A 72,089-nucleotide genomic window follows, 5' to 3' on the forward strand; every position below is an offset into this window, starting at 1 on the left:
TAAAATTATATTATTTATTATAAAATAGTTAAAAAAAATCATATATAATATTATATTTTAACAAATTCATTTATAGCGTTTTTTTTTTTTTTCACCAATCTCATAATTAGGATCTGAATTATAAAAATTATTTACAATGTTTCCATGAAATACACAGTTTGCATATTTAATACTTGAATTCTGCAAACTCGAATAAGTTGATAAGCGTTCTGAAAATTGTTTATTAGCGTGGGTTTTAGTTTCTTCTTTCCTCATTTTTTTCAGCGGTGGTTTATTTTCTTTTTCTATAGAAAATACTAAAACTGGTGGTTTTTTGGTAGAGTGAGTAGGTGGAATCGATCTATTATCATTAGTTGTTAAGATTTTTTTATTTCTCATAGTCGTAATCGAGGGTATCAGTGATTCCGGCATTTTCAACTGGTCCAATTTATCAATTTCAGCTAGATTGTCTTCATGTATTACAAAGTCATCGGATAAATTATCACAGTGAAGATCTCTATGAGTAGATGCTGTTTTTTCATTCGTAATTACGACGTCATTTAAACAATTGTTACTAGTAGATGGTTGGGGATTTTGATGATCAACGGATATAGCAGCATGAGTAATATTTTTATATATCTTTTCCCTGTTTTTCATAGAATTTTCCACGTATCCTGTAAAAAGTAAACCATTTGTAAGTAAGACGTTAAAAAAGTATTATTTTAATATGTAACATAGTATTAAATTATTATGTAACTAAAGAATTCGTAAATAATAGAAAATATCTAAACGCAATAGCATGAATAAAATAATTACCTTGTGCTATATTAGTTGATTTCCAAATACCTCATTGTTTCAGGATAGTTGTACTCGCTCCCGGGTTAGACAAGAGTGTTGCACTCGTTCGATGGAAACAATGCCCAGTGTAACACTTCGGATTTTCTAAGTTTAAATATGATACTATCAATTGGGATGTCTCTCCAATTTCATTTTTGCCGATAACTTGGCGCTGACATTTTCCTTTGTGGAACTGAATACAAAATCTGTCAGTGAACTGATCATCGGGCCTTGTAGAAATATACTGGTTGACTATCCCATAAAAATGTTCTCCAATTATAAATTGGCAGGGCATATAATTTTTTGTATCGTTGACCGAAATAATATACTTATTACCAAGATGCTCCAAATCTTGTAATTTAAGTTTAGTTAGCTCATCACACCTTAAAGCTCCACAGACACCAAAGATGAGAATAACCTTAAATATTAAAACAGATAAAAAATAAAAAATATTTAAACAGATGAAGGGTATTCTCATGAGTCATGAAGCGTGGGAGTATGTCGTTGGCGAAAAGACCATACCAGTGTCAGGACCAGAAGAAATCGCGGCATGGGTCAAAAAGGACAGACGGGCAGCAGCGTATGATGACTTGGAGACGTCGAAGGAAATCTGGGATAAGATCAAGGTGAGGTATGAATCTGGGGGACCGGCGCGAAAAGCGTACTTGCTGAAGAAACTGACTTTGTCGAGAATGACAGAGGGGGATGATGTGAGGAAACACGTCACCGAATTTATAGAGACAGTGAAGAGACTGCGAGAGGTCAAGCTGGAGAGAGCCAATGAGATGTTGGTGATCATGTTGTTGAACAGCTTACCAGAGAGTTACATAGTAATTAAGACATTGATAGAAACACAAAAGGAGTTACCATCACTGGACAAACTCATAGTTAAAATTCTGGAATACCAGGAGGGACATGCAGAGCAACATGTCGAGCCAGCACAAGGAGCAATGTATTCGCGGCAAAATCAAAAGAAACAACGTGGACAATATGGCGGAAAGTCAAAGGCGTCGAATTCCAGAGACGAGAATTTTCGGCGGGAAGTCGAGTGTTTCAAGTGCCATAAGAGAGGGCATATTGCGAAGAACTGCCCAGAAAGGAATAGAAGAGAATACAACACTGCACGTAATACAAATGAGTCATTGTTAAGAACCAGTGAACAGGCTATGTACAGTAGTAGTGGTAACGCGTGTTGGTGTATAGACAGTGGTGCGACAAGTCATTTGTGTAACAGCAGAGACAAGTTTAGTAAATTTAAGCCTAAGTGTGCGGAGTTGAGCCCGACAACTGATAAAAACACTAAAATATTGGGAACGGGAAACGTTTCAGTGAAAGTGTCTTCTGGTAAAAGACAGTGGGACATTGGGTTTAAGAACGTATCATACGTACCAGATTTGAGAACGAACCTATTTTCGGTGGCACGAGCCACAGACTTTGGACTGTCACGGCTGCTACATTAAAAAATTTTTTTTTTTTTTTTTTTAGACCTTTTATACATTAACCTTTCTTATATAATACGCCGACTTATTGACGCCAGCAGTCGTACCGGACAAACATACCTACCTGAGCGTTGTCAACGCTTAGCAATTAAGTTGAATTGTACTAATGGACCACGTGTATTATAGATTTCTCTTTTTTTAAAATTTCATCATTTTTACTTAACGTATTTTTAAAATTTATGTATCCGTTCTCATTTAAGAATCTAAGCATAAGCGCTGTAATCTTTTCTTTGATTTTTCATTTTAAACTATAGACCACCCAACTCATGTGCACCTGCATGTGATTCTTGGAAATTAGAGAAAGCTAATAGAAACCTCTAAATTTATGGTTTCCTGCACGAGCGTTGCTCGGCGGCAGAATGACACCAGAGTCGTCGGCCTACTTCATAGTCAAATCTATGTCCCCGGGATCACACGTGTGCATGGGCCTAAAACTTTCGGGCGAGTTCGAATCTTTTCGCATGGGAAACAAGTTACCACCACTTTTTATATGTGAAGACCATATGAAAAGACCATGGACTTTAGCTCATTAGTTCTTTTTGGAATCAAACTCGAAACCGTACTGAACTCTGAACACTTGACGGTGTTCGTGGCTAGAGGATTGATATCCCGATTAAGCATTCGGTCACGTGAGCCCAGATCGTACGATTGGTCCTTGATCGTTGTAAGTCGTGAACTAATATCAACCACTTAGCAACGGTACAGCATTGATTATCTTCTGCTTATTTTAATCCATTTAATTTCATTATTATTTTAATATTGAATTGTACCACGAAAGCGGGAAGAATCAAAGAATATTTTACCGCGAGAAAAGCGAAGATTTTAAAAAATATTTTACCGCGAACAGCGAAGAATTTGAATATTTTGAAACTGTTTTTACCGTCGAAATACGCGAAGACTTTATACAAATTTATATTTTATATTACCGCGAAGACGCGAAGAAGACATTGATAGTATATTAGATACCTAGGCTAGTAAAATAAGAAAAGTCTCAGAGCACATGTAATTGTTGGCCGAGGCTGACAAACATGTGGTCTGAGGCTTTCTTTTTTACTGGCCAAGGTGCGTATACTATTTTTCTACTCGACAAAGCCGGAAAGTTGCAACTTTGATCAGGCCAGCGGCCCGAAAGTTGCCACTTTCCAGCCGAAAGGCAGAAAAATTATTTTACCGCGAGAAGCGCGAAGACTTTCATTTTACTTTAATCTACAAACGCATAAACATTGAAATTGATACAACAAAGCATACTAAATAAATAAATAATTCGATAAATTAGAATCACATTAATGAACCGCGAGAACGCGTTGTGAATAAGTGTCCTGTGTTACTACTGACACCTCACCAAAACCTGTTTAGGGTAAGTTTTTAAACATTGTAACCATTGTTAGGTGTTTTTATTTGAATATACTCTGAAATATTTGTAAACCATAAGCATGAAACATTTACTTTTATATTTACTATTCTAAATATTGCCATATGTAACCCTTTTGTATTTTGAAAATATTGAGTCCTTAATAAATAAACACTCGTTAACATAAAAAATTTAAAAAGCATTATTTATCAGACAATTTTACTTTAACAATGAGATACTAGCTTCACGAGGCTTTTCGGCAACCCACATTCCTTTATCCCTTATTTTTCTACTTGTCTAGCCACTCAGACCGATAGTTCACAGTTGGGAGTACCCAATCTTACGTTTACCGCTCGGCGTTTGATTGTGAAATTAGATCAGTCACATAATAAATTGGAAATCGTTTTGGGTATTATCAATATTGTCTTCAGCAATATTGTATAGGCGCAATTTAAATATAAAATAGAATAAACTGAGCATTTGGTCACGTGAGCCCAGGTCATAGGATCGGTCCTTGATCAATGTAAGTACCTTTTTATTCATTACATTTTATACGAATATCGTACCTACGCCTATCACGATCTCCAATCGTGATAGGACATACAGTGACCTTCAGGAAAAGCGGTAGTGATAAACAAAAACAATGATGTGATTATACTGGTAAGCTGACAAAGTTAATTTTCATAAAAACTTTTATTTCATCCGATTGATAAATTAATAATTTTATTATATTATTTAACCCTTCGTCACACGCGATATGAGCGTGGCGCCACACTTTTTACGTTTTCATAGTTTTTTATGGTTTGTACCAAAAAAAAAAACATTCCAAAAAACTTTGATGCTCTACTTGGACTTTCTAGAAGGGATGAATATTAATAATAATTATACAGAGGTCTTAGAAATTTAATAATTATATATTTTTGAGGAGTATCTCGTGAATGCGGCGCCGCACCGCCCGGCACGTGTAAACGCCAGATCGCAATTCTAATCGCGCTGTTGCCAAGTCGTGTTTCCGCTCTTAATATACAGCCGTAAACAAAGTAACCTATCCCATAATTTTTAGTCACTGGTTATTATTAATAAAGGTTGGTATTAAAAAATATTTATTTAAATTTTTGAATTCTAATATTTTTTTTATTATATAATTATAGAAGTTGAATGAATAATGTTTTTCAATTTGTAACATTAATAAAATATGTAATTATCAGTATGATTCAAAAATTAGCCGGTACTTGTAACAATTTTTTGATTTGTTTTTCGGCATAAAGAATTTGCACCTGCAGAAACTAACAAAACTATATGTAAATTTTGAATAAACTTTTCTTTTTATAATTAATTATGTGAAGAAAATTAAAAAATTGTCACGTATCGGCTAATTTTGAGATTATTTTCCGTCATTACTATTCTTATAAAAATTATTAATATTGATAGATAATTTTTTGTCAAGATTACTTTAGACATATAATTAAATTATTACTAAATATAACAAAAAAAAAAAATAATAATTTCTTAAAAAATTACTAATTAGCTAAATGCTTAATTCAGTGTAAAATTAATTAAAAAATATAACTATTATCCAATAATAATATGCATGGAATATTTATTGGGTACTTGGCAACACCGCATGAAATTTGACACGGCAGCGCGATGCTCATCGTTCGTGTTACGAAGTCGGGTAAAAACACGCGTGTGACGAAGGGTTAACGAATTCTTATAATCACAATACCAATGGATTATAATAGCTATTGTTTTAAGCTCTATTAATATCACTGTTACATTTCCGTAACATTTTATTGATTAAATTCAATTAATTATTTTTAATAAATTAATTTTATGCAATGTAACAGAAATCGGTTACAGGATCCAGGCCACGACGATTTTCTCACAGGAAACCTGAGATGCAGCATCAACATTTTGTCAACTCTGTTGGCATTATTACATTTTTATAATGACTCAATAGTCAATCTTGAGAGAGAGCTCATGAAGCTCGAACCTGTGCTCTTCATAAGTAATTAATAAATTATAATTAATCCTAAATTAATTCAACCTTATTGTGGAGTGCCAATTGGCACCCTTATATTTTCAGCTACACTATGACCTATCCATAAGCCTATTAATACCCAGGGGCGAGCACTTACTAGCAGTTCCACCCTGTCCTATAACTCTCAGCGCTCAACAGCAATTCGGGTTCCTTTCAAGTTTCCTGCCGATTTGCCTACCATTCACCTGCTACTATATATATAAAAATATGGAGTTGGAACCGGCACAAGAATAAAATTAAATAATTGAAAATTATTTTTATTTTTAATTGATTTGGAGTAATTCCCAAAACGTAACAGTGGTAATGTGACCAGGATCAGCGACTATAGTTCATAAGAATAAACAATAAAAATATTTTAATTAATATTGGAAATTATGAAGTACGTAACAATCACATTACTTATTTTAACTATATAAAATAAAATCATACATATTAAAGTATGCTTGTTTAATTATCATATTGAAATAGTTAGCAAATTTTTCTTCATACTCAGATGAAAGTACGTACTTTTTTTTTCGATTTCACTAGCAGAAAGTCTAACATTTGTGCCATGCTGAGATTACTCGCGCGCCATCTATAACAATGGGCCAGAAGAAAGCAATAGCGGGACGAAAGTTTTTTATGCGCACTGTTACCGGTTCTACATATACTACCGTCACTTCGACAAGATTCGCTGACAGTCTCGCTCGTATTTATAACCGCAAATCTTGTTTAAAATTGATTTGAAATTTTATGTCTGTGTTTAAAAAAGTAATATTTACTAAAGACTAATAAAAACAATTCATGCCGAAACGTATAGTTATATAATCTATTTATGAGGGTGGGCCAAAAAATAGAACTAATTCATTTTATTTTAATTACCGTGAAAATATCGTTAAAGATGACGAAAAAAAAAATTCTGGTGAAGTTTGAGCTCTTAATATTAATATTAAAAAGTGGAGCTTCGAGATTTTTGATTTCCCATTTAAATACCATGGAAAAAAGAAATTTTTTAAGTTTGGAATTTTATATCCCGGCAATGGCTCAACGTATAGATAAAGTCGAGGGTTTTTTTGCAGACAATTTTATTCCCTCCAACTTATTATCGGTAAAGTTTTTTGAAATTTCACATTGTTTTTTAGTTTTTTATTTTTGATGATTTTTTTAAGAGCTTGACATTGAAATGAAAATAACTAGAAAAAATTGCGAAATTTCAAAAAAATTTACTGAAATTATTCTGTAGGAAATAAAATTGTCTACAAAAAAGATCACATGATATTTTGTGATAACTCTGATAGTTTCGCCGGAAAAGTAAAAAGATCTTGAAATTTACTATAAATTTTAGTTTAAGCTCCAATAACTTTTGAATAGATAGATTTAGAAAAAATGATAAGAGACTTTTTTGAAGGACATTTAATTTCCTACAAACATATATTTCGACCTTATCTGTATAATAAGCCATTGCTGAAATATAAAATTCCAAACTTAAAATTTCTTAACTTCCCGCTAAGAAAATTGACGATTTTTAAAAATTTCGGGAAGTTATTGTTTTTACCCCGATTTTCGAAAACCGAGTTTTCATCAGATGTCGACGTTTTGAGGTCCTAGAAAGCTATTTTGACTATTTTCAGAATGATGTCCGGGTGTGTGTGTGTGTGTGTGTGTAATGAATCGATTTGGATGGTTGAGGTGGCAATCGAAAGAGCTTGTTGGCCGTCAACTTTCCTGAAAATTTCAGATCATTTCATCGAGTAGACTCGAAAATATTTGTGAATTACGAAAAAAAAAAATTTTTTTTCTTTAGTTTTTTAGTGACTTCTCAGAAGTGACTGGAACGATCGACTTCAAAATTCAGTCAGCTCTAGAATTTGATGAAATGCGTTTATTGCCGCCTTAGCTATCTTAATCGGTTAATTTGTTCGACAGACATCGCGGGAGAAAGAAATGGTAAAAAACAGTTATTTGCGAATATCTTTGAAATTGCTTAACCAAACAATTCCAAAATCTAATCAGCTCTAGAACTCAATAGAATACGTCGATTGCCGCCTCAACCATCAAAATCGGTTCATTCGTTCATGAGATATCGTAGGAGAAAGACATGGTAACAAACGGGTTTTTTCAAATATATTCGAAATAGCTCAACCGATCGATTTAAAATTTTAATCAGCTTCAGAATTCAATGAAACGCGCCAGTTACTAGATCAAACGTCAAAATCGGTTAATTAGTTCAAAAGATATCGGCATTGAAAAATTCAAAAAATAACATATTATGTTATTTTTTCCGGGTAAATCATAACATAATATACTAAAATGTGTCTATGTGTAAAATCATACCAACTCCTTCTCTGTATGATTTTTTTTGATCATCATATAATGTCATCTAACTTGTTTTTTAGTTTAAATCATATAATCAACAAAAAAATTGAAAAAAAACGAAATTTTTCTCGGATATTTCATATTTTATTGTTTCTGACATAAGTCAAAACTTATTTAAATCTTGATTTTGATCCCTGACATTGATTTCTGCCTCAATACACTGATTTTATTAAACATAATCGGGAATTAAATTTTAAAAACCGCTTCTTTATTAATGATTTTCGATTCTTAAATTTTCAAACTTCAGCATAAAAAGTAACTTACGTTACGTAAAACGTTAGAGCTTGAAAAGATCATAAAAAACGACCGCATGTAATAAATAAAACTAAATTATCAATTTAATTATTCAACACTTTTAAATTATTATTACTAATCTTTGAAATGGTTAAAGATTTACAATCTTTGAAATTCAAAGAACAAACAATGTTTAATAAATATAATGATGAAATTAACAATAAAATTTTTGATCTTATAAATGAAATCTAATTCTTCTACAATCTTATTTTTTTTTTTTTTTTTTTGGCACTCAGTACCCTGATTAAACAAAATCATTTGATACGATTAAAACGGATTAATTGTTTAATAATTTTTAATCATTTGAAATTAGGTAAATCATTTTTCAAATTTCATGATAAATCATATCAAATCATTCTTCATACTGTAAAAGCGTCAGAATATAAAATTTTTACCCATTCCGAATAATTTTTATCATTGAAAATATACTATGAATTTCGGTCACCGGTTATGATATGAAATGATTTGAATAGCATTGAAAATTTTTAATCATTCTAAATTCTTTTTAATCCTAAAATAATATTTGAGTTTTTGTCAGCGGTTACAACATGAAATGATTTGGCCAGTATTAGAAATTTTTAATAATATATCAAATACTTTTTAATCCTGAATAGTCCAGTCGATGCGCACAAAAACAAGGTGCAAGATCATAATTTCGGTGTATATGAACCGATTTTGAAATTTTGTTTTCTAAATTCTCTAAAATATGCGAAACAAAAAGTTGAGCTAAATTCAAAGTCCGCTTTTATTTTATAAAATTAAGAAATGAGTAAAAATACACGCGGTCATTCACTGGGCTCGACAAATTTCGGACATACAAATAAGTGACTTGTCGGTCATTCACTGGCTTAGTATAGTAATAAAGTACACCAGTAAATGGCCAAAATTAAATTAATAGAAACAAAATATTTACGATGATTCCACGTATCTAAATTAGATTTAAGTCAATTGTATTAATTAATTTACTTATATAAATGATCATAAATTTACTGTTTTATAAAAGAATAAATTACTATTATTCACAGAAAAAAAAGAAATGTTGCTGAAACAGGACTTGACCCTGTAACAGCTACAAGACTTAGTTCTGTTGCAGCCACAGGAATATTCCTATTGCAGCCACAAGAATAGTCTTGAATTAGTAATGAATATAATGTATAAATTTAATTATATATATCTATAAATATATTTATGTACATTAAGAAATACACTGTAAAACATGATCGGCGTAAGTCTAAGCGGTGTAGGTGTTAAAATTCGCGGGGTTAAAGTTCAACACCGAAAGCGGTGTTAAAATAACGTCATCGCCGGTGTAAATATTTTTTACCGTTGTTAAAATATTATACTTAGGGTGCGCGCGTGTGTTTATGTGTTTTTGAGTGAGTCTGTGAGCGTATTAGAGTGTGTATGTGTGTTCGAGTGTATGTGCATGTGTTTGAGTGTGTATGCGTGTGTGCGCTCATGTTTTTGAGGATGTGCGTGTATGTGCTAGCGTGTGTGTGTGCTTGCGTATTTAAGTACGTGTGTGTCTGTGTGTCAAGATATTTTTTGCGTTTTCAGAAAAGTTAATTTTTTGGTAATTTTTAAAAATTTGTATCTCAGCTTCTATATAACTTTAAGGGCTTTTCTGACGTCATTTATCTCTGTTTACACTCTTTTTTCAAGATAAGGATAGATATTTGCTCTAAATTAATATCTGGCTTCGGTGGTAGCTTCCAATTGAACCACTGAATTAGTAAAATTTTTCCTTTTTTTAAAATCCTCTCAAATCTACAGTTTTCAGAGTAGAATGATAAATACCCTTGTAGGAAAAAAAATATTGACAGCGGGGCCAGTCTTGGTACAATACTAGGTTACCGAGGCTCGGCCTCCCAAGGTTGGTCCGAAATCCGACCAACGTTCAAGTGACAAACTTTGATTTGCCAGTCTTGGGCCAAGATTCAATAGACATTTAATTGGCAAGCCTCGTTTTGTCAGACTTGGACCAAGATTCAGCCATTACTCAAACGACAAGCCTTGGTTTGCCAGTTGAAATAACAAATGCTACCTAAAAACATCTGACTTCTGTGAATAGCATAGCAGCCTAGTGGATAAGACGCTTGCCTAACAGCCTTGAAAGACCAGCTTCGAGACGCAGCAAATGCAAAAAAAAAAATTAGTTTCATCGATCCACCTGATTTCTCTGTGTACAAATTTATTTCTATATGTTACCATCACGCACATGTCTACTAATATATATTCTTTTTAAATTTATTTTTAATAAGCATAGGTGCTTATTTAGCAACAGTCGTGGCACAATACTAGCTCTCAATATTGGGTCAATACTTAGATGCAGTCTTGGCACAATACTGGCACTGGTTATTGGGCCAATACTAAGATGCAGTCTTGACATAGCGCTGTCCCTCAAGCTTGACTCGGTGTTATCATTTCGATACTTAGACAGACTTGAGTCAAGCTTAGATTTCAAGCTTTCTCCAGAGTTAATAAGTCTTGCGCCAAGCCTTGGCCAAGCTTGGGCCTAATGATTCTTCCTATAAGGGTAACAGATGACATTTTTTGTGTAGGTGTATTCGGTTGATATCTACCTTAATTTTCCTTCATTGCTTCGATTTCGTTTACATACGGCCACCCAAGGCCGATCAATTTTTCAAAAATCGCTATTCTCAGATAGCCATTACTTTTTTCTTGAAACTTCGATTTGCTTCAAATTCTCAGGAAAGTTGCTTTGTTATATCCCAAAAAAGCCCTGGAAATTTCAACTTTGGTATCAAGCTTGGATCCGAGCTATAAATTTTCAAACATCCCAAAAATAGGTTTGTTTAAAATAATTTTTTCGACTAAGCTTTCATATATCTAATGAGTTATTTAATTGTTTTTAAGTTTGTTATTGTAAAATGATTGAATAAACTAAAATCGATCTGGCTTAGGCGTGAGGAATTAAACAATTGAAATTACACAGTTTTTATCAAGAAATAAATTAGATATTTATTTACACGTAAGAAACTTAACTGTTAAAGCGAATGCGACTCAATAAATAACGTGATAGAGAATGAAAACTAAAGAAAAGAATCACGTATAATTAAATTAACATGTGGTCAATAGCGGTTAGCAAAACGATAATTATTTATGAAATAATTATACGCGAAGATCAATTAATTTACTCTCAGTAAATAGCAGCCTTAATATACTGACTAAATACAGAGAGAATTTAGCGTAGCGGTTTAGATTTATATCACAAAAGAATTAATTACTGAAAGCTGTTATAAGACACGAGGTTGCAAGTAACAAAGCACGTTGTAGAATTATTAATACTGGAAGCGACGTTGAGTTGTCGTGGACGCTTGGTGTCGACGTGGCAGCCTTGCTGCATTAAACACATTTTCCCATTGGCTTAAAAGCGCGCTAACAGGAAGCAGTTGATAGCGAAGTCTCTCATTGGCTGGCCAATATAAAACGAATTATGTGATTGGCCAGCTTGTAGCGGGTTCTCAAGGCGTCTTGACACGATCCTGAGTTAGAAATTGTATGTAGCGGGCACCGATAGCGAGTGACCCGACACTATTCTGACTTGCAGTCAGTAGCGAATTCGGCAACTCCCGGACTTAGCGGAAATGCACGAAGCTGATTCAAATTAATCAAGCTCGTGACTGAACAGTTATCAATATCTGATTAGAATTGTTTATGGTACTGCTATTGATTCGTATTTAAGTAGTGTATTAAGCAAATATTTCGTGTTTAAGATCACTGCGATCGTCCCTATTACTTAATACACTACTTAAATAAGAATTGACAGCAGTGGCATAAGAAATTCAATCAGATATTAATAAGAAACTTGAAAACAATTAAATAACTCATTAGATATATGAAAGCTTATTTGCAAGAATTATTTTAAACAAAGCGATTTTCGGGATGTTTAAAAATTTATAACTCGGATCCAAGCTCGATACCAAAATTGAAATTTTTAGAGCTTTTTAGGGATATAACAAAGCAACTTTTCTGAAAATTTGAAGCAAATCGAAGTTTCGATAAAATCATAATAGCTATCTGAAAATAGCAATTTTTGAACAATTGATCGGCTTTGGATGGCCGTATATAAACAAAATCGAAGCAGTTAAGGAAAATCACAGTAGATATCAACAGAATATATCTACACAAAAAATGTCATCTATTATTTATCCTTCTACTCTGAAAACTGTAGATTTGAGAGAATTTTAAAAAAGAGGAAAATTTTGCTAATTCAGGTGTTTAATTGGAAGCTCCGAACTAAGCCAGATATTGATTTATAGCAGCTCATATAAAAGCTGAAATACAAATATTTAGAAATAACCAAAAAATTAACTTTTCTCAAATTACTGAAAATTTTCTAGTAGCCGGATTTAGGAGTATGGAGCTCTTATTTTTTAGGATCACCTTCTTTTCTAACCTACTTTCAAGAAAAAAATCGGCGTTTTAATCGGTGATCTACTTGCGCAGACTTTCGTTGAAAAGTAATGGATCTGCCCATACATACACATAAATTTAAATTTAAATGTGAATGTTAGACTATAAATTAAGTAGTAGTGGAAGTTTTTTGGATGGAAACCTATCGTAATAAATATAAATCAAATTAATGTACATATATATTTATATAACTATAAATATTGTCAACACCGTGTACATCTGTATTGCTAATGTACTCCATATGAAACAATTTATAACGTATCGTAATAATTTACAATGCTTCATTGTCAAAAGCATTTTCATACTAATCACTAATGATTTTTTTTTTTTTTTTTTTTTTAATAATAAACTTCCTTTTTCTCTCTTTCTACTATTTTCATTTCGTTTTTTTTCCCATTCCATAAGCGATGAAAATAACGTGGAAAGGTAAAAATATTTCTCTATAATCCCGTCAACTCTAATTACCCGCTTAAATATTTTTTTTATTGCCAGCTTTATTTATTCCAATGTTTTTTCTTTTTTATTATTGTCGCGTTTCTTTTTCATTTTTAAAGTTTTACGATGAAAAAAGTTTATAAAGAGTTTTAAAAGTAAATATCTTGAAAAGTAAATGCGACATGAAGAAAATAAATAGCAAGTGAGTGGATTCATATTTTATAAATTTTTAAAATGTCTATTAAAAAAAAAAAAAAAAAGAAAAAGAAAAAAAAATACTGTGATTATTGCAGTTATTGACTTTTATAATCGATGAACAAAATTTTTATCAACAAAACATCAGAAATTTTTACATCTAACTTTTTTTAGGTTTTTCTAAAAAGTAGCAATTACATTTGTCCGCATGATCGACTTTTCGAGGAATTTTGTCACAACCTATCATAATCGGTAGAGAAGGGTTCCAAAATACCATTCATTAGAAAATTTATATATGGGACATTCCACGCCAAATCGGACGGTTCGAAAAATTTTAATTTTAGATTTCCTCAAATTTTTTTATTTTTCTGTACCCATCAAAAAACTCTGTTTTCGAAATGTTGAAATTTTTTTGATCACCGGTTCAAAAGATATCGAATTTTAAAGAAAACCGCTCTTTTTATGGTTTTTTACTGATAACTTTCTAATGGTTTGAATCAAAATACTCACTGAATAAGAAACTATCATTTTTCCATGTTCTTTTGGAAAAAAAAATTACAAAAAAATTATTTCAAGTGTTTTAATAAGTGTTTTTTCATTTTTAAAATGTAAATTGCATTTTTAAAAGTGAGTGCATATTTTGATTTTCTTCAAAATTTTTTATAGTAAACTACTACTCAAACCACAACTTTTTTGGCCAGTTTGGTCGTGGGTTCTCAGTGGTTACTATTTTTTTTTTCGATTTTTGAAAATTGAAAAAAAATTTTTTTCTCTATTTTATCAAATTTTATCACTGGTTTCTCGCTTTCAACGTATTTTGAAAAACTTCGTGTATATTTTTTATCATAACAAACATAGGAAATTGTTAATAATTAAAAAAGAATACGCGAAAGATTTATGAAAATATTTTTAAATTATTGAAATGAAGGGAATACGGCTTTCCTGATCTTGTTAATTGACTTTCTCTATTCAATATTTGGGTAACGTTTCGTTAAACTTTGTTAACATCTTCAGACCCATATTTTTTTCTAAATAATAAATACATAAAAGTTTTTTTAAAAAATTTTTTACAAAGTCAATATAATACTTAAAAACAGATTTTAAATTAATTTAAATAACATTTATAGAATAATAATGAACAATTATAAATATGATTAGTTAACTTACAAATAGCGTGAAAGTCAATTGTTTAGTCTGTATATAAAGTTTATGTAGCACGTGTTAAATTTGTAGGTCAGCGTTTTAATTGTATATTTATTGTTGTCTTTTAATTTTACTGTCCTTATCAGAATTTTAATAAAACGACAAGTTATTTTATTCATTTTAATCTGACAATAATTATTTTACTGAATTTTAAAGTAGTTGCTTAAAAATTAAATAAATAATGTAGACCTGTCATGACAACGACGTTAATTCAACCACAATACCATTGCAAATGATTGCACGCATATAGGAAATAAAATGGTCTACAAAAAATGTCCAATAAAACTTTCCCATAAATTTGATGGTTGCGTCAAAAAATTTAAAAAATGTAAAAATTCATCACCAATCTAACTTTAACTTTGAATAACTTTTGAAGAAATAAAAATATCGAAAAATTATAAGAGACCTATTTGTAGAGCGTCAAATTTTCCATAAGAACATGTCTTGAACTTTTAAAAGTATTCGTCCCACCATGAGCTACAAAATTTCAAAGCTTAAAAAATAAATTTTCCCATGTTATTTAAACGGGAAATAGAAAATTGCGATGCGGCAGTTGTTAATATTAGTATTAAGAGCTAAAACTTTCACAGTATTTTTTTTCGTTATTTCCAACAATATTTTCGATATAATGAAGAAAAAAAAATAGTTGATTTTTTTGAAACAGTCTAATGTATATATATATATATATATATATATATATATATATATATATATATATATATATATATATATATATATATATATATATATATATATATATATATATATATATATAAATCAATTGCTGTTCGTTAGTCTCGCGAAAACTCGAGAACGGCTGAACCGATTTGGCTAATTTTGGTCTTGAATCATTTGTGGACGTCCAAAGACAGTATAAAAGGTGAATAAATATGAGTTTAGTATAGTGCCGGATAGCTCAACTGGTAGAGCATTCAGTGCGATACCGACATGGTCTGGGTTTGATTCCCCAATTCGGGCTATCTATATTTTTCTCAATTTATCTATACATTGTCTTATTGAGAAAGTTTGCATGTTCAGATTCCCACTATTTAAAATTGGTGTATTACCGTACGATGGCTAGTGTGGCTCAATAAGTTATAGATCAAATTGATCGGAATATAGTATAGTGCCGGATAGCTCAACTGGTAGAGCACTCGGCGCGATACCGACATGGTATGGACTCGATTCCCAGTTCGGGCTATCTATATTTTTCTCAATTTCTCTATAAATTGTCTTATTGAGGTTTGCATGTTTAGGTTCCCACTATATTAAATTGGTTTTTTATATAGTGGAAACCAATTTAATATAGTGGAAACCTAAACATGCAAACCTTCTCAATAAGACAATTCATAGATAAATTGAGAAAAATATAGGAGGCGTTTCACGCCAAATCGGACACTATTTAGCTTTTGCGACTTGGATTTTTTCGTAACATTTTTTAGCATAAGTTGAAAGAGGCCTTTATGATTTTTTTCAAATTTTTTCCCCCAACTGTTTTTGAAATATCGAATTTTTAAAAATGGAGAGATCTTTTTTCAAACGCTTGTAACTTTGCGAAAAGTAGTTTAAATCAATTATTCAATAGTCAAAAAATGTTCGTTTTTAGATATTTTTCGATAAAAAATATCAAAAAAAATTTTTAACCACGCTTCTATTGAAATTTTAACTTTTAAGTATAAATTATCGATTTACAAAAAACACGTACTGATCGATTTTCCTCATAATTTTTCACAGGCAACTGTTATTTATTCTAAAACTTTTCCATCTATGCTCAGAACCGGACAACGATGGGATCTATTCTTTTTAGATTTTTTAAATTTCGTAATCCAGTTTTTTTTTCAAGAAAAATGTCTTAAAATAATAGCATGCTCAGGATTTATTGTTAATAATTATCTGACAAACAACTATTATCAAAATTTTCTAATTTTATTTCCTCAGAAAAATTATTATTAATTAATTAATTATCATTATTACCAATTAAAATTATAATTTATTGATTGATTAGTAATAATTGTTCTATGGAAGAAAATTTGAAAATTTTGATGATAGTTGTGTGTCAGATAATTATGAACAGTAAATCCTCAGCATGTCATTATTTTAATACATTTTTGTTAAAAAAAAAAATGGAAAATGAAATTTAAAAAATCTAAAAAAAAAAAAAAATAGATCCCATCTCGTTATGAGCATAGCTGAAAAAGTTTTAGAATAGGTGACAGTTTTCTGTGAAAAATTATGACGAAAATCGATCAGTACGTGTTTTTTGTAAATCGACAATTTATACTTAAAAATTAAAATTTCAATAGTCGCGTGGTTCAAAAAAAATTTTTTTTTGATATTTTTTATCGTTAAAATATCCAAAAACGAATATTTTTTAACTCCTTGAAAATTTTGTTTAAATTACTTTTCGCAAAGTTACAAGCGTTTGAAAAAAGATCTCTCCATTTTTAAAAATTCGATATTTCAAAAACAGTTGGGGGGAAAAATTTGAAAAAAATCATAAAGGCCTCTTTCAACTTATGCTAAAAGATAATAAAGTTTCGAAAAAATCCAAGGTTCAAAATCTAAATGGTGTCTGATTTGGCGTGGAACGCTTCATAGATAGCCCGAACTGGAAATCGAACCCAGACCATGTCGGTATCGCGCCGAGTGCTCTCAGTTGAGCTATCCGGCACTATTCTATATTCCGTTCAATTTGATCTATAACTTATTGAGCCACACCATCCATCGTACAGTAATACACCTATTTTATATAGTGGACACCTAAATAGAGTTGATTTTTTTATTTTGCTCTACAATCGATTGAGGCATTACGAAGTCTGCCGGGTCAACTAGTTTAAAATAAAACTTGATTTTAGCATTTCATAAATATGAGCCAAAGAAGTTTCACTTCTACCGCGTGTACACACTGATACCCGCACTCTTTTTTTTACAAATCACAGTCACGTATTAAATACAATAGTGACAAGTCGGTTAACTGGAGCGAATTCTTGTTGCACTTCCAGACAAAGCATGTGAGAAGAGTGAGCGTCCTCTAGCAAACATTACAAAGTTAGTGTTAGTTTTACTTTTTCCAAACGTTATGGAATTTGAATAACACAATGTTTGTGTTAGTATCTACACAAATTAATTTTTGTCTATAATTTCGAACATTTTTTTTGTGTCAAAGTAATAAAAATAGTATGTCATAAATCCTTGACTAACACCGTATAAGTTCTCGGAATTTAATCAAATGTTATTTTGAGTTAAATTTGAGTTAACACAAAAAATGTGTTGTATTGATTACTGATAAATGTAATAACACAAAAAATTTGTTGAGATCAGATAACACATCCAACTTTACGTAAATTTACACTTGCTTGTGTCAAATGATTGACAAAAAACATTCAAACATTGAATTTTTATACACAAAAACACAAAATTTTCAACTCTGTAGTACTTATATTTTTTTTTAATTAAATATTAAACTTTAATAGAAACGAAAAAAAGTTAAAATTCTATAACAACATTCTCATTTGCTTTTTTTTTTTCTATTTTTTTATTATCATCTTTTTCGTAGAAATTTTTTGTTCTTAGGTATTTTTCTTTATTTTGTCGTTTCATAAGTAAGAAAGAGAGTCAAATCACTGGATTAGCTGAGTAGTGAGTATAAAGAGTGTATACGAGATAAAAAGATATAATATGTATATATGTATATACAATGGCAGGTTATTGCAAAAACTCGATGCGAGCAGCAGATGTTATATAGATTCTTGTCGTGTTGCCTGGAACCATGCGCGTCCATACTATGAAATTCCATTTGAAATGGTTCAACGATTCTATTTGGCCATATAAACCAAGAAAAACTTAGATATCAATGGAAAAAAATTACTCAAAAGGGTTCATATACACTGGTTACAAAAATTAAGGGATGTAAAGAAAATTCCAAATTTTTGAGTGATTTTCAATATGCTGTAATTCGGTGAAAAATGGTCGTAGAGTAAAAATTAAAAAAAGCAAATTGTAGCCTCAAGTTTGTTGTTGATCTGGACTTCAAATTTTTTTATCGTGCACGGTTCCGAAGTAATCCTAAGAAAACCGACGCAAAAAAAAAAAATTTCTAAATTTTTGCTCGTCTTCAAGAAAGCCTATGGGCTTCAATAATTTTTTTTTGATAATTTGACCTTACGAATCCTATTGGAAATTTTAGGCCCTTTAATTTTACGCCTTCAAAAAGTCTCTCCGACGATGTGGCGCCGAGTTATCACTGATCAAACCAGAAAAGTCCATTTTGGCTTTGACAATCAATAACTCGGGGCATATTAGTCATACAGAGAATGGAAGTAGGGTTTTGAAAACTGCAAAACATTCTCTATAAGACACAATTAGTGTTTAACCGGGAAATTTAAATTTCATTTTTTATTGTATTATTTAAATTTGCCTCGTTAGTCATAGTACGACTGCGCATTCGGCTTCAGAATTTACAGTAGTTCGTATCCAGTTCTTGTTGACTACTTAAGTGAAGATCCTGAGAAAGGCTTCAAGAGCGCTAGTCCAAATTATAGAGGGCGTTTCACCAGAGAATAAAAATCAGGTACACTCGGTCTCTTCCTCTTTCGTCGGCCGGACACTATCCTGGAAGGACTTTCAATTCCATCAGGACTGGTAGGCCTCAATCTCTGTCACCATCTGGAGACACCATATTTGGGTTGCGGTCCAGCTTACAAAATATCAGGGAAACATCGGCCGTATCATTGTCAACTTGGATACGTGAGCTGGACGTTTCTTGGTTGGCGGGAGAGCCCTTGTTTACCTAGCTTATGGTAAATATTGTATCAAGTGCACTGGAAGGTCATGTCGTTATGAAGAATGGGGTCAGTTCGGGCAGGAAGGATGGAAGCCTGGACACCTCGCCTTGGATTTAGGATCACAAGTGTGCAGTAAGATTATATCAGTGTATTGTACGCGAGGCAAACCGCTAATTGAAGTATAGTAATTGTAAATAGTTTTCTGGGTAAATTTATAATTGTGAGATGTGTAAGAGTGAGTTAGCCACGTGGAAATGAGTTTCAGTAAGCCATTTTCAGCACATGCTACATGAAATGAAGTAGAGTCCGTTTAATATTGTCAGGAATATTAATATTTTAGAGTGACGTAGATTCTGCTTAATGCTTGAATTTAATTAAATCAATGGTTGATTTACTGTTTATTATATAACCACTGAGTATCATTGATCAATTTCTTGTCCGTCCATAGTTATAAATGGCTTTTGATGGAAAAAAATTTTGAAGTGATAATGTTGATGATAAAACAGGGAAAAATTCGCATATTTACGGATATTTAGAAATCTTGATATAACTTTGGATATAACGGATGAACAAAGAATACCGTCAGTTTTTTTTCAACTTCACAGTGTCCTGAAAAAATCCTGGAAATTTCCAAGTGCTACCATTTTTTTTCGTTAGTGCTCCAAAGCTTTAAATTTATCGATTTTGCCAAAAATCGCACAATGAGCGACTCTTCGGTTTTCAATCATTTCTTCAATGTTAAAAAAATTTTTTTAGTGACATGCTTCATTTCTTCAATGAAAAACATTAATTCGGCTGCCCAATTTCAAAACAGAGTAACTGACAAAAAAAAATTTTTGAAATATGTACAGAATCATGTTCACAAAACTCCACTGGAATTAAAAATTGACTTTTTCGATATTTTTTTTTCTATCATCTTCGAAATGATTTGAATGTTAAGAAAATCGACTGTGAAGATAATACGGAAGAAAGATATCGAAAAAAAAAATTTCGAAAAAATTAATTTTCTTTAAAATGTTATGTCCGCCGCTTTGCTTTAATTTAATTATCCGGGATTTCTCACTTTGGTAGTGATAGAAAATTTTAACGAGTGATATGGAGGTTGCGGACAGCAATAAAGAATACGAGGAAGATTTTAACTTCCTATATTTATTATTCAATCTGGATTTTTCGAAGAGAGTGAACCCAAACTCGTTCGAGCTTGGTTACGTTGCATTTATTAATCGATCAAAAGAGAGAAAAGATATTTAAAATTGTCTCTCACTTACCTTGAAATGAGTCTGTTCTTCTAGCAAGGCAGGCAGTATCCCTCCAGAACTTTGCAGCTCACTTGGCCTCCTCCTAAATGATTTGGTTGAATAGGCGCGGCTGGGGTAGTAGGATAGAGTTTTATATCTTATTTTCAAATGAACTCACTCAGTTAAGATTATGATCTTTTGTCTTTTTATTCGACTTCTCAATTACAGCACTTATACACTATAATTGTTACAATGGATTTTACTTTTGAAGATAAAAAACCATTTAATTTGATGATTATTATATTTAATTGCTTTTAATATATGCGTCCTTATTTAGCCTTATGGCTTTTTAAGCGCAAATTATCTCGACCCCAGATCAGAAAATAATTACACTTGCTTTTTGTGTCACTATTCGATCGAGCCGGACTGATTTTTGTAATAATTGTAAATGAAAAATAATACCGCTATACGATATGAAAATATCGGCCTAGTACCTTTATCAATTTACAACTTAACTGAATCTAAATATAAGATAAACTGCTGTTAATAAAATAATACCGCTAAACTATATGAATATCGGCCTAGTACTTTTTATTAAGGACGGTTACTTATTGCCTTCTCTAGGACAGATTTTTGCAATAAGATTACGGGCTATCGACGCCGTTTACGTGGACTGTAGGACTCAAAATTTAAAGATCTGATCAATTATAACAGGGCTATGATGTTACTCTGGTCGTCCGTAAATTACCTTTTTTTTTTAAGGGCGCCACTGGAAGTGATAACGGCCTCCCAGAGCTGGACTCGAATCGTCAGGGTCGGTGTAATTTGTTTAATTGTAAGAGAAGGATGAGGAATGATAATTTATAAATAAATTAATAATTTCAATTAACAAATTAAACCTTTATTCATTTAATAAACCTTTTTAACCTTTTGACCTTTATAACCTTGTAACCTTATATCTTATAATTTTATGAAACCTTATAACTTTTATTGACCTTTTATACTTTTATCATTTACAAACCTTTTAATTGTTATACCTTATAATTTATTGACCCGCAATATTTCACTTAAACCTAATTTAATTAATTGACCCACAATAATTTCCTTATTAAAATTGGCCAACTACCTTTGGCATTTCCACACACTCACACACACAATGATTTTAAAAATCGCTTAACCTTCGCGATACTTAATTACTAAATTTACCATTAAAATCTTTATCTATTTCACTCATCCATCACTCAGACCCTAGGACTTATTTTACACACACACTGAGTTAAAAATAATTTTCCCGCAATAAATAAATTAATTAATTTCGAAAATTATATAATCATTAATTAATTTATTATTGAACCTTAATTTTACTTAATTATTTTTATTGTAAAGTGAGCGAATAAACTAGTTGGATCTGGTTTAGGCGAGGTGAATTAAACAATTAAAAATTACTCAGATTTTATCAATAAATAAATTATAGATTAATTTACACTTAAAAATTATGAGAACTTATATTCAAGCGAATGCGACTAGAAATTCATGCGCGATAACGAATGCAAACTCAGATATTTTATTCACGTATAAATTGACACGTGGTCAGTAGCGGTTAAGTTCACGAAAATTGATTCACAATTAATTTACTAGCGAAAAAACAATTTATATATTCTTAATAAATAGCAGCCTTGATATACTGACTAAATATTGAGGATAATTCAGCGTAGCGGTTTAGTTTAATATCACAAAAGTTATTAATTACTGAAGCAGTTCAAGCACGAGGTAACAAGTAGCAAAGACACGTTGTAGAAAATAATGGTAGCGTCGTTGGATCGTCGAGAAGCTTGGTGTCGACGTGGCAGCCTTGCTACATATAACGAATTTTCCCATTGGCTTAAAAGCGCGCTAACAGGAAGCAGTTGATATCGAAGTCTCTCATTGGCTGGCCAATATAAAACGAATTATGTGATTGGCCAGTTTGTAGCGGGTTCTCAAGGCGTCTTAACACGATCCTGAGTTAGAAATTGTATGTGCCGGGCTCAAATAGCGAGTAACCCGGCACTATTCTGACCTTCAATCAGTAGCGAGTTCGGCAACTCCCGGACTTAGCGGTAATGCACGAAGCTTGATTCAAACTAATCAAGCTCATGACTGAACATTTATTCTTTATATCACTTTTATCACCAATTATTTTTACTCAACAACCGAGACTTTTTACTCAATAATTCATCACCACATTACCAAATTATTCGAACTCAAAGTTCACCCGGTTCAATTTATATATTTTCCACGTGTTCTTTTCATGTACTTTTATTATCCTACTAATTATTTGTATTTCATTTACTGATTTCTTTAATTAATTAATGAATTTAACTTATTATTTTTCCGTAAATTTCACTGAATTAAATTGCATCAGTGACTTTGACCGTGGATCTTTTTATAACGTTTTACCAAGACAATTTACTGTGAATTTTATTTATAATTATTTTATTTGTTTTATCATTTAAATTACTTATAATAAATTAATTTTTCGACTAGCAACTTTGACTTGATTCGACAGTTTTCGGTGCGTGAGTTACACGATTCACCTAGAACCTTCTAGAATATTTCCGGCGACCTGCCTGGAAATATTTTACTACGTAATGGCTCCGGCTACCTGCCTGGAGTTTATTAATTAACTATCTTATATATTTTACTTCCGGGTTAAATTATTACGAACGAACTGACGCGACGCTACCAGATGTATGACTATGTATTAATTAAAATTTTCCGGCTTCCTACCTGGAAAAATTTTAAATAAATACCTTTACAACAAATTAACTCTCTGGTTCCTTTCTCGTCGTTGTGTTCGTCTTGGTCTCGTCCTGGTCTGGTCTGGTAATTGTAAATTTTCCGTCTCGTTCCAGTAATTGTCCCTTGTCTCTCCTCTCTTTCTATCTCTAAACTCTCCTCTACCCGTTCTCTCCTTGACCTGTGATTCAGACGCAATCAGTAATATTCATAAGAGACACCAGCTACCCGCCTGGTATCTGATAAAAGATTTTAACAAATTATCTGTTAAAATTGGGGAATGACGTCCGAGCATTGGGAATTTTCACATCCGGACGATTATTTGTATCATAGATTTTATTTTGACTTAACTTGAACGCGGTAAATTCAAATTTACTCCGTTACACAATAACCACGAAACCATATTACGCGCATCGTAGGACTCGAGATCTGAAAATTTGATCAACAACTAAGGCCCTGAGCTATGGTACTCAGGTTATTTAAAAACTTTGATTGATGTTTAATGGGAGTAATTAAATTGTTGTCATTGGTGAAAAATGACAACAAGTTTTTATTTATTCGTCAATCGTTATTGCAAGAATCGTCGCTCTACTTTTATACGCATAAATGGTGGTAAAACTGAAGCTACGTTTTCGCGTGCTTTTGTAAAGAAGAGTTTCGTAAATTTATTTATGAAATAAAATAAAAGAATAAAAAAAAAATTAATTGGACATAACAAAACAAAAAAACAGAAAAAGTTTGAAAAAAATTTATTTTTTCAATTTTTTTCAATAATTACTGTGTTTTGATAAAGAAATGAAGCTTATCGCTAAAAAAAAAAACTTTCTGACATTGAAGAAATGATTGAAAACCGAAGAAGCGCTCATTATTGTGATTTTAGGCGAAAACGATAAATTTATAGCTTCGGAACACTAAGAAAGAAAAATCTCAGCACTTAAAAATTTCCAAGGTTTTTTTCAGAACACTTTGAGGTTGAAAAAAAACTGACGGTACTCTTTGTTCATCCGATATATCCAAAGTTATACCAAGATTTCCAATTATTCTTAAATATGCAAATTTCTTAGCGGGAAGTTAAAAATGACAATTGATATTTTATTTTTTAAATTATTAAAAATCCTATGACCCGGAAACTATGGACTTAAGCGACCTGACTGATAGGACTTTTTTTGAAGGGAATAAAATTCCCTATAAAATTCCTATTAACATTTTTGGTGTGCATTCATTGGTTTATGTTCTGCAAGCCAATAAAGGTCAATTTGATACAAAAAATTACTTCCTCAGCGGACATCAGTAAAACAGCTGGAATTACAGCTAAGTTACTATGGGCACTTTTGAAGAACATCAAATGCCCTACAATTTGCGACCAAAACAGCGTCGATATCATAAAACGCAGCTGAGTATTAGAACGTTAAAAAAAAAAAGTAATTTTATTTACGTGTATTTTAAATGGGAAATCTTGGAAATCAAATGGAAAGTACTTAGGATTGGAATTAAGAGCTCAAACTTGGCAGGAATTTTTGTTTTAGCATAAAGAACAATATTTTGCTTGATGAGCAACGAAAAAAATACTTTCGCCGGAAACGAAGCACCCTAATATATATATATATATGGGATAGAACCGACTTTTGAGGACACGATTGCGCCTGCAATTCTTATTGAATCTTAATGAAATCCTTCGCACTTATCCTGTGTGAAATTATCACGGTTACGTTAAACTTTATATTTTGATCATTTCTTTCAATAATTTGTTAGCCTTGAAAGTTTTTATGGAATCAAAAAATGTTGCAAATATGGTTTTCATTTCACATAACTCATGCATTTTCCATTATAATCCAACTCCCTCAGTCGTATTTTATTGTGAACAGAATAATCTCTAAATTTCACAGGTATTTTATATTTTAAACGGATTTCTTTCGTTACTCTTGACGTTCCAAACGTACCTTTACGCCCTATGATTATAACTCGTCTCGTTACACATTTTATTATCTATGTATATTTTTATTCTAGCATATGAGTATACACGAACATTAAGCAGACTTCAAATGTAATATCAATAACTCGGCTTATAGATATAACCACGTTTACTCAAAGCTACTTTGTCAATCTGAGATTTTAGTAATACGTAATTAAATTAGTATTACTTGTACATGTATATATATATATATATTTATATATATATATATATATATATATATATATATATATATATATATATATATATATCAGTATACTAACCATATTTGAATCGCGGCTTAAGAATCTCGAATTGAAAAACTGGCCTTCAAAAATCGGTTCAACCCTAGTAAAAATCAACAATAGTCGCCTCTGTTTTAAACTAAGAGTAAGGTAGCGCAAAATCAGGGCAGTGCTGAATATTTTCGGCAAATCTACCTTCCATTCTGGTTGCAAGATGGATTTTGTTTCAAATAGACATCGGTTAGATACATTATTAAACATTATCTCTATCCTACCTTTTTAGCACTTACAACTTTTTTTTTTCCATGGAAATGTGCGAGACAGTAAATAAATTTACGGATGTTTGAACGGTAAATGCTAGGATATTGATGTCAATAGTAAAAACAAAATTAGAGTCAGCTAACATTGCAAAATGCCCAGCGAATCAGGCAGGTAACAGCTAGTATATATATATATATATATATATATATATATATATATATATATATATATATATATTAGGGTGACTCAAAAAAGCGCTGAGGGTGTTTTATGATCGCTCTAAATTTTTTGACTCATTCACTCACATTAAATTATCTCTCGGCTTTTTCGACTACACTAAAATCGGTCAAATTCTCTACTAACAAAAAGACAATGTATTAAAGAATAATTTCGGACCAATATTAATTAGATCAATTATTCCATTAATGAAATATAAATTATTTTAATCCCAGTGACACGAGTTGTCAATTGTCGTGTATGAAACTTAGTAAACCAAATAACTCTCGATAGGAACAATTAATCGGTCTAAATTTTTTTTATTATCTTTGTATTTTTGATCACAAGAACCCTTTTGATAACTACTGTCTTAATCCTTTTAGTTTAATTGTAATTAATTAGAAACGTAAAACTGATTATTCTCGAAAAGTTTAGCGGCCATTTTTATTTTTACTATTGTAATTATTACAAAAGTAAATTTTTCTTTCTTCTTTTCTCCCCCTCAACTACTGATAGCAGCACTAGTGTAAAACAGTAGGCTTGAAAAAAAGAGCGACATCTACAACAAAAATGCGGGATATTTAGAAAAAATTCAAAAAAAAAAAAAAAATACTTTGCAAAAAAATCTAGGCGTCAGTTGGCCCTGCGGGCCAGCCTCAAAGCTTCCCGCTGTTTTTGACCTAAAGAAGCTCGAAAACATTCGTGTGAACATATTTTCAAGCTCTTCGAGCTCGAAAATGCTATTACATGTGGTTGTGTTTTTTATCTTTTCAAGTTCTAACAAGTTACGTTTCATGCTTAAGTTTGAAAATTTAAGAATCAAATATCATTAATGAAGAAGCGGTATTTAAAATTTAATTCCTGATTATGTTCAATAAAATAAGTTGATTGAGGTAGAAATCAACGTCAGGGATCAAAATCAAGATTTAAATAAGTTTTGACTCATGTAAGAAACAATAAAATATGAAATATCCGAAAAAAATATTAAAAATTGCGTTTTTTCAATTTTTTGTTGATCAAATGATTCAAACTAAGAAACAAGTTAGATGACATTATATGATGATAAAAAAAAACCATAAAGAGGTAAAGTTGATATGATTTTACTCATAGGCATATTTTAGTACATTATAGTATGATTTATCCGGAAAAAATAACATAAAATGTTATTTTTTTAATGTTTCAACGCCGATATCTTTTGAACTAATTAAACGGATTTTAACGTTTGAGATAGCAATCAGTGCGTTTCATTAAATTCTAGAGCTGATTGAAATTTGAAATCAATCGGTTTAGCTGTTTCGAAGATATTTGGAAAAACCCTTTTTTTACCATTTCTTTCTTCAACGATATCTCGTGAACAAATGAATCGATTTGAATGGTTAAGGCGGCAATCGATGGATTTTATTGAGTTCTGAAGCTGAGTAGATTTTGAAGTCGATCGTTTAAGTCGCTTCTGAGAAATAACTAAAAAACTAAAAAAAAATTTTTTTTTTTGTAATTTGCAAATATTTTTGAGTCAATTTGATCAAAGGATCTGAAATTTTCAGGAAGTTGATGGCCAAACTAATGAACCAAACTAATGAACGTAGACAATAAATAAAATGGCTGATGAAATGATTCGACTTGACAATACAAAATTATTACAGAATCGACTGATTTATAATATTTAACAATGACTCGACTGACGAAATTAATTACATAATTACAAATGACTTCAATCGCCAAGACTCCAAATCCTCAAAATACTTCAAGTCCAATCCACAACAAATAATTTCAATATAATAACTTAAGAATAAGCTTCCACACCAAGTGGGCTTATAGGCTCTTGGTATTTATAAGCAATGACGTAGAACAGTGCCAGATTGCTAGAGTAGTGATGATAGCGGTAGTAGCGACAATAGTAGTAGTTGTAGTAGTCGGGAAAAACGTCCGCCCACGATGTTCGTTGCGAGCAAAGAGAATGAACACTCATCGTCTCTGGGCCTCGTACCCCTCTTCACTCAGGCTGGCCAACCCCTAAAACCAAACGTCAAGGAACTCAACTACAGTGACCTAGACGCATAAGTGGCTATACTGACTTCCGGATTGATAGTTGTTGACGAAGAAGGCCAGATCTTTTGACGTGAGACAAAATTAAATTTAAACGGAATGCTAAAGCATTTCACCCCGTTACACTGTAAAAACTAACAAGGACACTCGACCTAACAACAACGAGTAAGAGTGACTTCTTTCGAAAAATATTGTAAAGTAGTTAATCTGAATTTATAAATAAAAATTTTTCAAATTTTCTACAATACTTATTTCCTTTATATTTTTTTTTTGTACTTTTACGTAAAATAATAACTATGGAAAATGCACCTGAATTATTTTTATTTAATTCAATAATCATTATTTTATGTTCTAAATTGGTGACTATTCGGGAATTCCTTATCAGGTTCAATGCAATTTTAATAATATTAAAAAATTCATACCACAAATACAAGCTCGATTCATTGGTTCAAATTTCCAGGGCTTCTTTGGGACAGAATAAAGCAACTTTCCTGAAAGTTTGAAACAAATCGAAGTTCGGAGAAAAAAGTTCTAGCAATTTAAAAAGATGGATTTATTAAAAGTTTGATTAGTTTTAGATAGCTATAACTTTATGAAATTGGAGCAATTAAGCAAAACCTGGGTAGACTCCATCAAAACATACCTCGACAAAAGATACTAGCTGCTGGTCGACTCTTAACTTCAAATACGGTACAAATAAAAGTATTTTATAAATGGGCAAAATTTATCCAAAACAGTTGTTTAGTTGGAAGCTATTAGTTAAACCCAATGTAAGTTTAGACCTAATATCTATTTTTTTCATAAGAGTAGAAGTGTAACTGAGAAGAATTCTGCCGGCCAGGAGTCTTTAAGTTATATACAAGCTGTGATACAAATATTTAAAAATTAGTGAATAATCGACTTTTTTAAAAATTCAAAACATTCTCCAGCAGCCGGATTTGCACACATCGGGCTAAAATTTTTAGGACCGTCTCCTTTTTAGGTGTACTTTCGAGAAAAAAATCATCATCAAAATCGCCGACCCCTGTGCGCACACTTTCATCGAGAATTAATGGATCTGCGCATATACATATACATATGTGGGGGGGGGGGGGCAAAACGGGTTAGGCGGGCAAAACGGGGAACCCCCAAAATTTTGTAAAAAAAAAAATTATTTTTTTCGTTCAATTACTATAGATCCGATGTATTTGCGCATTTTCACCCCTACGCATGACACCTGGGGCAATATGGACCAGCCAAAAATGATGAAAAAATGATTTTTTCAAATTTTTACGTCAAATTAAAAAAAATTTATTATATTTCCGCATTTTTTGCCCTACCCATAACACCTGGGGCAAAATAAACCAGCCGAAAATTATGAAAAAATGATTCTTTTATATTTTCATCGTCAAATTAGAAAAAAATTAATATATTAATTCATTTTTTGTTTCATTTTCTATATCTGGGGCAAATTTGGGTACTAAAAATTTTCAAAAATAATATTTTATTGTTTAATTGATTAAATTTTTTAAATAATGCAAAATAATCTGTAATCTAAAAAATCAAAAAACCCGTATTTTGGATTCAAAATAATGACAAATAAGAAATATACAATTGTTTTCTTAATTAAATATGTTTAAATAATTAATACTAATTGATTATAAGGATGAGAGGATCTGGTGTGTGTGAATTGGCGGGTAGTTAATAATTTTATTTAACACTGAGTTTGCATAAATAATAACTATAGATATTTATTTACAATATTTACACTTGATGAGAATTATTTTGCATGAGAAAACACTTCAGATGTTAGTTTTAGTATTTTATTTTATGAGATTGCACTCGCGATCAACACGAGGCCAAGATGGCGACTTGGCGATAACAACGCCGGCACACGAGGTGAGACTAATTTAATTAAAATAACAATGAGATCAATTATGAGAGCAAAAATAATATGTGGAATAATTACTGAGAATTATTATAAGCAAGTTATCGCAATTTATTTACTGAGAGCACCAATGATTGATTATTAAATGAGAGATTGATAAATGCACGAGGCGTCAGCCATGGAAATACTTTAGCTATATGTATATATAAGAGAGAGCGCAAACGTGTGAGAGAGACAGAACTTCCGTCTTCTTCATCCCCACTCGAGCGGTCGTTGCGATGAGAATGCGACTAGCAGAGTCGCCTATGGTTGATTGGTGATCAACTGTAGTATCGACTATAGTATCGATCACTTATCCACCGTGAGAATGATGATGAGAGCGCGGGAGATTTGAACAAAATAACAAGTAGTAATTAAATTAATCGAAAGGGAACGAATTATTACACCCAAAAAAATTTTTTTAGTATTTTAAAACCAAAAATAGTTGTCGAGAGGAAAAAATACATTCATAATGATGACAACAATTAAAAAAAAAAAACTTATCATTTTTTGGAAAGGGGCCTCTCTGCCTCACAAAAAAAAATTTTTCTGCCTTTGTATCCACCAATGATGTGAAATGTAATTTTTCTTGAGGTATATTACATAAAAATAATTTAATTTAATGAAATTTGATTAACTTTCAGAATTTTTTTTTTCAGCTTTTTTTCAGGGTACCCCATTTTGCCCGCCAAAAGTAAAAATTTTTTTTCTTAACGGCAGCTAAAAATTTCGTCTATTTACCTTGAATATCATTAAAAAAAAAAGATTTAGCGCATTTTAGTCCTCACAAACTTAGTATTTCCATAGGTACCCCCTTCCCCATATGTATATATATATATATATATATATATATTGAGACAATGTGAATTGTCTTCGTCGTCTTTAGCCTTGCGGTCCCTATTTTTCCCCATGTCGTTGCCATCTGAAACTACACAAGTCATAGTGCCGTGGCCACGTGACTAATTTTCATGTTGACGCATGACCGTAAGGGTGAAGTGGGAACAGAGTCCTGAGGCTAGTCCTACGCCCAAATTTATCGGTCAATCACATCGATCCTGGATCAATTAGCAATAAGTCGCATAGCTTATTCAATACTAGTAATTTCACTCGCGATTCTGTCAATATATTAGCAATCTACTTGCGACCCTGTAAACCGGGCAATTAACTTACGTTACAGTTTGCCGGAGTAAGGCGATAAAAAATTTTCGATCGTAAAGCACTCTCTGATGCTTTGCATCATGAGTCGTGCAATTAGAAATAGGCACCTCTAAATATTAATATCAAGAGATCCGCTTTTAACAGGCTTCTTTCTCACCTTCCTGCAAGTTTTCAGCCTGATTTTTTGTTGAAAAAAAAAGTCGCCTCAAAATGGCACACCCTAATATATATATATATATGTATATAGCGTTGCTACAATGATAAGCGATCGATCAATTTCGGCAATCTACTCCGAACATCGATTCTTCTGTTTTCCGTCTTTACCTCATTCGTAAAGACACAATAAGTTATACCGCTGAACTGCATACACACATCTAAGCATTTCTATCGTATTCTCAATTTTACTGTGTTACATTCGTTCGTTAAAAAAAAAATATTTACTCAACATAATTAGTTGGTTTAAATAATTTATTTATTATATTTAATTTTACCCTTAACCACCAAATTGGTGACCCCGACGTGATCTCTTTTTAAGGGAAGCGTCGAACTCATGCGTTACACAGTGTGTGAAAATTCCGCGCGTTCTCATATCATTTTGCCGCGAATATTTTGTTGCGTTGCCGATTACTCAGCGAGAACGTGACTTTTTATTCACAGTTGTTTTTGAGTGAATCTATTTTTGAGTTAATTACTGCAGTGATTTTTTTTTATTATTTTGCAGTTTTTATCTTTCATCGCCGCTGGTGCATTGCTGCGCAACTTATGGACGTTATGCCGCATCAGTGTTAATTTAAGGGACCATTAGTGCAAATCGAGCTGTGATAAAAGTGTTCACGAGCTGTTATAAAAAAATTTTAACTAATTTTTCGTACAGTGTCGCATATAATTTTCTTTCCGCTGCCGGAAATACGATAGAGGATTGGGCCGATTCGCCAGCTGCACATTCCTGAGTCATTGACAGCATCAAGACACACTTGAATCTTGTTTGGCATGTGTATAAGCCAACGTGCTTTAATAATAGTGTCGTTGATGCCTGGAACTAGTAAACGCAGGAGGCGTAAACGTTGCGACGAAGTCTGATCACCGAGTCTCTATTTATCGTATATCGCTCTAACCTCAAGTTGCAGCTGCTACAGCAGCTTCATCACCATCAACCACCGAGCACGAGGAGATAGCTGCGCTACGTCGAGAACTTGCGCAGTTAACTGCGCAGATAAAAAACTTGATGATGAACCGTGGTCAATCGAGATTTCGCAGTCGATCACAGTCACGTGTACCGAAGAAGTTTGATTTCTGTTGGTACCATTACAAGCACGGTAAAAATGCCCAATTATGCATTCCTGGCTGCAAATGGCAGGAAAACTTCAACGAGAATCAGTAGAGGTGGCTAATGATTCTCAATTGATTTCTCGCCGCCTGTTCATCGGAGATCAAACTGCAGGAACGGAATATCTTGTTGATTCTGGCTTCGATTTGCCCACTTTTTCACATGGCTGGCTGAAATCAATTAGTATACCCATAGGTTACCAATTGTATGCCACAAACGGCTTGATAATTCAAACCTATAGTTTAAAATCGTTAAAGTTAAACCTTGGACTTCGCCGTGAATTTTCATGGAATTTTATCATTGCTGACGTCACTAAACTGATTATAGGTGCAGACTTTTTAAGTCATTATGACTTATTACTCGACCTAAAACGAAAATGCCTTCGTGATGGCATCACTGGTTTATTGGCACCGGAAAATTCTCATACGACATCCGCAAAAACAAATATTAAAGCAGTCGATGGTAATTCTGCGTATATGGAATTATTAAGAGAATTTACCGATATTACATGACCTGATGTTACTCAGCGTCAATCTAAAAAACATTCAACGGTACATCATATTCGAACGTCACCAAGACCGCCAGTTTCGTACAAGGCAAGACACTTGGCTCCAGATAAGCTTAAAATTGCTCAAGCTGAGTTCCGTAAAATAATCGAGGAAGGTGTTTGCAGACCATCCAACAGCGCCTGGGCTTCACTACTTCATTTAGTGCAGAAGAAGTCCGGAGAATGGATGCCGTGCGGTGATTACCGCCCGCTCAACGACCGAACGCTTATTGCGTTATCTTGGACTATTCGAGTTCTGGTTTATGACGTTTGGGCTCAAAACGCAGCTCAAATATTTTAACGATTCATCGATGAGGTCACTCGTCACCCTGACTTCGTCTTTCCGTACATTGACGATATTTTAATTGCATCCAACGACGAAAAGCATTACATGGAACACCTGAAAATATTATTCGAGCGTTTCTGTGAGTACGGGCTGATAATTAATGAACCAAAATGCCAGCTTGGTCTACCGGAAATAAAATTTCTCGGCCATGTCATCACCAAAGATGGAATCAAGCCGTTACCGGAAACAGTCAAGGCTATTGTCAATTTCAAGCCTCCTATTACCGTAAAAGCTCTTTGCCGATTTCTTGGCACAGTGAATTTCTACAGAAAGTTCATTAAGAACGCTGCAGAAATTCTAGCACCGTTAAACAAAATTTTGGAAGGACCAAAAGTCAAAGGCTCTCATCCAGTCAACTAGACAACTGAACTTAACGAGTCTTTTAAGTCAGATAAACGAGCTCTCGCGGATCCTAATTTGTTGGTACACTCCACAATCTACGAGGCTGTTGAATACTTTCGGCATATCTTCGAAGGCTGGTATGTTAAGATCTACACCGATCACAAGCCACTTCAGCACGCTTACAACAGGCGTACCGAAAGAGCATCACCTTGGCAATTTCGTCGACTTGATTTTATCAGTCAATTTACCGCTGATATACGACATGTGTCGGGTAACGACAATATTGGAGCTGACTCATTGTCACGAGTCGAAGCAGTGTCTACTGCCATTACATCGGAAGAACTCGCCGATGGACAGAAGTAAGATCTCGAGCTGCAACACTGCTGCAACAGATAACCGCGTTGCAGCTTCGACGAATCAATTTCGACAACGGTTCAGCATTGTACTTTGACATTGCGTTAGATACGGTGTGACCTTACATTCCAGAGCCGCTGAGAAAGAAGGTGTTCAATTCGCTGCACTCACTAGCTCATCCCGGAATCAAAGGATCACTTAAGTTGGTCTCTAAGCGATACGTCTGGCCGTCGATTCATAAAGACTGTCACGAATGGTCGACACCTTGCATTGATTGCCAGAAGAATAAAATTCAGACACGTGTCATCACCGTTCGCCAGTTTTAAAATTCTAACTCAACGATTCGAGCATATTCATATCGACTTAGTGTCTTTAAAAGCATCAAGAGGCTTTGATCAGTGCTTAACGATCATCGACTGATTCACTACGTTTTCTGAGGCTCTCTCGTTATCCAATAGAACTGCAGAGACAATAGCGCACATACTGTCGCTGCGCGGGATTTCTCGCCACGGAGAACCTAAACGCATTAACTGGGATCAAGGTCTGCAATTCGAATCGTCGTTATTCCAATCGTTAATGAAGATGTATGGAATAAAACACCTGCAATGCTACGCCGTATCACCCGCAAGCCAACAGTCTTGTCGAACGTTTACATCGTCAGATAAAATTAGCACTTTTGTGTCATCAAGAGTCATGTTATTACGCATTACCAGCCGTTTTGTTCATACAGAACTATTTTGATCTGTTTCTTAATACTCTTCACTTGAGCCTTAAGTAAATTTTAATGTACAAACTAAGTTAGTTTAAAAATTCTCCCATAGATTTAAAATTTTATTACCCGAGCACTTAATTTAACATCATCTAACATCGATGAATATTACAGTTTCCACGAATTCTCCGTTGATATTATTTACCCGAAATGTAGAGTAAAGAGCTCCTGTCATTTAAATCAAAATTTTATTTCTTTCCGTCTCACTACTAATGAAATTAAAGAGTTCATCTCCGTCTGCTCATGAATTCAACGGTTTCCCATGGACTCTAATTTCAAAGAAACTGCAAAAAATTTTTTTTTTGAAATTCTTTCGTTAACGGTTTTTTTTTGAACGAATAAACCGATTTTGATGGTTGGGGTAGCATTCGATGTGACTTACAAAATTTTAGAGCTGACTAGATTTTGGAATGAATCCACAGAGTGAATTAATAATTATTCGGAAAAAACATTTTTGAAAAAATTTTATTTTCGAAATATCTCCGAACGTACTCAACCGATTAAATTTAAATTTTCAGTGCTTATAGTAAATAACAAGCTGCGTCAAATGACATCTCGACGATCGGAATCGGTTCATCCGTTCAAAAGTTACAGAATATTTACATACGTACATAGACAAATTTAACGAAACGGTTTTTCGAGAATTCCATATCTTTCGAACCAATGATAAAAAAAATATCATAATTTAGAAGGATGAGTTTTTTGATGCGTACTAAAAAATATCAAAAAATGACGGAAATTGAAAACTAAAATTTTTAAAATCGTTCGATTTGGCGTGGAATGTCTCATATATATATATATATATATATATATATATATATATATATATATATATATTGTAACTTGATGAAAAATTCAACATTGACTCGTGGTTTGAATTTATTCGAAATCGTCAATGGTTACCGGATGAGCGATTTCTAGTGATATCTACCCTCACGGTTTTGAATCAGCCTGGAAACACCCTGGGAATGGAAACACGGTGGAATCATGGTGGATCCATGGTGGTTACAGGGTGGGTTTGTGCCATTTTATCACCGTGTATACACGGTGGTTACACAGTGTACTCACCGTGATTCCACGGTCTATTCACCAAGATTCCACGGTGTATCCACGGTGATTACGTGGTGTACGTGGAATCACGGTGGGTACACCGTGTAACCATCGTGGAATCACGGTGAGTACACCGTGTAACCACCATAGTATCATGGTGGTAACATGATAAAAAACCCACCGTGTAACCGCCGTGGATCCACAGTGATTTCACCTAGTTTCCAGGGTGTTTCCAGGGTGATTCAAAACCGCAAGGGTAGAATCAACAATTTCGACTTCGACCGAGAAATCGATCCACCGCATGGATTGAAACGGGAGATCCGTGATAGACTTTGTACTAAACGGCTGCGTTTGTACTTGAAACAATTCGACTCTGACCAAACGACCAATTTCGATTCTGATTTTTGAACAATTCGATTATTGATCAACGCTTAATTAAAGTGACCGAAAAATAAATTCCGAGTGAACAATAACCCGACGACTGTGAACAAGCCGAAGCCTCGGCACGAGAACTGAGCAAGTGTACGACCGACTGATTTTGTGTATTGAACAAGTAAAACGCGTTTTGGGTAAATAATGATTAATTTAATAATTAATTACGCCCAATAATTATGTGATAGTGAAATTACGCGTTACCGAGATACAAAATATTATTTTATTTTATTTTATTTCATTCGAGTATTTCTGAGAATTGCGGATTATCTCTTTCTCATTCGTTGCGGCAGCTGAGTCTTGCCATGTAAAATACTCTGACGTCACCGGTCGAGTATTGTCGTTAAGAACTACGTAGTATGTGTGTTTTTGAATTAAAATAAGTGTATTTTAATTTCGACAACCGACTGTTATTTTTTTTTTTTTTTTTAGCAATGAACTGACTTTGTTTTTCGATCAACTACGTTTTTTTTAATTTTTTTTATATCGAGTCAAGCCGACAATGGCATTTATTATTTTTTTTTTGTAACCGATAATTTTTGTGAAACCGATCAATTATTTTCTCCGTTCAATATACCGTTAATTACTTTGTTAATTCTGATCAATTATTTTATCGTAATCTTAAGTGCCTGACCTTTTCCCGATCCACCACCCTGAGCCGACATTATTGATAATTGTTTATTTGGTGATTATCAAATCACCTGGCGCTCAACATCTAAATTTTTGAACAAGGTGACCAAATAGTAAGTGTATTTGGACTTCACTCCGGTAGATCCCCGGTGGTAAAAAACCCGTTACAATATATATATATAAAAATATATATATATATATATATATATATATATATATATATATATGTATACAATATATGAGCAGATCTATTAATTCTTAACGAAAGTGTGCGCACTGAGATTAGTGATTTCGATGCTGATTGTTTCCTCGAAAGTACACCTAAAAAGGAGACGATCCTGAAAATGTGAGCCCGATGTGTGCAAATCCGGCCGATGAAGAATTTTTAAAATTAAAAAAAAAGTCGTTTTTTCACTAATTTTTAAATATTTGTATCTCTACTTGTATATAACTTAAAGACTCCTGCCCAACATCATTCTTCTCAGTAACACTTCTACTTTTATAAAGAAATAGATATTAGGTCTAAACTTATATCGGGCTTAGCTAATAGCTTCCAATTATACAACTGTTTTGGTTCAATTTTGCCCATTTACAAAATACTATTATATGTGCCGTATTTAAAGTTGAGAGTCGACCAGCAGTTAGTATTTTTTTGTCGAGGTATATTCTAATGGAGTCTACCCAGCTTTTGCTTAATTGCTCCAATTTTGTAAAGATATAGCTATTCAAAAGCAATCAAACTTTCAAAAATCGCTCTTTTTAAATAGCTAGAACTTTTTTCTCCGAACTTCGATTTGTTCTAAACTTTCAGGAAAGTTGCTATATTCTGTAGCCAAGAAACCCTGAAAATTTGAACAAGGGAATCGAGCATGTATTTGAGGTATGAATTTTTCAATAGTGTCGAAATTGCATTGAACCTGATAAGGAATTCCTTAATAGTCACTTATTTAGCACATAAATAATGATTATTGAATTAAATAAAAATAATTCAGGTGCATTTTCCATAGTTATTGAAATTTTATTTTCTAATGTTACGTAAAAGTACAAAAAAAAATATAAAGGAAATAAGTATTGTAGAAAATTTGAAAAATTTTTATTTATAAATTCAGATTAACTACTTTACAATATTTTTCGAAAGAAGTCACTCTTACTCGTTGTTGTTAGGTCGAGTGTCCTTGTTAGTTTTTACAGTGTAACGGGGTGAAATGCTTTAGCATTCCGTTTAAATTTAATTTTGTCTCACGTCAAAAGATCTGGCCTTCTTCGTCAACAACTATCAATCCGGAAGTCAGTATAGCCACTTATGCGTCTAGGTCACTGTAGTTGAGTTCCTTGACGTTTGGTTTTAGGGGTTGGCCAGCCTGAGTGAAGAGGGGTACGAGGCCCAGAGACGATGAGTGTTCATTCTCTTTGCTCGCAACGAACATCGTGGGCGGACGTTTTTCCCGACTACTACAACTACTACTATTGTCGCTACTACCGCTATCATCACTACTCTAGCAATCTGGCACTGTTCTACGTCATTGCTTATAAATACCAAGAGCCTATAAGCCCACTTGGTGTGGAAGCTTATTTTTAAGTTATTATATTGAAATTATTTGTTGTGGATTGGACTTGAAGTATTTTGAGGATTTGGAGTCTTGGCGATTGAAGGATACGAGTTTAAAAAAAAAGTTAAATTGAAGCTGAATAAATTTGCTAAATGACCTCTGCATTGGCTTAGTTGAAAAAAATTTTCCGCGGTCTGTGGCCTCTTCGGAAAAAAAAAAAAAAATTTCTAAATTTTTTGTCTCGCGGTATTTCTCATGTTTGCGCAATAACCTGAGCTCTTCAAAAATTTTGAAAAAAATGCGCCGAAACTAGAGATTTCAAGCTATAAAATGCTTTTTTTAAATCGTATCGAGTATTTACTCGATACGATTATTTTTCACAACGTTACAGCCTTCCAAAAATCACTGAAAAATTTATAAAATTTTTCTGTTCATTTAATTTTTGCGTTAATGTAAATGGAAAAGTTTGTACGGTTGTCTGCTAACCACGCCTTAGTGACTGAAGGGAATGCAATGAAATTTGGCGTAGAGGTACATTTTGTCATAGAAAATTTTATCAAGATCCAATAAACGACCGCATGTTTATTATTAAGAGTCCTAATCCAAAAGTAGATCTGTCAATTATTCAAAGTACGTAAATCATTCAATGTTTTATTTAATCTAACTGTTCAGTCACGAGCTTAACTAATTTAAAAAGCTTTGTGCATTTCCGCTACATCCGGGAGCTACCGAACTCGCTACTGAATTCAAGGTCAGAATAGTGCCGGGTCGCTCGCTATCTGGGCCTGACACATGCAATTTCTTGCTCATGACTGCGTCAAAACGGCATGAGAACCCGCTACTAGCCGGCCAATCAGAGAATTCATCTTATACCGGCGTGCTCGGCAGCCAATCAGAGAAATTGGCTGTTGACTACTTCCTGCTGGCGCGTTTTTTAGCCACTGGGAAAATTTGTTACTGCAGCTACGCTGCCACGTCACCACCAAGCGGCAACGAAGTAAGAAGCCGTCGTTTCATCATCTCAATTCTCGAGTGGGATTATTGCCGCCATTTTTATGACTTAAAACACTAATGGTATCCCCAAAAAGCTCGGAGATAAGTGAACACTATGTGACATATGATGACGAATGTATATATTGGCTTGTCTTAAATCCTTAGTGATTATAAGTGGAGGTAACCCGTATGGGTTGGGGAGAACCTGTGTCCCACCACTTATCCTACGCAAGCAGTTGACCAGAGCTGAAGTATGGTACCATGGGGGACCCATTCCAAGCCCCACTTCGACCAGAGTCTCTTTATTTCCTGAGATGGGAGGAGTGTTTGGGTCCATGTGAGGTCGGACTCGTGGTGGCTGTGCGTGAGGCACCCACATGCGCTGCATGCCTAATGGGTAAGCTAATGTGAGCATATGCTCATATTTCGCTTTTATAATATATGGTGGTGTCATAATATACAAATAAGGTTACGCAGTGCGAGTATGCCCAAAAGGGTGAGGTATCGGCTTCCCGTCAAACGGAGGTGAACCTAACGGTCCCGTTACATTAATTTTTTTTTTTTTTTCATCATCTCAATCTACCTCGTGGATTCAACAGTACAACCTCGTGCTCTAAAACCGCTTCGCTTTGCTATAATGATTATTGTGTAATAAATCCGATCAACTTACGCTTGATTATTCTCAATAATTAGACAGTACATTAAGGCTACTATTTTTTGAGGATAAATTGATTGTTGCTTGCGTTTAATTAATTAGGAAATTAATTACCGCGTGTGTAACCACTACTGACCACGTGTCGACTCTATATACGTTAAATTAATCACGACTAGAAACTGCCTGAATACATATATTGGCCCCCAATTAGGAATCGCTGTGGCATGCCCAGTAGGTTTGTCCCAGTCGGAACCCAATTGGGAACTCATTGGGATAGCCCAATGCAAAAGAAAATGACTTTTATTGGTTTTGCTACATCGGGACCCAGTTGGGAACTTGTTGGGATATCCTAAAGCAAAAATCACCAAACCAGCATCAGTTTTTCCTGAATAAGACCTAATTGGAAACTCATTGGGATAGCCCAATGCAAAAATTATTATTATTTTATTAGCTTTTATGATTCATACACAATATGAAATGCTCAAAATTTGTTATCGAAACATTTTTTTTTTCAAAAATTTAATAATGAAACAAATTCGTTATTTACGCTCGTACACAATATTTATGTTAAAATTACTTTTTTATTTATCCAAATTGTTTATAAACAATTTCATTTTACCAAATTTATTTAATTTTCTAAATCAAATTATTTTTCACTTCTTCTGATCAGGATATTCTGTTTTGTGTCCCTGCCTCTTCTTCTTTTTATTTTTTTCTAGTACAATTCAGATTATATTAATTTTTTCTTGGTTTACTTGAAGTACCCTCAAGTTTTCATTTGGTAATCCATTTGACCGTAAAATTTTTCAATTCTTTTCAATTAATACCTTGTTTACTGGTTAAAAATTAAGCAAAGTGCAAAATAATAATATAATTATAAAAAGAGTACGTCGATTATTGCATCACAGATTTTTTATTTCTTCAAGTTATTCTTTTGTATTATGATAAATATACTATTTACACTCACGCAATGGTATGCGTGGGTCAGCGCAGTAGATAGCGTCAAAGAATTTGGATCTGAAGGATGCAGGTTCGAGTCCAACAGTCATCGGGATTTTTTCATCAATTAAAATCATGTATGATGCATCGAAGTAACGTTTCTAATACAATAGATTACATTTCAGATCTAATTAAAATTATTTTATTTTTTTGTGAAATTGAATAATTCTTTTAATAAAGATAGTACGTTTGGGAATTCGTAGGTCTTGCTCAATTGAAAACCTATAGGGATTGCCCGATCGGGACCCAAGTGAATTTCTGCGTTATATCCCATAGTAGGGTCCCCATTGGGCAATCCAATTGGTTCCCAAGTGGGTGATCCTAAAAATTTCTAGTCAGGATATTGGTGCAATTGCTATCGGGTATAATATAAGTCACATTTGCTATCAGTATTTCTCTCACAAGTACTTCAATTGGTTAGTTAATTTAGTTTCTTTCAATATTTCAGTTAGTCACCATATATTTTCCTCATTAAATTTTATGAATTTTTTTGCAGAAATTTCGACTATTTACATCACTAAAGAGTGAATCAGAAAAGTTATTAGAATAGATTAATCTTAGTTTACTGTTAGAAAGATTAAGTTCTGATTTATGCTTAGTTACTCTTAATTATTATTATTATAAATATCATTATTATTATTATTATTATTATTATTATTATTATTATTATTATTATTATTATGATTATTATTATTATGATTATTATTATTATGATTATTATTAATATTATTATTATTATGATTATTATTATTATTATGATTATTATTATTATTATTATTATTATTATTATTATTATTATTATTATTATTATTATTATTATTATTGTTATTATTATTATTATTATTATTATTATTATTATTATTATTATTATTATTATTATTATTATTATTATTATTATTATTATTATTATTATTATTATTATTATTATTCGCTTATGAAAAAAGTGATATTTACGATAAGAAAAGTCTGTGTAAATTGAAAGTCAATGCTTCAAAAGTACTAAATAAAGTCAGTTACATGAATAGAGTTTGCGACAAAATTAATCCATTTTAATGGTCAATTAATCGGAGAACAGTCGGTAATTTATTGGGTTTCCCAGGTCAATAACTGGTGATTTTGACAAATTATCATTTAAACAATAAAATTATTGTATTTTCGATAATTTTTAACAAAAATTGAATGAGATTATCAATAATCAAGTATTTATCTATAATAAAATCCATTATTAATTGCAACTAATAGTTTAATACTTATTTTATAGCTCATTACAAAAAAACCTCAATCAGTCAATAACTGGTGCATTCACCTAGTAGAAATTAATTGTTAGATCAAATTATCCTAATTCGAATTACATAAATAATTAATAAATTAACAAATGATTTCATGAACTACCTCAAATACTAAACATTAATTGTCAAGAATTATGAATTAATACTTAAAACAGTTATATGATTTATATAGTCTTTCCTCAGACACAAACATTATTATCATTATAACTGACTAGATAAAAAAGAAAAACATAATATTTATAATTAAAATTCTTTGTTATATATTAACGTTTAAAACTTTCCTTCAAGATAATGGATATGAGACAACAAGATTTAAATTAAATATTAATGTGTCACGTAGCGATTCAAACGTGAATCGCTGCGCGCGCTTTTCTATCTCACCATGAATTCAACAGCACTTTATAGCTCATAAAAAGCGCATGTGCGCAATTAGTTATCATAATATTTTATTATTTAAGGACTTATATTATTTTGATTAATTATTTAATTATGGTTCATTTATGAATTTATTGTTTTTCTATATTTATATTTCAATAATTATTTGGAATTTTATGTATTGGATCGATATTTTCATTACAGTCAGTAGCAAACGTGTGTGTATACTATATATAAGAATATCGACCGAAGCGAGAGTAAGTCGATATAGTGGAGATAAAAATCAATAGTTTTCTCCGGCCACGTTGTGCACTGAACTATTATTTTATTGTTGAAAGAATTAATAATTATTATGTTTATGATTATTGATAGAAAATATTATTCAATTTATTATTATGATATAACAGGTCAAGTGATAGATTTAAATATTTTATTTTAATTAATAATTTTGGGTCCGAGGTCATTAGAGGAGATAACATGTGAGTGATATTCATCCCTCGAAAAACCGACGCGAAAAATAGTCAGAAAGTACCGAGATATTGTAAAGATAGAACATGTTGTTGTTTGTGGATTTTTAAGTAAAATTGTTCTGGTTCAGTTGCTGTTATGAAGTAATTAATCATTAAAGTAAGTCGATTTGGTTATAATTAATATTTTGTTATATTGAATTAAAAGTATTAGTTTACGTATATACTATTATTAACGATCTTCAGAAGTAAATTATTGTCAACGCCAGTAAGTCATTTGCATTATCATTTGTTGCATCAGCTATCGCTGGACCCTCGTTAGAGTTGATCGCAATAAATAATTGAATAATAATTGAACTTGAATTATTATTGTAATAATAAGTGAAATATATTTGGTGTATGTCCCAGAGTTTGGTGCATACGTACGTGGACGCGTCGAATAAATTTCGTAGGAAATTCCGTGAATTAGACAAGGATAGTGTGTTTGGTTTTTTGTCTTACACTAGTATTTAACGTAATATTGTAAAATTATATTTGAGTATTTAATATATTATTTCTCTGGGTATAATTCTTTTTGTAATTTGATAGTATGCAATCCAGTGTTGCCAAATGTATGTTGAGTACCCGTGTCTTTCGCTCCCCAGAGTAAATAATATAAAACAAAGGAAAAATTAGTATTTTAAATTTGTATTAATTTTATATTGAGTCTGAAGAATAAAGTTGTAATTTTATTTTCCCAGTGGATAATTTAATTTAATAATTATTATTATTATTTGGTTGTAATGAGCATATTATTGCAACCAACAACATTATTGAATGAAGTTTATGATAAAGAATTAACGTACAATAAATTTTATTTTCTTTCAACAAAAAAATGCAATATTGCTACAAAAAATGATGCATTTGGCTTCAAGAAAATATCTCTTACTTTAAGAAATATAAACTCTTAAAACAAGTGTTAATTTTTTGATTTAAGTGTAAATAAAAAACGTGGTAAAATATATTGACGGGAGAGAAATAAATCGATGAGATAAATGACGTAATATTTAGTTCTTTTTTAATCCTGTAAGATTACGTTTTTGGTAGTTACACGGTTTCGAAAACTGAAGTTACGTGGTATTGCAGAACGACGTTAAGCAGTAGTACACCATCACCGAAGCAATGGTATATCGGGAACGTACTACACAAATTATGATAATGACAAAATTCTATGTAAAATCCACCACGAGGACAAATGTAATAGATAGATTTCTACACGGAGAAAAATACCGCTGAAAATTAAATAATAAGTACAACTATAACCAAAAATTTGCTATCTCAAATAAAAAATTACAATCCATAAAAAAAAAATCTGGGCGTCGGTTGACCCTGCGGGCCAGCCCCAAAACTTCCCGCTGTTTTTGACCTCAAAGAGCTCGAAAACATTAGTGTAGATATATTTTCGAGCTTTTCGAGCTCGAAAATGCTATCACATGCAATTGTTTTTTTACGATCTTTTCAAGCTTTTAAAATTTAGTTCCTGATTATGTTCAGTAAAATAAGTGTAGTGAGGCAGAAATGTATTTTCAATGTCGGGGATCGAAATCAAGATTTAAGTAAGTTTTGACTCATGTAAGAAACAATAAAATATGAAATATCCGATAAAAATATTAAAAACTACGTTTTATCGATTTTTTTGTTAATAATATGATTTAAACTAAAAACCAAGTTCGATGACATTATATGATTAAAAGAAACCATAAAAAAGATGAGTTGATATGATATCAGGCACATTTTAGTACGTTATATTATGATTTATCAGGAAAAAATAATATAAAATGTTATTTTTTTAACATTTCAACGCCGATATCTTTTGAACTAATCAATCGATTTCGATAGTTGATGTGGCAATCGGCGCGTTTTATTATATTCTAAAGCTGATGAAAATTTGAAATCGATCGCGTCAGTCGTTTCGAAAATATTTAGAAAAAACCGTTTTTCACTATTTCTTTCTCCTGCGATAACTCTCGAACGAATTATCCGATTTTGATGTTTGAGGTGGCAATCGACGCGTTTTATTGAGTACTAGAGCTGATTAGATTTTGAAGTCGATCATATAAATCGTTTTTGAGAAATCAATAAAAAACTAAAAAACAAATTTTTTTTTTTTTCGTAATTCGCAAATATTTTCGAGTCTATTCAATCAAATAATCTGAAACTTTCAGGAAAGTTGATGGCCAACAAGCTCTTTCGATTGCCTCCTCAACCATCCAAATCGATCCATAAGTTCAAAAGTTACAAAGAATTTACATACATACACACACACGCACACACACACACACACACACACACACACACACACACACACACACACACACACACTCGGACATCATTCTGAAAATAGTCAGAATAGCTTCCTAGGACCTCAAAACGTCGACATCTGATGAAAACTCGATTTTCGAAAATCGGGGTGGAAACAATTACTTCCTGAAATTTTTGAAAATCGTCGATTTTTTTAGCGGGAAGTTAAAAATTACGATGACTAGTAGAAAATTATTTTTTTATTTCAATTTTATTACTATCTTGATTGTAATTTTTATTTATCATAATAATTACTATCCTAAGTAAAGATAATTTCTTAAAAAATTCAAAAATCGCTCTTAACTTCAATAATTTTTGTTTATGAAATTGTAATTTTTATTTTATTTGAAACTAAAACGTTATTATCACACTAAATAAAAAGTAAAATTGTATCAACTAACATTTCATTTTAAATTCGATAATAATCATCATTAGATATTAAAATATGTTATCTAAAATGAAAAATTACTATGGACATTTAAAATTACTATCATTTGTATAAAAATCAAGTTAACTGTAAAAATTACATTGAAGCTTGGTTAAATTTTTGCTTGAAAAAAATCAATATCTACTTATTTATATAAAAATAGTTCAATCTTACAAAAAGTAGAAATCGTTATTAGAATTGTGAAAAGTTAGTACATTAGTCATAACTTTTGTTTCGTAGTTGATAAATATTACATTTCTAATGTGATTTTTCTTAGGTAGTGTACATTTTAGAATGTCGGTAAGAGAAATTGCTACTCCAGGAGATAAAATTACTACTTGAAATTATAATTTTCAGTTCAGGGTATATGATGCCATTAATGTCGTATCCTACCCATAGACTTGCTAAACTCGGAATTCCTAATAGTCGTTGTGGCTGAGCTGTCTAAGTCCTTGGTCAGGGTATAAAGAAACAGTGAGGACCGGGTTTGATTCCAACGTCAATCAAATAATATTATTTTCAATCTTTGATTATAAATTATTCTGCCTCTGTATACGTATGTGTGTGAGTTTTGTGTGTATGTGCGTCTTGTAACAGTGATTCCCCATTCAACCTATGTGTGTGTGTGTGTCCTGTTCGTTAGCAAGTAGTACCTGAATACGTGTTTCCCAACGCGCATAATTATTATTTTAGAAGTGGGGATGAAATTACTATCTGGATCGTAAAAATTACTCGCCAGAATACATTTTTCACGAAACACGTTAAACAATATTTACTAAGTACAATAGTAAAAGTGATTGGTACATTATAGTTTTCATTTCGTCGTTACTAAATTTTATCTTGAAGGCATTAATGTTTAAAATCAACGGATATTATCATTCTAAATAATACGGTGTAATTTTTACTTTGACTTATGTAAAAATTTTGATTTTTTTTAACATTTTGAGATTACTTTTCCGAATTGTAATTTTTTTTCCAAATTTAGTAAAGATTCTTTAATTTTTTTCTCCATGTATGAAATCTACTAAAAACAAAAACATTTATTTAGAGAAAAATTATTCGTAAATTGAACTTGAAAAAAAAAGTTTTAACTTAGTTTTCGAAAATTTATAAGATCTAGAATTATCAACAGGTCCACGTGGTACTTGCGCATTCATTGGCAGTCTTCCAATGATGATCGTTTTAAGAAAGATAAGTAACTTTTATTTTTCTTTTTTTTTTCATGAAAAAAAAAAAAAAAAAAAAAAAAAAAAATAGAATTAATTTTATCACTTATGCAAACTAATTAGAAAGACGGTAATTTTATGGTACAATTTTATTCTCAGTCGAAATCTTTTTGACGAATACATTAATGAACTCATAAATTACACAAAGTATTTGGAAATTCAGTAGTAGAAATAATTATTAATTTTTTATTCATTTCAGCCTTTAAATTCAAATATCACTTTTCTGAAAATTATAACTAATACTTTTTTTTAAAGGAAATTTAATGACAAAGTTGATTATATTCATATGTTACAATCATATTTTGAATAGTTTACTCAAAGTTTTAAATCTAATAAAAAAAGCAAACAATTTCCAAACAAATAATTTTTAATTTTCATGTTTGAATTAATATCACAGTAAAAATTTAATACACAAAAATTATTATTTAGATTGTCCTCACGAAAAATGTAACAAAAATCAAAATTGTTCCTATACATTTTCATCATATCTTAAATAGTTTATCCACAAGTTAGTATTTAAATGAAAAAAAAAACACCTGCTTTTTAACAATTTTTTTTTCTAATTTTAATCATAAAAATTAATTCTTCAAAAATATAGATTTATAATTTATAAAATGAACTTTAACTCTAAACCACGAAAAAAAAATTGTTTGATTATTGAAAATATATATATATATATATATATATATATATATATATATATATATATATATATATATATATATATATATAATATAACCACTCAAACAATTTACATATAAAATTTCTCAGTAAATTGTTCGAGATCACTTAACATTTTCAGTTAAAAAAATAAATAAATAAAATATAAAAATTTTAATTACTTACACTTCAAAACCTCTCTAACAAAATATTGAAATAAAATAACAATAACAATAATTTTTATCCAACTTCAGAACCACTGAATACTTTAGCAAATACTAAAAACAATCAAAAAACGTTAGCACTAGTAACAATTCACATTTTATTTTTATTTGAATCAAGTTCAATATCAACAGGTATCGTTTAAAAGATCTAATATTAATAACACTGGCATATTTCCAAACACAACGAAAACAGATTTGTTTTTACTGTTATTGATAAAGATTCCACCTCTGTATAAATCAAGTTTAGATAAAAAAATTTACAGAATAAAAAACAAAATAAACTTACCTTTAACTAAACCGACAGTTTACATACAAATCCGAATAATTGTGCGTGGTTTTTGTATGCTTTCACAATCTAGTTATGATTATTTATATATTATTATATATATTTTTGAAACGAAAAATGTTTAAAAATATGAAGAACAACACTACGCGGTTTAACTCGTTGAGGTGTCGCGTCGCGACTGTATCACCATTGCAACCCTCTTGTGCTTTTACCCACTCGTAAACTCACGTCTGATAACGGCTCGACTCCCCTCTACTCGACTGCCATCTACTCTACGTATAAGCCTGACTCCAAAGTTTCTCCCACTATTATTCCGCGAGTATCCCTTCTTTATCCACGATACTAAATAACTTATCCCTTATTTTTTAGTAACGATTATTCTCTATCAATTTTTGTGTCTGGTTATAGATTTTTTTTTTCATTCATGAACTAATTTTTTGTGATTAAAATAAAGGGGAAAATAATTAATTTTTTGAAAAAGTAATTAAATGTCGTTTAAAAAATTAAAAAAATTTATAAATTTATTATTGAGAATAATTAATAAGATATCATATTGATTAGTGTGTATATAGAGTAGGGCAAAACTAAACCGTTGCACGGAGAGAAATTTATGGCGACGATTGCAATATTTCATGGAAATAGTTCTCAAATTATATGGGAACAGGTTTTTTAAGAGTACTGACCATAGGAACAACACCCATTCAAATTTTGATAATCATTTCTATCTATATGGGCGAAATTCTTATATGATATTGAAATAGTTTCTATAAACTTATTCTAATCGTTCCTATCCCATTATGGTGGTTGTTCTTATAATACCATAGTAATCCTTCCTATATTATAATCATTATTCTTACGACATTATCTGAACTGTTCTTATGTTATACGGTAAATATTTCCAATATTACGTTAATTAACCCGATTAAAAAATTCGATAGATTCTTATAGCTGTTTGTATAAGGCCCTATACTTAACTATAGCACTTCCAGAGAACTCATTCATTCTTATAAAATCTCTATGGGAGTTTATGAGAATCTATTGGATTTGATGGGATTTTCTAAACAGGGCATTGGCATACTATTATGATAATGATTACCATGTTGAGTACTTAATAGTCCTAAAATTATAGTAATGATTACCATAACAAAAGTATCATGGTAATCATCTCTATACTATTATGGTAATTTTTTCTATACCATCATGAGAACTCATCCCTATCATCATACCCGTCAAATTTTGTGGTCGAATGCCAGAGCCTTTCAATAATGTCTCAATTAAGACACTTGAAGCAGTTCTAAGAGCGCCAAGGAGAGTAAGACTGCACATACTCTCAGTATCGTGTGTAAGGCAGCAAAATGGAGAGAAGAAGTCTTAAGGATAAGTTTGAATTTTTTTTGCCAATACTGAACCACTAAGCTGCAGAGTTTAGAGCTACTTATATTTAAAGTAAATTATTCAAAAATTTAATTATCAAAATAGAACTTAAATTTATTTGAAGGAAGACATGAGTCAACAGATATGGTAAATTATAAGTTGGACTTTGACTTTAACAATTCATCAGAATCTTCTTCCTGTACGAAGTCGCCGTTAATGGAAAAATGCCGTAGGTTGGCCGATGTTTGACTGCCATCTCTTGGCCAAGCATTGGATATTAGTAATGGCCCAAACCTGGTTAATTACCAACAGCCGTTTAATTTTTTATCAAGATAGCGTAGTCAAATCGAAGTGAGTTCTTATTGAATTTTTGATTGAATATGTTATGGCGTTACAGGTTTCATGTCAGAATATGACTTCCCCTGAAGGAAACGCCAGTCATACGATGGCTGCTTAGTGAATGGCTACTTATGACTGGCCGATTATCGGTTTGCAACGGGGGACCACTGTTGGTGAATCATTGGCCCATGATTGATTCTTGTTAAATGAAAAAATCTACTAATCAATTCTTAATTATTCAAATAACTTATTATTATATTTTTCTTTAATTTATAATTATTTTTTATTTCTGCCAGGGAAAAAAAAATTATATATAATAAGATAGAATCATATAAAATTATATAAAATTATATATAATTTTATGTGATTATATATAAATATTTAAAATGACATATATAATTAAATAAAATTATACATTTTTTATAATTATATATAATTATATATGGCATATCTAATTATTTCAAATTTTTTATGCACAAACATACATAATTATATAAATTTATATATAGTTTTATGAAACGATATATATTTATATATAATTGTATAACTCGTTTTAATTTCATTATATATAAAAATATATATAAACATATATTTATATATTTATTTTTCTATGAATATGCATAATTATGTTATCTTATATATAATCATACATATTTATACATTCGGTCGAAAAAATATAATTTATATAATTAAAAATTAATTAATTAATTGATTTGTTATAAAATATAATTTATATAATTATATACAATTTTATACAATGGAGTTCTAAAAAATTTTATCGAATGGCAATTTCTGAGTGAATATCAAGCTGTGCGGGTGTGTGAATCATAATATTTTGTGAAATAATTTAGATACGACCAAAAAACGTAAGATTATTTGTAAAAGCTGCATAATGGTTTATAAAACAAAGTCTATAAAATTTTTTAATTTATTACCCCATTCATAAATATTATAAAGCAAAACTTTTTTTTATATTCCTGGAAATAGACTAACAAAACCCAAAGCGGGATGACAACAAAAAAATGTTGAAGTTTCAACAATGAATTAAGTTATAAAAAACTGAGATATAAAATTAAAATTAGCTTTCCGTTAAGAAAATCGACGATTTTCAAAAAATTCGGAAGTTATTTGTTTCACCCTGATTTTCAAAAATGGGGTTTTCATTATATGTTGACATTTGAAGGTGCGAGGATGCTATTCAGACATTTTCAGAGCGATGTCTGTATAAGTGTGTGTGTGGGTGGATGTAAACTTCTGATATCTGTTTAATGAATAATCTGATTTAGATGTTTCTTGCGGCATTCGAAAGATTTCTTCTGAACTTAGATTTTCAGAAAATTTTAGATCATTTAGTCAAATAGACTCTGAGATATTTAAGAAATACGAAAAAAAAAAAATTTTTTTTTATTTTTCACGATTTTTTGAAAACTGTCTGATCGATCAATTCCAAAATCTAATCAGCTCTAGAACTCGATAAAAGCTTTCGATTGCCGCCAAGAACGTCTCAATCGGATAATCCATTCGAGAGATATCGTCAACGAAAAAAATGAAAAAAAATCGTTTTTTTTTCGTTTTTCGTGAATATTTCGGAAACTATCGAATCGATTAATTTCAAAATCTTATCAGCTCTAGAACTCGATAAAAACATTTGATTACTGTCAAGAATGTCCCAATCAGATAATCCGTTCGAGAGATATCGTCGACGGAATAATAAATGTAAAATCTGTATCAGATTTTTTCATTGAATAATATCATAATAACTGAACAACATAACTCAAAACTAATATGTTCTTCTTTGTGTAAGTCATTGGAAATGACTTCTTAATAATATCATGTTCGCTCGTACCACGATATATTTACACGATATAGATACACCGTATCACGTAAACTTATTTTTGAGCTAATTGTAGAACATAATTGTGAATAAATATGTAAAAAACGCTTATTTATTAATTATTTTGAATTCTAAATTTTTCAATTTTAATATAATACGTAACCCTTCTGAGCTTGAAAAGCTCATAAAAAATGGAAACAAAGGTATTTTTGAGCTCGAAGAGCTCGAAATTGTATTTATACTAATGTTTTTGAAATCTTAGCGCTCGAAAACAGCAGGAAGTTACGGGGCAAGCCAGATTTTTTTTTTTGTAAATAATCGAAAATATTAAATAAATTGCTCTTTACCCAGGTAGCATGTGTTTGAGCACTATTCTACAGTAAATTTTTTGAGCAAGACTCCTAGGTGCTCGTGATTTTTTTTCTACGTATGTATCTTTCGCAAGATCGTGTATCACGAAAACTATGTCAAGATTTGTGTATGTCTTGCTTATGAACATGGTGCAATGAAAAAACGTCTAACGCATTTCTTGCACCCGTACACTGAAAAAAAAAATTTGTTATCTTAACAAAAGTCAAGATTACGCAGTTATTTGTTAAGATAACAAATCCATTTTGGTCAACACAACGAAGTTACATTTGTTATGGTAAGTAAAGTGAAGTTGCTGTTATACCAAGTGACATACGCTGAGCTAAATATTAAATTAGGTTTTACAAAGATTTCTTGACTCGAGAAAATTTTTTCACCTAAGATGTTATTGTGTCGCGATATATTCTCTTGAGTCAAGAAAATCACTTCTTCAAGGCGCCCGTTTTTAACTATACTTAGACATATTGGTATACTTTTCAAAATAAATAGCGTTTAATATTTTAGCCATAATCTACAAACACAATTTATGTCCAAAATCCAAAACTCGTGATGAATTCTTAATGAAATTGTTCACCTAATTAAAGCACAAAATTCTATGCGTATTTAAAAAATTTTTCTCCAACACATATAATTTATTACAACAGCAACTTCACTTTACTTACCACAACAAATGTCACATCGTTGCGTTAACCAAGATAGTTTTGCTATTATAACAAATAGCTACGTAATCTTGATTTTTTTTATTATAGCAAATTTTTTTTTCAGTGTAACTCACAATAGATATTTACGCATGGTTTGCTCAAAATCTGCTCAAGGCTCAAAGTAAATTTTGAGCCTTGAGCAGATCTTGAGCAAGTCATGCACAATTATTTTCAACTATAGTCTTCCTCCAGAATTAAGTTATAATCTGGCACGGATTTTTTTGTGTAAGGCTTTGCACTAGGCTTGCAATTTAAATCTGGTCACAAGTATCTGCAGCAAAACACATACATAGAAATAGACACTAGTACCTATCGATCTTGAGATCAGACTTGGTCAAGAATTGAAAAAAAATTATTGTATGAGTATTCTTAAAATATAACCGAGTATTTGTAGTAGAATGAATAAGTAGATTATACAAAAGTTTCAGCTAAACATTAGTAGGTTTGTCCAGTAGCAACCGTTCAGTCCCAGCAATCAGTTCGCGCCCAGAGCCCAGCAGAATTTTTCATCAAGATTTCTCAACATCATTTACCTAATTTAAATTGTTTAATCGTTAATGATCATGAGATATACTAGGATAATAATAATAATATTTTTTTCTTTAATTAAATTTACTTGCTTGCTGGTGGCGATTAATCAGCCGATATTCAAGCGCCATTAATAGGCCGGGGTTATCATTTGTATATTCAGCTGTTCATGCATAGAAAAAACGGCAATTGTGTGGAATCAGGGCTCACCACATTTATGAAAGTTCCAAATGCTTACACCTAAAAGATGTATAATTAAACTTTTTCCACGTGTTCAGCTAGACGGCGGATTAAATTTTCTGTATGAGTTTTTGTCTCCAACGCTAGATATCTATCTGGACCTTGCAATTGAAATGTACAAAATTAATAAAAATAACATAAAACCATGCGAATTTCCAAAAATAAATTTTTTCTAATAATAATAATTTAATTTATTTAAAGCCGTAAGATGGACGGTGGAGATAGGAAGGCTATCTGAGAGTTACAAATAATTTTTGAACTCTTGTAATAGTGAAAATCAGCATATTTGTGTTATTTTAATGTTTTAATTGTGTACAACAGCTCACATAGCATTTTGGTGCAAGCAGTTTGGATTGTATCTGCCTTCTTTTGCTAGTATAGTGTCTGGCTGAAGCCCACAACACTGTTTTACGCCGGCGCGTACTAGTAAGAGATGTAGTTTCAGGCAAGAGTACGTTGACATATCCTTACTGACGAGTCCGTTAACGTACTTAGGACGAAACTACAAACATTATGGCAAATAGGCATATATCGTAAGTTTTGGTGGTTGACTTAAGAGTCAATATATAGAATGATATGAAAAATATGTCAAATAGTGCAGTGTAGCACGGAACTGAAAAATAACAAACAAAATCGTTGAATCAAGCATAAATTATACCTTAAGTATACACTTATGGCTTACTAAGGCTTAAATAACATATAAATAAGCAATTATAGCTTCAACCCGCCTAAAAATAATGGCGTTTGAAATTGGATTCAAAGCGATATGTCCAAAATTGAATTTTTGACAATTGAAACATGGGTGAGCCCCTTTTCTAAACAATTGCCGAAAAAACAGTTAACTTGGTTCTAGAAAAATGTTTTCTCCGGAATTTTTTTCTTGAGTCAAGAAAAATAAAACACTTGATTCAAAAACTTTTTTTTGGTTCAAGACAGTTAATTCATTTTCTTCAAAAAAATTTATTTTTGGAGCAAAATTGAAAATTTTTTGGCTTAAGAAAAAACATTCTTGGATAAAAAAAATTAGTCATCTCACTTCAAGAAATCAACGTTTTGAACGAAAAAAATCTGGGCGGTGGTTGGCTTTGCGCGCCAGCCTCAAAACTTCCCACTGCTTTCGAGCTTCTTGAGCCTGAATATATTTTTGAGCTCGAAAATGCTGTTGCATGCAATTGTTTGTTTTATGAGCTTTTCAAGCTCTAACAAGTTACATTTCACGCTAAAGTTTGAAAATTTAAGAATCGAAAATCATTAATGAAGAAGCGGTTTTTAAATTTTTATTCCCGATTATGTTCAATATAATAAATGTATTGGGGTAGATATCAATGTCAGTGATCAAAGTTAAGATTTAAATGGGTTTTGACTCAGGTCAGAGCAATAATATATGAAATATCCGAAAAAAGTATTCAAAACTATGTTTTTTCAATTTTTTGTTGATAATATGATTTAAACTAAAGAACAAGTTAGATGACATTGTATGATGATCAAAAGATACCATAAAAAAGAAAAGTTAGTATGATTTCAGAAACATTAAAGTACATTGTATTATGATTTATCCGGAAAAATTAACATAAAATGTTATTTTTTTAACTTTTTAACGCTGATATCTTTGGAACTAATTAACCGATTCAGATGATTGAGGCGGCAATTGACGCGTTTTTCTAAGATCTAGAGCTAATTAGATTTTGAAGTCGATCGTTTAAGTCGTTTCTGAAAAATTGATAAAAAACTGAAAAAAAAACAAATTTTTTTTTTTCTTAATTCGCAAATATTTTCGAGTCTACTTGATCAAATGATATGAAATTTAAAGAATAGTTGAGGGCAGACAAGCTTGTTCAATTGCCACCTCAACCATCCAAATCGGCCCATTAGTTCAAAAGTTATAGACCGTTCACACACATACATATCTCCCCACACACACATACATACATACAGACACTCGGAAATCATTTTGGAATAGCCAGAATAGCTTTCTTGGACTCAAAACATCAATGTCTGATGAAAACTCGATTTCCGAAAATTGGGGTAAAAACAATAACTTTTCGAATTTTTTGAAAATCATTGATTTTTTTAGCAGGAAGTTGAAAAAAAATTACAATAACGATATTTCAAATTAACTTATTCTGTTAGTATTATTGTATAGTTTTTGTTTACTGGCTGAATAATACTAGTGAAATTTTACCCGTTATGAATCTCGAACCCACGATTTTCATGTTATGAAGCACGTCCGCTGTTCACTAGGCTGACCCGTCTCATTCAGTTTATGACGATTCTTAACATCTTTTGAAATTAGATTTTTTTTTTTTTTTTTAATGAATGAAAAGAATTCTAGTTATAAATTACAAGTAAATTAAACAATTAAATTAATCTTCACTATTAATGAAAAAAAAAATAATAATAATGCAATTGTATTGTTTATTATTATCAATTTGGCAAAAATTTATTAATTCAATTCATCAATTTATGAAAAAAAAAATTTTTAATTAAATCTATTTTAAATATTTTTCAGAAAAAAAAATTAATTTTAGATATCAATTGAATCATAAATTAGAAATTAAATTTATTTTAATCATCGATAAAAAAAAACATAATAATGTCAACTATTAACGGCAAAATAAAAATAAACGTTAAATTATTCAATTTTTTTCACCAAAAACATTTGATTATCTCTGATTAAAAACTTCGATTGAATCCAATTGAAGCTCGATCGGATTTCGGTTGTCTTTTTCTGCATGATCAAACATAACTTTTCATTCATGATGTTTGACCATACTTTGCCTTGTCTGAATGATGCATCATCATGCATGCTGATTTTTTCTTCCGGACTATCAAAAAAATCCATATGGGAATCTAGTCTAGATTTCTATGTGCATTCCCACATGGCGTTTTCAGGTCGATTCTCATATGGTTTCTTATGCAGAAATCCAGCGTTAATCTTGAACATGAAAATAAACACAATTGTCATATACAGTCACTTATTTTGAGTCAAGATATTTAAGTGCTTTACACTAAGATAAAAAACAAATAAATTCAAGTAAACATGTTTATTTGACTCATAATACTAAAGACAAGAAACAATTTACTACATCGAAGTATAATATTTCTTATTTTTATAGCAATTGCTTAAATCTGCTCATAAATTTCTACAGGCAGTGCATTTTTACTAAAACTAAGAAAATATTTTCTTGGCTCTATTTAAGTAAACTAATACTTAAATTAAGAAATTTTACTTGGAAATATACACTTTTTTCTCTCAGCGTACTCGGGCAACGGAGACCTCGTCGTCACGGTAACGAGTATGAAATAGTATCAGTATAAAGAATTGTTTTAATATAATGAAAAAATTTGAGAACTTACAGTTGATTATATAATTTTCACTTAGCTTCGGTTGTACAATTAAGTTGTTGTTGGTTGGAAGTTCGTACAGTTATTGCAAACCATATGATGAGCAAGGCAGAGATTCCACGTTCGATTTCTATTTTGTTAGTAGCTCTAGGCTGACTCTATTGATTAATAATATTTGGATTGTTGAGTGGTTCGCAGAGTAACTTCTAAAAAGCGACGATCACAGATTTTTAATCACGACTGAGGCTTATACTCAACTGGACCGAGTAGACTGAACAATTAGACCTAAAAACCACGAGTCGATATAGCCCAAAATCGAGGGGAAATGTCATAAATCATGGACCCAGTCCATGCTCTTGTACGAGAAATAAAATGCAAAGCTGTATTTCTTTATCGTTTTTTCAGTAACTTCTCACTTATACTTCTCCTTTTGCGGGTCTATAGTGCACGTGTGAAAGCCGAGGTTAAATAAAGGTTAAATGAAGGTGATGGAGCAATAGTCAGTGAATATTATAAGCGAAAAATTGTTAATGTAATATATCTAATTTATATATTCTAATGATTCAGTATTCGCCTAGTTTTTTCATATGCAACGTTTTTATTACAAATGCAAGTTATCCGAGGGTTTAGCATTCCCTTGGAAAGGGTAAGAAGCTATACAATTTTAGTGTAAGAAGGTTCTGGAAGCAGGTGCTACGTTCTGAGGTGATCAGAAAAGGCTTACTAGTATTCGGTTCTTTATAAAGTTTAAACTCAGCAGGTGTTATTATTTTCTTTCCTCTACAATGCTTTGTTCTAGTTGTAGATAACAGCTACTCCGTGTTTCGAGGCCGAGATAGATAAATTGTAATATTACCGCGGTACCGATTCCCCGAATTAAGGAAGATATTACTCAGCAAGAGGCAGCTGTGTAAACTTGAATATAAAACCGAGATTACAATAAGGAATCTCTTATAAATTATGATGTCCAGAGCAGCCATTGTTATATTCAAAATTTTACCAGCTCTGGCAGCCGCGAGTCTTGTCTTATCGATAGCTCCTTATCCCTCTGGCCCAGCTACATATCTGATTATACATACACTTCCCGTATCCTGCCTAGAACAAAAAATCTCACCTATTACTTCTCCACCTTCTCGTTACCCCATCTTGTAATTTCTTATCCCGCCTCCTCCAAATTTCTAGCAAGTACAATTTCGAGGCCCACCTACTTCTCTCCTCCTTGTAATTTGTATCTCCTTTAAATTCAAATGAACTATGTATATATCTCCCTTATCAAGGGGCCAGGTTTTCCACCTACTCACAACCAAGTTGAGGCATATTGTTTCCCTTAAAAATGGGACCACCCATGCCCCCGATTTCGACTCAAAAAAACTCAAATGCCCCTGGTTGTCCAAAAATCTTTTCCCAATAGTTAGTTCGAGGGTATATAAAGACCCGTCGGTTATCACGCAAAGAGCTGCCGTGCTCTAGTTTTTTTCTAGATTCTTTTTAACTTCTAAATTGTATTAACGATCCGGTAAAATCCATTTTTCTGAAATAATTTATCATTCTTTTCAAAATTAAAATAATTAATTGCGTCATTATAACCAAGTTGTTATAAATTCTGTCATGAACTTTTCTCGGTCATTACGTGTGCTTATTAAGTAATTTTTTGGAATAAATTCGATTATTGCGAGATTCGATTGCTCGGAGAAACTAAGCCAAGCTCAGTCAATTATACTACATTCTAACTTCGATATTTCTACTTTATTTTCACCTGAAAATCCGACAGTTAATAATTATCGAACGCGATCGTAAATTAAATGAAAGTGAAGGTGATCAGTGAAATTACCAAGAGAACCAGCAGAAATAGTAAGTCCTGACATTTTTTATTGCTAAATTCAAGAACATACACACTCCTCCTATCTATATTCATGCTCGGCACCAAATAACGTGATCCCCGTTACCCAAGTAACTTCAGTGTCCTAACTCAAAATAAGAGACTGAATTATATGTTATGTCATTCCGGACGTAACACGGGCACCTTAGTTGGTTAAATAAATAGCCTTGTCCTTGCTGGTACAACGACACGCGTCATCTTGACTTGGGCTTTAGGTTGACGGATGAGTGGGTGACATCTAAGGGGTACTGCCTAGCACCAGAGGTAGTAGAAAATTAGTTTGGACCTTTACAAAGATGACATAAAATAGTGAATTCCGAGAAGTAATATCGCGCTCATTGTCGTTAGAAAAGAGTTCTAAAGCGTTAGTGCGGCTACCGATCAAGGTTGTAAATCAATAGAAAAAGCAATCATTTGGTAATTAAAACGAGAGCTCTTGGTGGACGGATAGAATCATTCGGAGGTAAAATGATGTCAGCACCGAGGTTTTATAGCTCATAAATCACGCGACTGCGAGAAATAGAGAAATAACGAAATTAAATGACTGATACCGTTGTGTTTTTAGTTTTACTCGTGAAATTGGGGCTTCTCTATTGCTCTCTCTTCTTCGGTGTTAGAAAGAGAAGTAGCGGTGTATAATTTATATGATTTATAAAATGATATAGTTTATTAATAACATGATAATATAATTTATAAAAAAATAATAATTTATCCAATAAGGCTCAAGGGTGGGTTGTGAAGGACCCAAGTAGAGGGGGTCCGAAGCAACTACGTCAGTGGGAAAAACAATGTGGAAGGGATAGTGCGGCCCCGAAATAATGGGTTTCCGGTAGGAAGTGGAAAAATTAGATGGACACGACAGAGCGTAGGCGTGGAATTTCCCCCAAAATTATTTAATTGGGCCTACCCGAAAAAACCGCTATATCTAGGCGGATTTTACATGTACTCACTCTCTCGTGTCCTGACATGCCTAGTGTGAAGTTTATCAGTAATAAAAGAATAAGTGTCAAACAATATTAAAAACGCGAGTGAGGATAGCAGATCAAATAAAGTACAATAAGTAAACCAGCGTACTACATAAATAAACTAGCGTACTACATAAGAAACCAGGTACGATTTCTAATTAAATATCATTAAACACCATTTTCCTTCGAATATAAATTAGAGTAGGCTGAGTAGCCACCTAATGATTTATTTTTATAATTTTTTCTTCCCTTGTAAATTAGAGTGGGCTAGCTAGCCACCCAATAATTTATTTCTATAAAGTTTACTGTAAATTAGAGTCGGATGAGTAGCCACCTAATATTCTCTATAAATTGCTCGACAAAAATATTTCATTCACATTTAAGTAAGATCTAAATTCGAATCAATTGATAATACGTTAAAGTGTTACTATACATTGTCTCCGAAATATTTCAATTTGTTTTTCAAAAGTGTTTCAAATAATTTCGCCATACTAAGCAAATTATGTTAAATATCATGGTGCGTTAGTTAAATTCAAATTAATTAGAATTATATAGAATCACAACTTAGAATTTTTACTTTATCACGGCTGTTCCATTCAAAAATTTTATTTTTTCTTCCCAAATAAATACACATGAAGACCTTTTATACGTTGACCTTTTTATATATTACGCCGACTTATTGACGACAGCAGTCGTACCGGACAAACATACCGATCTGAGCGTTGTCAACGCTTTACAATTAAGTCGAATTGTACTAATGGACCACGTGTATTATAGATTTCTCTTTTCTTGAAATTTCATCATTTTTACTTAATGAATTTTTAAAATTTATGTATCCGTTCCCATTTAAGAATCTAAGCATAAGCGCTGTAATATTTTCTTTGATTTTTCATTTTAAAACTGTAGACCACCCAACTCATGTGCACTTGCATGTGATTCTTGGAAATTAGCGAAAGCTAATAGAAACCTCTAAATTTATGGTTTCCTGCACGAGCGTTGCTCGGCGGCAGAATGACACCAGAGTCGTCGGCCTACTTCATAGTCAAATCTATGTCCCCGGGATCACACGTGTGCATGGGCCTAGAACTTTCGGGCGAGTCCGAGTCTTTCCGTATGGGTCGGACACTTGACGGTGTTCATGGCAAGAAGATTAATACCTCGATTGAGCATGCGGTTAACGGTAGCTTGATCGTCGTAAGCACTCGAATAATCGGTATATCATTTTCTACTAGTCTCAGGAGAATAATTGACGTGATATTAAATTCACCATTCGGTCAACGGTAGCTGGGCATACGAACCGGACCTTGATCGTCGTAAGTTGTGAATTAATATCAATCTGAAGCACCGGCAGCGTTGATTATCTTCATCTTATTTTAATCCATTTAATTTCATTTTTTATTTTTTTATATTGAATTATAGCACGAGAAGCGTAAAGAATCAAAGAATATTTTAACGCGATAAATGCGAAGATTTTGAATAATATTTTACCGCGAAAAAGCGAAGAATTTGAATATTTTGAAACTATTTTACCGTGAAAATACGCGAAGATTTTGAATACATAAGAATTAGTTTACCGCGAGAAGCGCGGAGACATTCATTTTATTTTAATCTACGAAAATTTTAGGAATGCATAAACATTTAAATCGATGCAACAAAGCGTATTAAATAAATAAATAAATTGATAAATTAGAATCATATTAATTAACCGCGAGAACGCGTTGTGAATAAGTGTTCTGCGTTACTACTGACAGTCCTGACACCTTACCTAAACCTGTTTAGGGTAAGTTTTTAAACATTGTAACCATTGTTTGGTATTTTATTTATTTTCATATATTTTGAAATATTTGTAAACCATATGCATAAACATTTACTTTTATATTAACTACTCTAAATATTGCCATTTGTAACCCTTTTGTATTTTTAGAATATTTAATCCTTAATAATCAAATACTCCTTAACATAAAACATTTGAAAATCATTATTTCTCAGACAATTTTACTTTAGCAGTGAGATACTAGCTTCACGAGTCTTTTCGGCAGCCCACCTTCCTTTATGCCTTATTTTTCTACCTGTCTAGTCGCTCAGACCGATAGTTCACAGCAGGGGGTACACAATCTTACGTTTACCGCTCGACGTTTGATTGTAAAATGAGATCAGTCACATCATAAACTGGAAATTGTTTTGGGTTATTATGAATCTTGTCTTCAACAATATTGTGTGGGCGCGATTTAAATATAAAATAGAATAAATTGAGCATTTGGTTAACGGTAGCCGGGCATATGAACTGGACCTTGATCAATATAAGTACCCCATCTATTCACTACATTTTACACGAATTTCGTACCTACGCCCATCACGTTCTCCAATCGTGAAACTTCTTTTCATTTTTAATCAGTTAGCCATTAATTTCGGATTACAATCAAATTTATCTTGAATTTTATAATTATTACGGATTAGAATTTATTTCCAACATTTTTATAAGAAACATAATCCCCAAACCTCAAAATTTTGTAATCAAGTTGACAATATAGTTAGGAATTAAATTTTTAACATCGTTTAATTAATTTAAAAATATACATATCCTCTTAATGTAAGATCTCTGAGGTTCCCGGTCTATAGGCTTCGGCTTGGTCCAAATATCCACAAAAAAATAATTTGTCAATTTCTGACATAACATATGATTTCATATATTTTAACTATGCATTGAATTTTTATACAGGGAGAGAGAGACACACACGCTTTCCCGACTTGATTATTCCTATTCTCTTCTCTCTTTCTCTCACTCTCCTAACTTGACTGTTCGCACTTCCATATTCTTTTGGCAGGAATTAAAAGCAAAGCTAACGTAAAAATACAATATATATGTATGTAAAAATGTATATAAAAGTTATTGAATGTGGTCTAAATTATGAAAATTTTATATAAAATTCAAATTCAATTTAAATTAATTGATGGTTAAGTCACGATTCATATGTAACAATCGTTACAATAAATATGAGTAAAGCTGAAAAATATTGTGGTAGCCCAAAGCGCCAGTACTTAGCGCACATCATGAAATACGTTTAATATTGCTATTAGAACACAGAGGTTGATAGCCCCAAGGGACACGGTCTGTGGCGACTGAGAGTATACTACAGAGCAATAGACGACTGGTTGAGATAAGAAAAGAGGCTAGATGAACCTCTAGCACATTTAACTTTCGTCTTTGTCTCTTACTCCTACATCTTATGAGATTTACCCTCTACAACTCGTGTCACTCTGTATATTGTCCCATACTCCTTGTTTTAGAGTTAAGCTTATACTCTATATCAAATGTGAACACTTACACACTCACACACACACGCACACACATATGAATATACACACTAGGGTGGTCCTATGTAAGGATGTTTTCGTATTTCTTTGCTCCCAGGGGCTTGAATGCTTTCGAATCGATGAAAAAAAATTCCCTCGAAATTTGAGCTCTTAATATTAATTCTAAGATAGTCCGCATTCCAACCAAAGTTTCTTATGGAAATAACATGGAACAATTTCTTTCGTTCTTTAGAATTTTCTAACTCGGGGACAACTAGTTCTAAAATAATGAGACATACGAATTTTTATAGCGAATTTAATGCTCTACAAAAAAGGTATCTTATGGTTTGTCGCTAAGTTGATTGGTTCAAAAGTTATTCGAGCTCAAAATTTAATTTTTATATAAATGTTATAAATGTTAATATTATCAAGCATATTTATAAAATAAACCTATGTCTTACGAAATTCACTTATATTTTTAATTTTTAAGCGTTCCAATTTTCCAAACCTTTGTTGGAATTTTTCAACGCAATCACCATTTAAACGAAATAAAAAATGTAAGTGGCTTATATATAATTTGAAAATAGTTTCATTCAAATCGTTAAGTTCACTCCAGTTTTTGAAACAGTTTGGAATGAGTATGGGTGTTTTAAGCCTAAATCAGTCTGAATGGTGTAGAAATGGAGATTTAAAGAAGGGTTTACTATTGGTGAGAAGTTTGAAAGCTGTTAATGACATAGCTAAGCGTGCAGTTAAACTAATTGAAGATTACCATTGTATACTTAGTAAAAATCCTGAGCAGCAGCAATTTATAGTTGTTTTTTTACAGAATATAAGCAATATTATGTTGACACTAGTGTTGCCGAAATCGAAGCAACTATTCGATTGTTCACAATAGAACGAATAAAATAATTATAAATAAAATTAATTGTCTCGTGAGAAAATTATAAAGGTCCGCAGTCAAGGTCACCGATAAAAATCAAATAATTAAAATTAAGTTAATTAATAAAATAATACTTAATGAAATAAAATAAATCATTAAGGAAATTAAGTAAATGAAATAAGGATAAATATTGTGATATAAAAAGTACCTGAGACAGAGATAGGCCACGTAGAAAAATGTGTTATTTATAATGAGTGAACTTTGAGTTTACAGATTTGGGTGAACGTGTTAATGTTACAACAGAGTAAGAAGTCTTAGATTTTAAGTAAAATTAAGTAGTAGTGAAAGTGAAAAGGAAAAAGAATCATTAAGAGAATTTAAGGTTAAATAACAAATTGATTAATAATTATTTAAATTTTCAAATCAAATTATTTATTGGCGGGAATATTATTTTAAAATCAGTGTGTGTGTGAGATAAAGTCCAGGGGGCTAAGTGAGTGTATAAGAAAATTAGATCAGGATTTTGATGATAAAATTTACTGTAATATTAATTAAGTTTCGCGAAGGTTAAGCGATTTTGAAATTAGTAGTAAGGAAATAATAGTCCAAAGGTAGTTGGCAAATTATTGTGTGTGTGAGTGTGTGTGTGTAAAATGTCAAAGGTAGTTGGCTAATTTTAATAAATAAAATATTGCGGGTTAATAACTAAATTAGGTTTAAGTGAAATAATGCGGGTTAATAAATAAAAGGTTTATAAGGTTCTAAGGTTTATAAAAAGTTATAAGGTTTATGAAATAAAAGGTTTATTAAAGTCATAAGGTTAAAAAAGTTTTTTAAATAAAAAGGTTAAAATTGTCAAATTAATCTTCAAATTATTTATAAATTATCCTTCCTCTTCCTTCTCTTACAATTAAATAAATTACACCAACCCTGATGATCTACGATCCGGCTCTGAAAAGCCGTTATCACTTCCAGTGACGCCCTTGAAAAAAGGACGACCAGACTAACAGCTTAGCCCTGTTATAAGAATTTCAATATTATACTTATTTTTTTCTTCTTAATGATTGCTGTGTAGATTTTTCGATTGTGCTATGATGAGTGAACTCACCTGAAGAAGAAACAGACTTTACTTTTACAATACTGGTATCAGTTTAGCATTCCTGAATCGTTCTTATAATTTTTCGTTTATTGGTCTACTCTTCAATTTTCGAGAATCAGATATTTATATTCGATAAGTTTTCTGATGACCACTCAAACAATCGTATCAGTGTAAATATTTGTCAATGAGGTGGCAACTGCAAGCTAGCCCATGCAACCATTCTCTTTAATGTACCGACTATTCCATCGCATGGTCTTTTGCCGTGTGCCGTAGCAAAAAAATTCCACTCACTACTTAATAGGTAATCTTCTTTATAATAAGATAAGTTAACAAAATGTTTATACTTTTTATGTTGTTGAGGCACACCATCCAAGAAGAAGAAGATTTTATTAACTTCAGACTACAGTGATTTAATAAAATCAATGATAACCTTGGAGTAAAGATGAAAAGATGAAATAATAAACATACTCTGATGAGTAAGTTCATTGGCTTTTTTAAAGTGAATAATAACAGTATAAGCGGTCGCTTGGTCGTGATTCCAATGAAATCGCGGTGCAACATCTTGAACAATGAACGTATAATTTTCAGAGAAATTAACAATTACCATAAATTCGTGCTCTTTTAAAGATCCTTTAAGCTGTCTGAAGTATGCTGCTTGTTCTTTCGCAAAGAAATTAAGTGGTAATAAAATCTTTCATTATTCACCGAAGTCTCCAACGAAATCAGTTGTGCCCTTAATTGTCGTTTCTAGAGTTACTCGTTGGGTGGACACCCATTGGTTTCAATTAATTTCGTCAATTTTATTATTTCGTATCTCCGTTAATAAATGTGTTTTCATTTTCTCGATGCCTGAACTACGTGTGAAGTTGTTGAAATAACACTTAGCCGAAGGTTGTTAACAAACGACGGCACTCAAAGAATTATTATAGGTTTTTAACGGTAAATCTGATTCATCAATTAATCGTGATAAATTGCTACCTGTCAAAGATATAAATAAAAAAGTATATCGTCAAAATAAACCATTCACGAATGTTCTAAATGGGTGTTTTTGTTAATTTAATAATTCAAATCAGTTTCAGAAATTTATTTCTCTGCGTCTTAACTTAGCTAAGATCATAAGTTTAGTATTTTGATGAATAGAGCAAACACAAACTGTGTAATTACCACATTTACCAGCTTAAATGCAATGGAAATTGAAAATTTTATGCGACTCTTTAAAATTACAGAGCACCAGACTTTTCTGAACTTGAACTCTTGTATCATCATTGTTACGTAATGAAATGTTATCTTTTTTTCCTGGTATGTGGCTACTCATTTTATCGTCGTTATAGAAATTAGTAACAGTCAAGACTACTTGAGCCGTTAGTTCACGGCCTAAAAATTCAATTAGATGAGAGAATTCATGATTATTTACGTATTAATAACTGAAAAGTTTATAAATTTGCGGTAACAAATCTTAACAGTTTTTTTTCAGGTACATATAATATTCCTTGGTCAGCAACAAGATTATTTGCTAACCATACCATATGCTCACTTGCACGCATTGCTTCCATAACCTTATGAACGCTTCAACTTGATGGAAGAAGAGTCAAAATTTGGACGCGTGTAGATCTGTTCGTATCATCATGCTTAAATTTATCTCCTAATTTGTGGATGATTTCAGCAGCATCTGCATCGGAAAATTGATTGTTTATTTCATTTTCACCTCTTAATGCTTTTCGCAAATCTTGAGCAACTCGAATAACTTTATCATTTAAATTCGTATCGAAAACTGTTCTTCTTGCAGAGTTTGGAGATTGATTTCCCGTGAAAACAATTTCTGATATGGCCTGATGTGGGCGGTTCATAACAGGCCTGATTTGGAAATTGGCCGTATCAGACAATATATATACAGATAAGATTTGATATGTTCCGATATGGACATATCAGACTATATATAGTGAGATAAACATTGTTATCTCAGGAACTAAATTTATAGATAATTTTATGAAATTTTATATGACTTTGTAAAGTTGTATATTTAATAATTGTCATGAAAAAAAAAAAAAAAAAATAAATTCAGCCGGACCATGGGTTCGAACCAGAGTACTTCTGATTTAAAGTCTGATCTATTAACCACCCTACCAAATCACAATCTTGAAATGTAAGAATGATTATATCTATTTGGATAAAATTGAACCTAAGAAAATTAAAGACATCAGATAAATGATCGATTTGGTTATTTGTATTATATTCAATTACGTTATTGTTATGACAGAGAGATTATTCTTGCCAAGTCTGGTCGCACCTAGTATTATAGTCGAATATTAGGGTGCCACTGGAAGATGGACTTGGCCTTCCAGAACCGGATGTTGTATGAATTTATTTTAATTAAATTATATTAATTATTTACTCAGGGTCGTTTGTAATATTTTGTGAGTGAGAAGAGGAATCGTAGAGTAGGCTGAAATAATGTTAATCCAAATTTTTATTATTTTAAGCACCTTGCTTTATTTAATTAACCTTGTGAAAATAATTATTTCTTATGGCAAACTAATATACTTATGACAAACTACTGTTCCTTATGACAAACTAATTTTCTTATGACAAACTAAATTTTTCCTTATGACAAACTAATAATTATCTCGTCTCCCGGACGGTTACTTATGGCAAACTAAATTTCCTCGTCTCCCGGACGGTAACTTATGACAAACTAATATTTCCTCGTCTCCCGGACGGTAACTTATGACAAACTAATTTTCGTCCCCTGGACGTTTTTCCACACCCACACACCCATGTTAAATTATCTCGTCCCCTAGACGGTAAACCTTAATATTGTCCCCTGGACATTGACCTTAACCTAATAACTCGTCCCCTCGTCGGTAAACCTTAATATTAATTTAAAATCATCCCCTGGATGTATAATTATTTAAAATAAACTTAACATGTCCACCGGACCTAAATCACAGACACAGTTTTCCCTTACACTAATTGACTCTATTTTACTTTATTTTATTTCATGACGTGTCACTTTCTTATACTCAATTAACAGACTCTTGATTTTTCAATATAAAAATTTCACTAATAAAAGTTCCAATATAAATTTTTCACCATTATTTAATTCTTATTAATTTCCACTGATTTATTTAATTCATTTTATATTTATTAATTAATAAATTTTTGTGTTAATTTAATTATTAATTAATTAATTTTTCACTGATAAATTTCCTATTACATTTGCTTTTAAAATCTGTATATTTAATTTACTCAAAATTTTCTTATAATTATTTTTACTGCGATATCCAACTCAATTTACTGACAAAATAATCCGTTCTTGAATTTCACTCGACACAATTTTACCGTAAATTTTCTAGCGTCTTAAAATTCTGATTTTCGATTTTATAATTTTAATTAGAATTATTTTGACATTAATTTAAAATTATTTTATGACTAATTTTACGACTAGAATTACGCTTAAGATTGACTAGAACATTCGGCTGGTGATTTGGCGTCGCAAGGCCTGAAATTACGATTTTACACGCGAGAAAACTTTTGTCTAGAGCGGCCGACAGGCCTGAATACTTTTATTAAAATATTGAATTTAATTGAATTTATTTATTGAATAATTTATACGGAAAAATTTATTTTATTCCAGCCGAGAGGCCTCGAATAGAATAAATTTAGAGTTACGACATAACGACGAGTACACGGCAAAGGTTTTACGGAAAATACGAGAAGCTTGGTTAAACTAGCCGACGGGCCTTGAGATACCAATCTAATTTCACGAAACTAGCAGAAAGATAGTAAGTAATTTATTTATAATTAATTCGGCCCTCTAATAATTAAATCAGAGGCCTTAATTAATTATAAATTTACCTCGAGAAAACTCCAATGATCAAGGATGAGTCTTGGTTGGTATCTGGTCGTTCTGCTGTTCGAAATTTCCCCGTACTCTCTCTTGCTTACAAAATGAAATTTTTCCAATTTATAACCTGTCAATGAACAGTACGCATTAGTATGTTAATTAATTATTATTTATATAAATTATCAGCCTAAGGGCCTCATAATTTATTAACAAGTTAAATATTAATTAATCAATCGCCTCGTTCCACGTGAAGCGTGAACGGACGTATATATTTACCTTGATGATGTTAAATTTGCGACCGTAGTTCTCGTCGTCTGGACAACTCTCTCTGACTATTTTTCGTTCCGCAGTCCATTATATCGTTTCACTTCTCCGGAAACCTATTCCCACTTTGTTAGACTAAGGAAATGACGAACGGACGGGCCTTAGTGATCCATGCGACACCCGGTGACTAATCGCATCACTACTCGTAACTTACGAGGTCGTTGGCCGGTTATTGGCGGGAACGAAATTCAAATTTAAATTTATTTAATTAATTATGGTTACTAAAATTTACCCTGTCACATTGTTTATGTAGCAACGGTACTTTTAACGGTATACCCACTGGTAACGAGGCAAGAACTACTTCTTTTGGTAAAAAAAAAAGAAGTTAAAGATTTGTAAACTTGATTAAACTTTTTTCAATTTACAATCTCAGTTTTTTAAATTTAATTTCATTACAAAAATTTGAAATTCTCTCAGTCTCGTTAGCTAATTGGAAAAATTTTTCAACAAAGTTTGTATACTTTATAATATTTATAAATGCGGTAAATTAAAATATTTAACAGACTTCATAAGATTTTATAAATCATTATAAAATCTGTGCTTCGAACAATGGTACGTTATTTGGTCATTTCTAAATTATTTCACCAAACGTATGTGTACAGAAAACTCGAGAAAACTAGTATATGTGCCCATATCAGAGCATATCAAGCCATATCAAACCTGATCAAGATTTTTTTTCACAAGCATATTAAAATATATATACCTTTATAAGATTATATCAGGCTATATCAGGACATATAAAAAAATTATATACAAGCATATCAAGACATATCAAATCTGATATCGACATATCAAGTTGATACGGACATATCAAGTTAATATGGACATATCAAGTTGATATGGCTTGATATGGCCAATTTTCATATCAGACTATATCAGATTATATTAAAAATTATATATAGGCATATCAGATCATATCAGGTCAGATATAGATACATAATAGTAGTTTATCTATCGAGTGCGATCGTGCTTAAGACGCGAGGTGTGAAGATTGGTGCCCGAGCTGAAGGCGAGGGTACCAACACACGAGCGTCTTAGACTCGATCGTACTAGATAAATACATTAGTTTTTGTGACAGATATTATAAATGTACTACAGTTAGTGCCTATAAATGGCAGGTTATAAATCCGCGTTTATTTATTTGGTAAGATTGTTTTGAGAATTTGTTGAAAATGAGAGAGAAGTCGGTAAGTGTACGAATTAATATGATGATAAATTTTGTCAAAAGAATGCTCGTTGAGTTACTTCGATATTTTCGGTCGCTTCCTATTGCACATATAACCGGAAAATATTTTTTGATCCGTTGATGACGACACTATTAGAACGATTAGGTATCTTATTTACCAGCTGTATCTTATCTAATATTTTTCGCTGCCGGTTATAGGTGCTAAACGTCGTACATTTCAAGTGTCTGTCACAAAACAGTTTTTTATATGGCATATCAGGTCATATAAGACTTGATCAGAAAATTTTTTCACGGGTTAATAATAATAACGCTTTATTAATAGTCTAAAAGTAATGTTAAGACTTAATTCAGACAACGATGAACTACTTGGTTGAACCATTAATTCTTGAGCACTTGATGTATAACATAAACCGTTTCGCACGATTCATGATGCAAAACATCAGAGTGTGCTTAACGATCGAATTTATTTTAGCGACAGAGACGCAAATAATACACGGAATCTATATGTATTCACCCACATGTATATGAATTTTTAAATAATAACGATAAATATGACTTAAAATAATAAATAAAATAAAAGTGTGCCTGGACCAACTCCTCAGGCTGGGCTAGTGGACGAGGGTGCCAGCCCATTTTCACAAAACGGACAAAAATAATAACAAATCAAGAGAGATATCGGGACAAAATTTTGAGCGAGAATGTATGTACCGAGCGGGAAGAGGACCTAATAAATATAATGAATAAAAATAATAAGATATAATTATTACTAAAATATATCCAGGATATTAACAAAAAAATGTTGGCTATCATTGAAATCTTTTTACTATATTATGTAATTTATGAATATAAATCCAATAATTATTACAATACCAAACCTTATTTACTATATATTAATTCATTATAATAAATTTCATCAAATTAAAATATGCTCATTAGAGCCAAAATCGAATTAATTAAATTATCCATTGGGGAATTCAAATTACAAATTTCAAACTTTTACTCTTTAAACTCAATATAAAATTTATGCAAATAAAAATACTAATCTTTTCTTTATTTTATATTATTTACTCTGGGGAGAGAAAGATACGGGTACTTAATAAATATTTGGCACTACTGGGTTGCATACCATTAAATTACAAAATAAATTTTACCCAGAGAAATAATATTATAAATACTATTGTAAGATAAGAGCCAAATACACTATCCTTGTCTAATCTCATAAGGAATTTATTCAATGTGTCCACGCACGTATGTACCAAACTTTGGGACGTGCACCGAACAAATTCAAATCATAGCCGATACAACAAACGATTATGCAAATGACTTATCAGCGTTGACAATAATTTACTTCTGGAACATTTCAATTATAGATAATAGTATATGCGTAA

The sequence above is a fragment of the Microplitis demolitor genome, chromosome 6 (assembly GCF_026212275.2).
Source record: "Microplitis demolitor isolate Queensland-Clemson2020A chromosome 6, iyMicDemo2.1a, whole genome shotgun sequence".
Taxonomy (NCBI): Eukaryota; Metazoa; Arthropoda; class Insecta; order Hymenoptera; family Braconidae; genus Microplitis; species Microplitis demolitor.